Source organism: Hakea prostrata, chromosome 9, assembly GCF_041222555.1.
Source record: "Hakea prostrata isolate BN-2017 chromosome 9, UWA_Hpros_2, whole genome shotgun sequence".
Classification (NCBI taxonomy): Eukaryota; Viridiplantae; Streptophyta; class Magnoliopsida; order Proteales; family Proteaceae; genus Hakea; species Hakea prostrata.
In genome coordinates this window covers 38254627-38326715 of record NC_142608.1, presented here as the reverse complement: position 1 = coordinate 38326715, position 72089 = coordinate 38254627, and the positions used below count along the sequence as shown (strand labels likewise).

The window sequence follows — 72089 nt, the reverse complement described above, 5'->3', positions numbered from 1 at the left end:
ACTGTCGTTATCATATTTGGCAGTGGTTGTTCCTTAGTTCACCCCGCCACCACCTTGGTCCTGGGTGGTCTTCTCTTTTTATTTGATGCCTAGGACATTTTCATCATAGGTCTCTATTAAGCTTTGGTGCATAATTCTCCATGACATACTTATGTTTCAACCTTTTTGGAATACAAGGTATCTAACTTGACTCGCCCTTAACAGAACTTGGTGGCTCTCAGTAAGTTAGTACATGAAAGTTAAAGAATGACAATTTTATGATTAAATTCATGAGGCAAAGGGAAATGACTATTTGGTGAGTTTGCTTTACTAAGTTAAAACATCAAGTCACAACTGATTTTGGAGTCTTGGATTGAGTCTCGTTACTTTTAAAGATTGGGCAAGTCTTCAAAATACTATTGATTGTAGTTGTCACAACATCTAGGTGACCATAGACATTGGATGTACCTATGAGGTTTCTGGGTCTAACCCGAGTGAAGAAGATGCAACAAAATAGTTTCATCGCCTTCTGAACGGTGAATATCAGAGCCACTTTTGTTGGTTCTAGATGTCTTGGATGAATCAGTTATTGAGAAGTTCTCTTTAGAACAAAAGGATATAAAATGCTGGTTACATCTAGAATAGAATTCAAAACATGTAACAAAAGGATATAAGATGCTGGTTACATCGAGCACATAATTCAAAAGGTATAATTATATACATCACTGTTCCTTTGTACCTTTTCTGTTGTTTCTAACCTTGTGTCATTCCTTACACTGGATTTGTAGTAAATGAAAAATGGAAAGGGAAGACAAGAGACGGTATACATTCATTGAGCCTGAATTGTGTTGGGGTTGGTAGCAAGTCTGTTGGAGATGGAAGTGAGTTATAGGACCATAGAGAGTAGTGATGATGTTGAAGTCTATTTTCTCTCAATGGTTTGTTTCACCTTGCTTATTTGATTCTTTTGCTTTTAATCTAAAAGCTAACAGTAGGATCTGTTTTCCTTGGTATGATTTCCTAATCAATGTACGGTTTAAACTCAAACTAACATGTGGTTGTTGCTGAGTTCAACTGAGTTTACTGTTTAAGATATCTCTCGGTCTTAGACAGACTGGTGTACTTAATGGAACAAATGGGCACTGCAAAACTGGGAATGTTAGTAAAAGCCTTTGGCCTACATGTGGAAATGTTAGGAAATGTTAGGCTAGTACTTTTCCAAGCAGGTTATTCTGTAAAGGAATTTGCCCTAATGTCATTATTAAGTTTTGAAGATGTGCGCAGTTTATGTAAGAATCGAATTCTAGAAAGTGAGAAGCTTCTCATGAACATAATTTCAATAGAAGATCAATTGGCATGGTGCTTATTGGATTATGATCAAAGTTTGTTTTCTTCTATGCAACTAGCAGCCTCTTGGATTTTCCCATCTAGGGGCTTTGCTTGATTGCCTCGTTGATTGTGCTAGACATGGTTACAAGTGGAACTTCATCTATTAAAGGTTTTGAGATTGGTCAAGTTCTCATGATTTCCGGGGCTCTCTAATCAAAGGGGTAGGCCAAATCATATGATTTCAGAATTTGAAGGCTCTCTATTCAAAGAGGTAGGTCGGATCATATATTTACAGAACTTGAATAACGTCTATGTGATCCTCCAAAAAAAGAAAAAAAAAAAAAAGAAAAGAAAAAGAAGGCTTGGATTTTGATATCCATGACTTTGGGAATCTTTGAACAAACGAAGGTGAAACGGAAATTATTGAAGTCAAAGTTGGCTATGCCTAAGTGGCTGTTAGTGACATAGTATGGTTATGATCAAATTCAATTAGTATTACTATGTGTGGGTTCATGACCTATGGAGGACACATGGTAGTATACGGCCATTGAATTTTATACATAGTAAACCCAAAATTGTAGGGGTCATGTAAATTTATGTGTGGAGTCTCTTCTCAAGAGACATTTCTAGTAGAATGGCTAGTTTTATTTGAAAAGAAAATGGCATATGCTTCAAATGCATTTGGCTACCATCTTGATTTAAAGGTGATATGTAAACTTGTGGTGGGAAATAATTTTTAATTAAAATTATAAGTTCCACCAAATATCACCAGCTAGATTATGCCTTTGTAAGAAGGTTGAAAACTCGAAGAGATAACATGTAAAAATATGTGTTGGTAGGTGACTGTTATATACAAGTACCTACATGTGTGGTTTTGTAAATTTGTCGAATCCTAAGCCACAAGGTTAAGGTGACAATGAAAGATACATGATGGTGATCATTGGAATAAGCATTTACATTAACTGTAAATGACATGATCAATAGATAAAGTAAGACATTGTGTCTTAGAAGCATGTATCTATAAATAGAAGAGACGTTATGTTTTATATATACGTCTCTTGAGGGTGACAAATAGTGCTATGGTCAATAAAATGGTTTGACTAAAAGTTGAGTAAAGCCTCAAAATCACTAATGTGATGTTATTTGGAGGAATGAGCTATGAAAGCCTATTCAAGGTCATGTGATGGACACCCAACCTATTTGAAGAGGTTTCATTCCTGAATTAGGTTCAAAGGGTAAACAACTAAATCACTTGATGATTTGAGAAGTACTACTAAGTTCATTTTAATATTAAGGTAAAGTAGTACCATCACAAGGAAAGAGGTTGAGCAAAATGTTCTTAATTAGCCAAAGCTTACGAAATGTGGGGGTGTGTTAATTGTGGTGCACATTGGCTAACCTAAGTGCATGTAGGAAGTAAGGTCGATTTTCGATGAGAATTATATAGGCGAATTCTCTAGAATCCATGAAACTGAGATTTGGGACATGGCCTATTCTCTTTTAGAGGAAAAATGTCCAAAAGAATAAATTTTATAAAAGGGCTTATCACGTAAAGTCGACTGATAGGATATGGCTGATGAGCTTGTCAGCTACGCACTGAGGAAAGGTTCAAGAAGTCTGACTTCACCCGTACTCTGTAGCGAGGTTCATTAGACCTAGTATAGGTTCAAGTCCGAAAGACACCTATAATGACATGTCCTATTGTGTCTAATATGTTCACTAGTTTAGTATTTTGTTTTCCCAAGATTTTGGAATTTTGTGGGGGATTGTTGTAATTTTCGTAATTTATTTGAAATTCAAACAATTTTTTTTCTTCTAAAGGTTGAGTTTTTTTCCTAAAAGACACCTAAATGGCCAATAGGTGTCTTTGCTCAAACATGCCTTAAGGGAAGAGATATAACCTTTGGAGATGATGCGTCCAAAATCTGCTAAGCCCTTAGATCCCCTGATAGTGACCTGCAAAAACAAGCGTCAAAAGTGGCCCGACCGTTGGGATCGGGAGTCCATTTCCGAAGGCTAAGTCAATTGATGAACTTAATCACAAACGGCTCTGTTGAAGCACAAAGCTAAGGAATGAATAGCGAGAATACGATTCAAATTGCATTCGTGTGTCTACGTCCTCCCCCATCTTGTGGGTAGGTGATGTCTTATATAGAGTGTACCTTTGAATCTCCTTCGTTGGATGTATTTGAGCCTTCTTCGGATAGTCGTTGGATCTCAACAGATAGATCCGTTGAGTGATAGATCTCTACTAGGTTGGACTAGTAAATGACTCCTTTGATAATACGATCGTTATATGGTAATTATCCATACAATAGCGATGAGTGACAGCCGCCAAATGTTGCTAGCCGTCTCTAGGTTGATTAGCCTATTCTGATCACATCGGATTAGGGTGTGCTTGTGACTGAGTTAGTTTTCTTCCTCAGCAAGCTATCTCCTGGACCCAGCTCGCTCGGAAGCAAGTCGATTCCTTTCGTCCCGACCGAAGTCGAGGGTCGAACCAAGATTGAACCAGGTTTGGTCATATTTTCTCCATATCACGAGCCCCCCAGACCAAGCGTTTGGTTGATCCCGAGGGCTTGGTTTTTAACCGGGTTCTCCGTCGAACAATAGTTTTGCATAATCCTCAACCCATTAAATGTCATATCACATTTAATGCGGCTGTGTCGCTTTTTCCTCGAGCATTATGAGTATTCTCACTTTTTGTGGGGGTGACGCCACGCGTCCTTTGCAGCCGAAACTATCGTTGCTCACGCAATCAAAACGACGGTTTCGAACGCCTGGTTTTGGATTCGTGAGTTCAAACTTTCGAACCGTCTCCAAATCTTGATCGTTGATGCTGAATTTATCTCGATCGTACACGTCCTTGAACACTCGTGCGGGTGCTTAAAAGCGGTTCGTTGTCTTTGTAGGTTTCATTCTCTTTGTTTGGAATTTTGAAACCTCGTCGCCTTCTTCGCACCCTCACGATCCTCTCGCTCTCGAGCTTTCTGCCTTAGTAATTAAGTAAGTTTACTTACTCCTTTGCAAAGTTTACTTTCATCTCTAGGTTTCTTTTTTCTCTAGAAACCACAATCAGACTTTTTAGTAATGGAGGGCGGTAGGGTTTCTTCTGAAATTTCCCTTGTACTTAGCGCTGGTAAGGGCGATAGTGGTGATGAGGCCTTTGCCTCTGTCCCCTCTGAGCAGTCGGATAGCGATAAGAAAACCCTAACTGCTCTTTGGCGTGACTTCGCAGAAGTTAGCCAATAGAGAAAAACAAAAGAAAAAGTTGAGACTTCTTCTGCCCTTCCTGAGTTTGGACCATCCATGACTCCGAAGGTGACTATCGAATCTTCTGGGCAGTCCAAACAACCCACTAGGTCTGCTGATGGACTTGGTTATGTTGCTTCCTCCTATACTGAGGAAAATCTCCCTTCAACCGTCAGATGTTTTGACTTTCTTCCTCGTACCAACTTAGGGCTCCCACTTCTGATGAGAGGGTTGATTCGATCCTTCCGGGTGAGTTTTCCCTGTATATAGATACACTGGAAAGCGGAGTTCACTTTCCCTTCTTTAATACTTTGTTTTCTTCCATTCTGAATCATTGGGACATCTGTCCCAGAATGCTTCTTCCCAATAGCTGGCGTCTCATCGTCGGCTTCTTAGGTTTATGTTTTGAGCTTGGCATCATACCTTCTCTTCCTCTTTTTGTACATTTTCATGTTCTTTCTATTTCCCATCCTCCTGGCTAGGTTGTGCTTTCTAAGCGCAACAAAATTGAGCTTGACTAGTCGGGCAGCATTCTTGCTAAAGGAACTTGCCCTTCCAATCATAAAGGGTGGCGCAAACGGTATTTTTTTCTTTCGAGTGCCTCAATCAGATCTTAACTTCCCGACCGCCTGGAAGCTGTACACTTCATATTCTGAGGGTAACCGGGTCCCTCCGTTATCCAAAGAAGACAGAGCTGCTATCGGGAAGATCAAGTCAATTCCATGGTATCAAGAGATACATGGATATGAGATGGAATACAACTCCATTCTTCAGTACTGGGGGCTGGCTCAACGTGAGCTTTCTAACTACCACGTTTCACTTTCTTGAATGTACTGCAAACTTTTTTCAACTATTTGACTCTCGTTTTTTCTTGTAGTGCCTCCAAGAATGAATCCAAATAGCCTTCGAGTGAAGGCTGCCAAGGCTGTTGTGATTGCAGAGCAACGGTCTCCTCGAGCCTTTACTACAGAACAGGTGGCCTTTGTGCCACCTCCAGGACCCTTCTTACAAGGGCATTAGGAACCTGAAGCAAATGGTTGAGGCTTCGGGGAGAGGGAAAAAGCCAATGGTGGAAGAGGTCGACATCCCTTCTCCCGTTTGAACCAAAAGGAAGCATGACTCGGTCGATGCTTCTACCCCAAAGAAATCCAAAAAGAATAGAGATTCTGAGGAGATCTTTGTACCCCAATGGTCGCTGACGTAGACAGACCGAGTCACGTAGGATTCCAAGAAGGCCGCTGAGTGGAGCTCTGTCGGCCTTATGCCTGCCGACCGTCAGGCCTTTGAGACTCTGCAAGACGACGTTCTTGTTCATCTTTCCACAAGGTATTATTTTTCTTGAGCTTTTTTACTACTTGCTTTGTAATCTCTCCTGGGATTTTATGATAATCTCCCTATCTTTCTAGGAATGCTGTGTTGAGCTTCTATCAACACGTGGAGGCATTGAGCCGAGTTGGTCGTAGCGGCTCCTTGCTGCAGACTTATGAAGAGAATCTAGCGAAGGCCAATTATGAGGTGGACCGGCTGAGGAAAGCAGCCGAAGAGTTGAAGGAGAAGCATGATGAGGAGATGAGTTCTTTAAGGGAAGATCTTGATTCGTCGACCAGTCGTGCTGTTGCTGCCGAACGTGAGACCAAGAAGCAGAAGAATGCTGTTATCGCGTTCGGTGAAAGCCTCGAGTTTCAGGCCAAGGATAACCAGGCCAAGGATAACGAACGGCTGAAGAAGATGACAGTTCCTAGCAAGCCCGAACATCTTTCACAAGATCTTCGGAGGGATTGCATTTGAAAATATCTGAACAACGTTCCCTTCAATGACTTGTTGGGTTCCTTCAACCTTCAAGCTTATCGAGAAGGATAGAATGATGTCTGGAGAAAGATTCTTGAATCTTATCCTTCTTTTGACACAACTCCCTTTCGAGAGGTGTGTCACAAGAAAATCTTTGAGAAGCTTGAGCTGCCTTTCCCCGATTAGGTTTTGGAAGAGGAGGATCCCATTCCAACGGACCTAGACATTGAGAAGTATCTTGCTGATTCGCCGCCTCTTCCCGAAGAACCTCAGAAGCTTGTTTCGGATAAAGATTCTGACAAAGACTCTTCGGCCGACAATGAGAAAGAACAATAGGAAACCATCTCTCTCTCTTCTTCTTCTTCTTCTTCTTCTTCTTTCTTTCTTTCTTTCTTTCTTTCTTTTCTTTTCTTTTTTTTTTTTTTTTTTTTTTTGGTAAGGGTTGGCCCTCTACAGTCTTCTATAATGAAATAGAAATCTGTCTTCTTTTTCTTGAACTCTTCCAATGATTGCTTTAATACTTTCTCATATCGTACCCAAAGAATTGTGTATTCCTTCTCACAAGAGGAGATAAGTTATCATGTAGATTAACTTGTATTTTAACTGGAGACAACGTTCGGGACATTAGAGAGATGCGTTCGGTCAATTTGATTATTCCGAACCTTTTGTGACACTTGAACTTTATCTCCCAACTGCTCCTTCTTTATGACGAAGCCCAAACGTTTCCTTGTATTCGTATACAAGTTGCTCTTCCCAAGGAATTAGAAATACTATATTATTTAATACTGGTGCAACGGTTGGTATTTGGCAGTATCCTCGTATTAGGTGCACATTGTTCCACGTGGAAACCTAGTTCAACCTTCAAGTTTCGAATTTGAAGCGCCGTTATCCCCTGACCGTTGATCCTGCATTTTTAGGAATTCGAAGCGTCTCTTCCATCCTATCCCTTGATTAACTTGGGCTTTCAACCGTCGCATCTCTCCTTGAGGCTATATAAGTTCCTCAAGGGTGTTTCATCCTTATCTCGCTATCTGCAAGTTAATTATGTCTGATAGATTTGCAAAGTAATATTTTGTCTTCCTTTGCTGTCTCTGTACTCTTGTCCTCCAACAATATCTTCGATCATAACCCGAACAAGTAAGTCTTCTGCTCTATCATTCAGTTTTGTCACGAACTTCTTCTTCTCCCTGAGTAATCTCCACAGTATTCATACTTGGGGTTTACTCATTACAGAAGTTCCCTGATTGGTGTTTGTTACTTCATCTGTTTAACAAAAATCTAGGGTTTTCCTTTTCTGCTTTAAGTTGTTGGATTCTCGTACTGATGTTGCTTTTTGCATTTGCAGTGCCTCCAAGAATTAACTTGGACTTTATTAGGGCGAATTCTTGCAAGAAGACTGCCGCAGTACCAACGAAGGTTGTTCCTTCTGAGGTGGTTGCCGTTGGTGAATCTTCTAAACATGGGGAGAATGCTGTTGGTGAATCTTCAGATCAGGTTCCCATAGCTTTTGCTGATGCTTCTCCCCTGCTTCCTCTGCTTAGAGAGACCGTTCGGTCTTCTAAGGAGGATGTGGCTCCCTCTCGTCGTCGCTTGCACTGTTGACGCCCCTGCTGGCACTATCTGGAGTCTTCTTCCATGATGAAGACCCTTTGGGCATCTGAGGAAGATGTGGTCCCCCGCAGTGCCGCTCGTATTTCCAACTCTAGTGCTTGTTTGGCATCCTCCTTCACTCCTTCCCTGGAGCCGGAGGATTTTGCCACTAGGAAGCGCCCTCGGTTGGCCAATGACGTGTTCCATCCTTTTTGGTCGCTGAAGAGGTTTGACTTGGTGACAGGCGATTTTGACAAGGCACTAGAATGGTGCACTGCTGTTCAAATGCCTGCCGAGAGCAGATTCCAAAGCCAAAGATGCTGAGATTGCTCATCTTGGAAACCAAGCTTGGAAGATTGCCCAAGAGAAGAATTCCGAGAACGAGTGTCTTCGTTCGGATTTGGATGATGCCAGGGAGAAGATCTGGCAGCTGGAGCGGGAAGTAGGAAAGCTTTCAGCAGGGGCGAAAGGGTCTGGAGCTGTGTCAACGTCCCAAAGGCAAGTTGTTACCCTTTTGCCCGAGTCCCTTTCAACTGATGTTCGCAGGGCTTGCATCTTCAAATATTTGCCAGAGTAAGCCTTTTGTTGACATGTTGAATGCTTATAACTTGCAGACATACCGGGATGGTGAGAACGAGGTATGGGAATCGATACTAAGGAGAAATCCTTATTTCAACACGACTCCCCACCGTGCCAATTGTCATCCTAAAGTGTTTGCAAAGCTGGGACATCCTCTTCCTGGTTGGACCAAGGATGCAACGGACCTTCCACCTCCAGATCCGGATATAATGCATTATCTTGACGATTCTCCTCTCTATTCTCCTCTTAAAGGATTCAGCTATGAAGAGCTTGCCTTGAATGCATGTTTGATCAAAGATCAGACTTCTTTCGGAAAAGCTAGATAAAGAGTATGGAATTGCGGAGGATTTTGTACTTCCAGAATGCTTCGCAATTCCCGAGGGAGATAAACAAATGATAACATATGTTTTCCCGACTATGTTCTTCTTCTTCTTCTTGAATTTGTGTTGCTTCTTGACTCTGTGTTGCTTCTGACAAAGCTACTTCGATCTTGTTTAAATTCTTGACGATCACCGACAATGACTTTCCTTTTTGACCGAACGAAGATTGTATCTCAACACTTGTTATCTCATATGTATATTTGATGTAAAGGTTGGCCCCTTCTGGTCGTTTAAAGGAATAAAGAATTAACTTCATCTTTGAACTTTGTCAGACACTTGAGTCATTGTTGTAGTAGGTCTTAGTTGTTTCAAAACAATGCCTATACTTAGAGATTTCCATAGAAATTCAATAAGTTTTGAGAAGGAACTCACTCGGGTTTTAAACCGATGCCTTGTAGAAGGTCCCGCACGGGTTTTAAACCGATGCCTTTACTTAAGAATTTCCGAAGAAATTCAATAAGTTTGAGAAGGAACTCACTCGGGTTTTAAACCGATGCCTTGTAGAAGGTCCCACACGGGTTTTAAACCGATGCCTTTACTTAAGAATTTCCGGAGAAATTCAATAAGTTTGAGAAGGAGCTCACTCGGGTTTTAAACCGATGCCTTTTGATTTTGTTGTTGGATCTGATCTTGAGTGTTGTGTGATGCCCCCAATCAAAAGATAGTATGTTGAAAACTGAGAATTGTATTGATTGAGTTGAATTTTGTTACATCATGAATGAAAATGAGAATCTCTTCAAGGATAATATTTCTTCAAATGCCTGGCATTCCACGAACGATCCAGCTCCTTTTGGGTTGTCATGTTCTTTAGCTTATAAGCTCCCGAACCGACCGGTTTAATAACCATATATGGACCTTCCCATGAAGGTTCCAATTTCCTTTGATGGCGTGGATCTGAAGCTAAGGTATTTCTCAATACCAAGTCTCCTGCTATGTATCGACGATTCCTTACTCTGGAATTATAATGTGATGCTATCCTTCGTTGATAATGTTGAGTTCGCACTATTGCTTTTGCACGAACTTCATCCAACAAGTCAAGTCTATCTAGCAGTCCTTATTAGTTTGCTTTTTCTTCGAACTCTCTTTCCCGTAGTGTTCCAGCCATTACTTCGACAGGTGCCAACGCTTTAGATCCGTAAGCCAATTTAAAAGGAGTTTCTCCTGTGGGTGTCCGAACCGTAGTTCGGTAGGCCCACAGTACATTGTGCAATTCTTCGACCCACAAGGCTTTATCAGCTTCGAGTCTTCTTTTTATCCCCTCAAGTAACGTTCGGTTTGTAACCTCTACTTGGCCATTGCTTTGGGGGTACGCCACCGATGACATACGATGCTCAATCAAGTAAGTTCCACAAAATTGTTCAAATTGTGGGTTATCGAATTGAGTGCCATGATCGGTCACGATTATTTTTGGCATCCCGAACCGATATATGATTGACTCGAGCACGGACTTCTCCACCTTTCTTTCAGTAATGGTTGCTAGGGCGCTTGCCTCGACCCATTTGGTGAAGTAGTCAATTGCTACTATAAGATATTCTCTTCCACCGAACGCCTTGGTGAATTTTCCCATGATGTCGATTCCCCACATGGCAAAAGGGATGGGGTCTAGAATCGAAGTCAAGGTTTCAGCTGGGCGTTTAGATATCGTAGCATGGATTTGACAATTGCTACACCGATGAACATATTCCATAGCAGCCTGCTGAAGCTTAGGCCAGTATAACCCGAGCCTCAAAATTTTGTGTGCCAGGGCTCGACCGCCCATGTGAGCACCACAAATTCCTTCATGTACCTCGCCTAGAGCTGATTCCGATCCTTCGGGACCCAAGCATCTTAAGAGGGGTCCGGAATAAGATCTTCTGTATAGCCTTCCATTATGCATTATGAATCGTGCGGAGCGCACCTTGATTAATCTTGCTTCTTTTGGATCTTCTAGTAGTTTATCATCTCTTAGATATTCCACGATCGATCCATCCCAGCAACACTCTGCTTCAATATAGGACATTTCCACCTCCCGATAACTCGGGAATGTTACTTCTTCTATGTAGACCGAAGGGTCTAAACTCTTTTCTTTGGCATTGGCTAATCTGGATAGCTCATTTGCCATTGTATTTTCTTTTCTTGGGATCTCACATACTTTCAAATTCCTGAATTTTTGCTGCAATGTCTGCACAATCTCTTGATACTTCTGTAATCGGGGTTCTTTAACGCCATACTCCCCTTGTACTTGATTGACAATAAGCTGTGAGTCACTAAAAATAGTTACGTCTACTATCGCCAATGCTTTTGACAATCGAAGTCCAGCTATTAGGGCTTCGTACTCTGCCTCATTGTTACTTGCTTTGAATGCAAATCTTAATGCATATCGAATAATAAATCCTCCTTGGACTCTTCAGAGGATTCCAGCCCCTGCTCCTTACTTATTACTCAAACCATCCACGTATACCTCCCAAACGGTTGGAATAGTGGGTTTGGCAATTTCTTCCACCGGTGCAGTGGTTTCTACTACAAAATCGGCTAATGCTTGAGCTTTAATTGCCGTTCGAGGCTTAAAGCTAACTTGGAACTTGCTGAGTTTGACCGACCAAGCTACCATTCTTCCAAACAAATCAGGTTTACGAAGAACTTTACAAAGGGGAAAAGTAGTAAATACCTCGATTGGATGAGCCCGAAAGTATGGCCGCAATTTTCTAGCTGCTATCATAAGAGCCAGAGCCTACTTTTCGATCTGAGAGTACCGTGTCTCCGCGTCGAGTAATACATGGCTGAAAAAATAGATTGGCCGCTGCTTTTTGTCTTTTTCCCGAACAAGTACTGCGCTTACCGCCGAAGGAGATGCTGCTAAATACAGCTGTAAAATTTCTCCCTTCTCGGGTCGAGACAATAGCTGTGGTCTTCCCAGTGTTTCCTTCAGATCTTCGAAATCTTTCTGACACTCCTCAGTCCACTTTGCCTCCTTACTGCCCCTCAAATCTTTGAGTGTTTTGAAAAAAGGTAGGCACATTTCTCCTGATTGTGAGATGAAATGATTCAACGCGGCTACTCTCCCTATCAAGCATTGCACATCCCGAACAGTTTTGGGGGCTTCCATATCAACCAAAGCTTGTATTTTGGCTGGGTTAGCCTCAATACCTCTTTGTGATACCATAAAGCCCACGAATTTGCCCGACAAAACTCCGAAGGCACACTTCTCCAAATTTAGCTTCATTTGGTATTTTCGCAGTACTGAAAATACTATGTTAAATCTTCAATATGCTTTGTCCTCGCAGTGGTTTTTACCAGCATATCGTCAACATATGCTTCCACGTTCTTCCCGATCAAGTCTTTAAAGATTTTTTTGACGGCCCTCTAATAAGTAGCCCCTGCATTCTTCAGCCCGAATGGCATGACTTTATAATAAAAGCTCTCACGACCAGTCAGTCATGAAAGCCGTAAACTTTTCGTCCTCCTAGTTCATGAGGATCTGGTTATATCCTGAGTATGCATCCATGAAACTCAATGTTTCATATCCTGCTGTTGCATCTATCAGTAGATCAATCCTGGGCAATGGGTAACAGTCTTTAGGGCAAGCCTTGTTGAGATCTGTGTAATCTATACACATCCTCCACTTCCCATTTGCCTTTTTGACCATTACCACGTTGGCCAACCAGATTGGGCATTCTATGGGTTCAATGAAACCAGAGTTCTTCAATTTTTCAACTTCACCCCGAATGGCTTCGTACTTCTCTATGGAGAAATTTCTCCTCTTCTGTATAACTGGTTTCACTTTTGGATCTATCCAAAGTTTGTGTTTTGCAACTTGCCGATCAATTCCGGGCAAGTCACCCGCAGACCACGTGAACACATCACTATTTTGTTGAAGAAAAGACTTCAACTCCTTTTTAAATTCTCCCAGCTTCTCAGACCCGATATAAGTAACTCTTTTTTCATCATGGAGATACAATTGGATTTGCTCCAATTTTTCTACCGACTCGAGCCTTTGCATTTCTGCTTCGTCTCGATCATCTCGTACTTCAATTGGTAACGCCGTTACCTTTCTTGGGCCCTCCTTATCTTTTAAATATGCAACATAACATTGCCGAGAAATTCTCTGGTCAGATGAAACTTGACCGATCCCCATCTCTGTTGGGAATTTTATTTTCAGGTGCTTCGTTGAAACGATAGCACCTAACTTTGATAAGGATGGTCTCCCGAGGATAACATTGTAAGCCGGGAGCTCCCGAACCACTAAGAAATTTACCTGAACGGTAGCCTCCTTGGGGAAGCTTCCAATTGACAGGTCCAACTGTACTGATCCTTCCGCTATTGCAGACGATCTTGCAAAGCCATATAGATGTGTGGATGATGGCTCCATCAAGTCTTCATCCACTTTAAGCTTTTGATAAGCTACATAAGATAAAAGGTCTGCAGCAGACCCTGTGTCAACTAACACCCTATGTACTTCTCGGCGCGCAATCTCTACCTTGATGACTATGGAATCATCATGAGGTAAATAGACGCCTCTTTCATCTTCCTCGCCAAAGGTGATCGAACCCTCACCATTCGGCCTTTTACGCTTATGCGTTTCTCCGGTCCCAACGAACTTGGATTTTGCTTTTAGCTTCCGGAGTGACTCAGGTTCAGGACCTCCAAATATTGTTAGGATGGGTGACCAAGTGGCATCGATCACCTCTTTACCTTTCTTAGACTTAGGAGCCTCTGTCGGTTGGTTTGGGCTAATCGAACGGTCCCTTTTACTACCTGGGTCTCGCTGTTCTGTTCGTCTTCCTCTGACGAAATTGGACAAGTGTCCCTGATATATCAATCTCTCAATATCTTCTTTTAAATGCCTGCAATCATTGGTATAATGACCGTAATGCTTGTGGAAATGGCAATACCTTTCTCGATCTTGCTCCCCAGGCTTGGTGGGAAGCTTTGGAGGCCATTTCAAGATGTTCTGTTTCTTGATAATATTTAAAATATCAGCCCGAGGAGTATTTAGTGGAGTATACTAACTTTTACCGGGAGATCTTTGCCGCCACGCCTGATGAGGCTTTCCGACTCTATCACAAACATTCTGCTTCGGCTTCTGCTTGTTCTCAGGAGCCTTTTGTTCTTTTGTAGAGGTTTTATTGTCCCCCTGGCGTGCATCTAGGATCTCCGTGACCTCTCCCTGCTTTTGGCATCTCTGCACCAATTCAGCATAAGTGGTAGGCATATCTTGAAGTAATAACTCCAAGAGTCGTCGGTTAGTGAGTCCAGTGAAAAAAGCAGTTTTAGCTACTTGCTCATCTAGATTCTCTATCTCCATTGTAACCCTGTTGAATCTTTTTAGGTATTCCCGAATTGATTCACTCTTCCCTTGTCTAATAGTAAACAAGGTCTCCTCGGTCTTTTTGATTTGGATTCCACTCTGGAATCGTCCTATGAATTTGCGCGCTAGTTCGTCGAAATCCACGATCTTTCTCGACGAGAGATTCGAGAACCATTTTTGTGCTGCTCCAGTCAAGGACGAACCGAAGACCCTGTAAAGGAATTCATCAGAATTACCTACAACTGCCATAGTCTGCTAGTAATAACTGATGTGGGCCGTGGGATCTCCCGAACCATCGAACGTGGAAAAAGTCGGCAAACGGAAATTATGAGGAAACTAATATCCGGCTATGGGCCCGGCAAATGGAGTTTTTCGAATAACCGAATATATATCATCGGTTATCCTCCCTCTCGCCAATTGTTAGAGCTTTTGATTGATATTGGCCAATTCTTGACCAATATGTGCTGACCGATCTCCGACGACACGATCATTCTCTCGAGCAACACGATCATTCTCTCAAGCGACGGGTCTGATAGTTGGTGAGTGAGTTCGTACTCCTGCTACCAACCTTGTATTTGAACCGGTCATACTTCCTTGCGGTCCATCGAACCGATCATCTCTCCTAGGGAGATCTCCAATTCTCCTAGGTTCTCTTTCGCGCAACCGATCGCCTTCTCGAAAATTTTGACCGACATTCTGGTCATCGATCAGTCTTTGATCCCGCTATGATGCACGCCTTCCTGCATCACGATGATCAAGTGCTTGTGGTATCACCACTTGTCTGGTCAACACACGGAGTGCTTGGTTTACCTCCAACATCTGGAGTTTTAGTTGATCCAGTTGATACTGGAGTGGATCTGGAGGATTATTACCTCCTTGACCACCATCTACTTCAAGGGGTCGACTTCCCTCTGGAATATCCGGATTGTTCACTCCGGGGATTTGGACGCCAGCCTCTCGCTGTGCAGCAACTGTGCTGCTGCCGCTAATCTAGTCACCATAGCTTTCTGAAACGTTTCCCACAAACAGCACCAAATGATGCGTCCAAAATCTACTCAGCCCTTAGATCTCCTGATAATGACCTGCAAAAACAAGCATCAGATGTGGCCCGACCGTTGGGATCAGGAGTCCACCTCCGAAGGCTAAGTCAGTTGATGAACTTAATCACAAATGGCTCTGTTGAAGCACAGAGCTAAGGAATGAATAACGAGAATACGATTCAGATTGTATTCGTGTGTCTATGTGCTCCCCCATCTTGTGGCTAGGTGATGTCTTATATAGAGTGTACCTTTGAATCTCCTTCGTTGGATGTATTTGAGCCTTCTTCGGATGGTCGTTGGATCTCAACAGATAGATCCGTTGAGTGATAGATCTCTACTAGGTTGGACTAGTAAATGACTCCTTTGATAATATGATCGTTATATGGTAGTTATCCATACAATAGTGATGAGTGACAGCCGCCAAATGTTGCTAGCCGTCTCTAGGTTGATTAGCCTATTCCGATCACATCGGATTAGGGCGTGTTTGTGACTGAGTTAGTTTTCTTCCTCAGCAAGCTATCTCTTGGACCCGGCTCACTCGGAAGCGAGTCAATTCTTTCGTCCCGACTGGAGTCGAGGGTCGAACCAAGATTGAACCAGGTTCGGTCATATTTTCTCCATATCAGGAGACAACCTTCATTGGTGTCTCTTGCTCTCCTATATAAAGGTGGGAGGGATTTGTTATTCTGGCATGAACATTTTTGAAAATCATTGGTTTTCTTTAGATTGTGTCATAGAAAACAAATTGGTGAATGTAGCTTTATGAATCCCTTAGTCTATCAATTACGGGGTGTACCGTCTGCGATGGAGGGGTTGTCTGATCTTGGGGGTGAAAACTCATTCTTGACCCGTGTGCACTATTCGGGGCGTTTAAATACCTTAAAGAAAGTGCCGACCACTATCGGCAAGTTTCAACTCCACAACTTTTCGTGCATCGTTATATGTATGTATGTAACGATGCTTTCAACAAGGAGATCATTCATGCTATTCGAAATAAGATAGGTTTTCATTTTTATGATTATGTTTCATTTGTCTTATACGATTGCCCATATGGTAATTGTATTTCCAACAAACAATCAAAGCTATGAACACAAAGGATTACGGTAAAGCAAACAACAATTTGCAAAAGAAAAGAAGGGAATTGAAGTTATTAGAAAATAATAGTAATAGAGTGAAGAATTGGGATCAATCCTAGTTTACTCATGGGAAGAAACAAGGAAAAGAGAGAAGAAAAAAGATGAAAGAACGTCTGTGTGAAATTCAGATTAAGAAAGTGATCTAGAAGAAAATTGATTAAAAGAAATCATGTTTAGCTTTTATCCTACTTTGATTTGAGAGAATGTAGAGATTCTTCCCACTAGAATAATGATGCAATGAAGAAGAATGATCAATCTCATTTCTGTGTATACAAGTATACGACGCCCAAAATTAGGGGACAATTCTGATTCTTATAGTTAAAAAGAAGATAGATCATTGATTTTTTTCTTCTTCTTTTTATTATAGATTTTGTTTGGGAAGAAAAAAGAGAAAAAGTATACTGTTCTTTCTAAGTTATGATATATAGAACAGGGTAAAATCATAATTTTTATTTTTATTACAGAAATACTAGTAAGAAGATCATAGATCATTGATTTTTTTTTCGTAATAAACAAATCGTAGATTTTGATTGGGAAGAAAAAAGATTAAAAGTATACTGGTCTTTCTAAGTTATGATATATAGAAGAGGGTAAAATCATAATTTTTATTTTTATTACAGAAATACTAGTAAGGACATACTTTTTTTTTTTTTTTTTTTTTTTTTTTTTTTTTCAATTTTACCATTCTAACGGACGGAAAAAGGGGGCAGTTGCCATTTTAAGAGGCATTTTAGGGTGTTTTTGTCAACTTGATATATTTGAGATATTTGTGATTTTTGCTATTTATTTTAGGGTATCCTTAAAATTTTCCGTAAAAACTACTTAATTTGACTATACAAGATTCTTACATAAATTTGATCTCCTTTTCGTTAAGAAACTAAACTAGATAAAAGTAATTAGTTAATAACTAATGGTTAGAAAATTTACATTTTGTTAAAATGCAAACAACATGGAAATGTGGTGGTTTCATGCTCGACAAAGGAGGTCTCAAAAGTTCATTTTGCTTGCTATTCACAAGGGCCAAGAAGAATCACTTGTATGAGTGGGCCAATTCAATATTTAGTGATTTATTTATTAATGAGGGATAGAATAGAAGAGGAAAAAAAAATAAAGAAAAGAAAAAAAAACCTAAGAAGAATCAAACTTGAAGAAGTGGAAGAAGGAGAAAAACACTCACAAAAAGATAAAAAAGAGAGGGGAAGGGGAGAAGGGAGAGGGGAGAGGGGGGATAACACATATGCATACACAGCTAAAACTTCAATTATTCTTTTCTGTTTTCTCTTTTTTCCTCTTTTCAAAAGGCTGATTACAAACATTCAAATAATAAAAGAGATACACTTAATAAGAAACAACTATACTAGGACTTTTAATAATTTAAAGCTAACTAAAACTAATACTTGAAGTATCCTAACCGAATTAAAAAAAAAAAAAAAATCCCACTATTTTACAGAATTATTCCATAAAAATAAGGATGGAAAATCCCTTAAAACATTGTTCACGTCCCTGTAGCAAAATATCAAGATAATTCGAGAAATATTTTCTCTTCAAGTTAACCAGTTATCCTCTTGGCAATTAATTGTATGTTGGTAATACTCCAAAAATAGTTCAATTTAATTAATTGATGGGAAAAGATTCCTTACCTGGATTCGCTTTCCCTTTTGTGAAGTATTCGCAGCGGAAGTAATTATGGATCCACGTTCTCGTTCCACCACCAAAGCTCTACCGGGTGATTCCACAATCACTAGGAAAGGGAATAATTTCCACAACCCAAATGCCGTATGGAAAGAAGATGGAAGAATGACCTAAGGCAAAGGAAGGAAACCTTCACTAGGTTTCTCCTTCCTTCGTTTTTTGGAGAGAGGGAGAGAGGGAGAGAGAGATGAGAGCCGCCTCCTTTTCTTGGAAAACTTACGTAATGTAAACACCCTCCCTTATGCGGTGGTTACCAAAATATATAACCATATTTTGTAACCGCCCTAATAGTGAGTTTCCAAATTTTCCCTTGGGCATTTAATTTATTAATAATATTGATAAATTCCAACAACTCCCACTTGCACAAGGGCAAGTGTTAATCTTTCAATGTGTCCCAGACACACATGTATATCCCATATATACACATTCAATCTCTCTGCTACGTATCCTAGATACACAGACCTCTTGTGTCCCAGACACACATGTATATCCCAGATATACATATTCAATCTCTCTGCTATGTATCCCAGATACACAGACCTCTTGTGTCCCAGACACACATGTATATCCCAGATATACATATATATAGATATACACATTCAATCTCTCTGCTATGTATCCCAGATACATAGACCTCTTGTGTCCCAGACACACATGTATATCCCAGATATACATATATATAGATATACACATTCAATCTCTCTCGCTATGTATCCCGATACATAGACCTCTTGTGTCCCGGACACACATGTATATCCCGGATATACATATATATTGATCTCTTCACTATGTATCCCAGATACATAGACCACCTGTGTCCCAGACACTAATATCCACAAGTCATACTGGCAAAATGGGTTGTGCGACCGGTGATATACCTGCACGCGTGAGCCCCAAACTAGAAACCTTCCCAGAAGGCCAGAATGGCACATCACTCAAAGAAACATATCAAATAAGCATTAGTATAACATAGTGTCCTAGGTTTATTCAAACTCACCAGACTGAAGGTATCTCGATCCCTCTGAGAGATCACCTTCTTGTCCTTAAAATGTTCACTACTGTAACACATACAGTTGGCGCCAACAAACACTTTTAGGGTGCAGTTGAATCAAACCTTTCCTTTCGCCTCAGACCATCACTACACTTAGGATTGACTCCTTTCCCGGTAGTGCCCCTTTAGGTCGAATCAATCATGACCATAGGTAACACCCCAAAGTAGCCACATCAATCCTTCGTTTCATGATGTCGTCAAAAGTCACTAAGAACACTAATGGACCATAAGGTTCAGGACTCACACAATGAGAGGAGCAGGGATCCATCCTCTCATTTCCAATGATCGCTAAGCACACATAGTATGATATACGTGCTATGGTGGAGTATTTTATATACAATAGAACGTATGTCCATCTCAACACCATACAGGTCTTAGTCTAGTCGCAACCTCTTGCGCCTAACCCGAGTTTCTTTATTGTCGCCACCCTAGCGCCACATAAAATACTCGCACCTGGCTCCTATAGGCAACATGAATAGTGGGAACATTCATGTCGATTCTCTTCACAATAGAGAAACTCATCTTGATTCCAAATCAAGGCGACATCATGATTATGAACTGACCTACACAAAGTCATTCACAATCCGTCTCATCTCTGCTCGCCTCCAAGGCGCCAGAGGCGAATGCTCGTGTGAGTGAGCCATTCTCTTGCCTATTGACATATCTTGTTTTATGCTAGAAAAACACAATCACATAGAAAGTGAATAAAAAGAAATGCTGGAATGAACTCATATTACTCATTAATAAGAAAGTCTCAGTACAAAAATAAGTCACAATCTACGCAAGCCCAAGGATTTTACATGAGAAATAAAAACATCCTTGGCTATAGGTTTGGTAAGAGGGTCAGCTACCATCTGACTAGTAGATATGTGCTTAAGTACAACTTTCTTCCTTGATGTAATGTCTCTAACAAAGTGATATCTCAACTGTATATGTTTGGTCTTCCCATGATACTTGGGGTCCTTGACATAGCTAAGAGCTGCCGTACTATCACAGTAGACAAGGGCAGCCTCTTTGGATGTCATCACAATCCCAGTATGTCGAAGGAATCTCCTCAACCAAACAGCCTCTTGAACCGCAGCTAAGCATGCCACATACTCTCCTTCCATGGTCGAGAGGGATATACAAGCCTGCTTCTTACTACACCACGAAATGGCCCCGCCATTCAACAAGAAAGCATATCCAGAGGTTGATTTGCACTCATCGATGTCTCCAGCCCAGTCGGCATCACTATAGCCAACTAACCACAAATCTGATCCTTGGTAACACAGCATGTAGTTACTCGTTCCTCTGAGATATCTCAATATCCTCTTGACTACTTTCCAGTGCTCTATGCCTGGGTTTGATTGGTACCAACTAACTAAACCCACTGCATAACAAATATCCGGCCTAGTACACATCATAGCGTACATAAGGCTACCCACTGCACTGGAATATGGAACTCTTTCCATCTTGGTTTTCTCCTCTGGAGTCTTAGGACCCATATCAAGGCTCAAATGCAAACCCTTCTCCATTGGAGTATCAATTGGTTTGCAGTTATGCATTTGGTATCTCGTCAAGACATTGTCAATATAGGTCTCTTGAGATAAACCTAGTAATCTCTTTTGCCTATTTCTGACAATCTTGACACCAAGCACATAGCTTGCTTCACCCATGTCCTTCATATCAAATACGGAGGACAACCATTTCTTAATGGTTTCCAATAGCTCCTTGCTATTGCTAGCCATAAGTATGTCATCTACGTACAGTGTCAGAATGACATAATTACTATAAGATCTCTTGGTGTAAACACAGTGGTCTTCCTCAAGCATGGAAAAACCATTTTCCATCATGGCTTGGTGGAAGCGCACATTCCACTATCTAGATGCTTGCTTTAAGCCATATATGGACTTCTTAAGCTTGCACACTTTGTGCTCAAGTCCATTTGCTTCAAAGCCTTGAGGTTGATCCATATAGATCTCTTCCTCAAGTTCTCCATTGAGAAAAGCAGTTTTTACATCCATTTGATAAAGCTCCAAGTCCAACTGAGCAACAATAGCTAGTATGAGGCGAATTGAGGCAAACCTAACCATAGGGGAAAAAGTTTCCTCATAATCAACGCCCTCTCGTTGGGTGTAGCCTTTAGCCACTAAACGAGCCTTGAATCTCTCAATAGATCCATCCGCCTTTCTTTTGATCTTGAAAACCCACTTGTTCCCAATTGCCTTTCGGCCTGGCGGCAAGTCAACCAAGTCCTAGACATGATTAACTTCCATCGACTCCAACTCTTCCTTTATTGCTTTCAACCATTCCTTTGAGCTTGACCCTGCAAGAGCTTCCTACACACTCTTTGGTTCATGCTCATCGACTGAAGTCATCTCACAGTCGATCTCTTCAGGAGTTACCATGTAGGCTTCATCCTCTATGTCGAAACGTCGACGAGGAACTAGCACGCGCCCACTACGGCGCAAGTGCATGTCAGATTGCTCACCATCTGAGGTAGCTATCACATCTGCACTCCCACTCCCACTAGGATCTTCTGGATGAACCCCAGGTTCATTATCCAGAATCTGAATCCCTGGAGTGACAAGACCACTATCTTGTATTTCAAAGAATTTCAATGATTCTTTGTTAACTCCTGAAAGAGATGGAAAATCATTCTCCAAGAATGTTGCATCCCTAGACTCAAGTTCCGTTCTCCTCTCACTCTCATCTAGTCCAATGAAGACATGGCCCTTTGAGGGTTCAGAATATCTCACAAAGATACACTTTCTTCCTCCGGGGTCCAAGCTTTCCATATTGGTGAGAAGTAGAGTGAACATATGCTGCACATCCCCATGCGCGCAAGTAACTCAAATTTGGCTTCCTTCCGGTCCACAACTCATATGGTGTGGAAGGAACCGATTTAGTTGGAACTCTGTTGAGGATATAGGCCGCAGTCAGCAAAGCATCTCCCCAATAAGAGATGGGTAGATTTGCTCTGCGCCATCATGGATCTCACCATGTCTAGCAAGGTTCTATTCCTCCCTCCCAGCAACCCCATTTTGTTGTGGAGTCCCCTGGAATAGTAAGTTGTCTAGATATCCCCTTTTCATCACATAACCCTTTGAACATATCGGAGAGATACTCTCTACCTCTATCCGTTCTAAGAGTTTTAATCCTTTTATCTAATTGATTCTCAACTAAGCTCATGCATTTCTTAAAACATTCCAGAGCTTCTGACTTATGAGAAATTAGATAGATGTGACCATACCGTGTATAGTCATCTATGAATGTGATGAAATAAGACTGTCCTTTTCTAGTATGCACATTCATGGGTCCACACACATCTGAATGGATAAGTTCTAAAGGAAGAGAGGCTCTCAAAGCCTTTTTAAATGGTTTTCTAGTTGCTTTTCCTGCTAGACATGACTCACAGGTTGGCAAATCAGATAGTGAACCTTGGCCTAAGAGACCTTCTCTTGCCAACCTGTTCATCCTATCTAAGCCAATATGCCCTAGTCTAGCATGCCACAAATTAGAATCAATACACACAGTATTTTGGCAAACAAAAGCACTACTAGAATTAAATGAATAATCAATTGTATCCAATACAATGAAACCATTATTAAGAAAACCATAACCATAAACTGTATCACTCAAATACAAAACCAAAGAATTGTTTTCAAATAAAACTCTAAAACCATGTCTTAAAAGATAAATAATAGAAACAAGATTTCGCCGAATGTCTGGAGCATACAGCACATCATGGAGTAATAAGCGTCGGCCACCTCGCAAAACTAATTTGCATGTGCCTATGCCATGAACCTCCACGCTTGAGCTGTTCCCCATCATTATTCTTCTGCTTCCTCTTGGAATACGACGGTATTCCACGAAGCTCGAGCGTTCCCTTGTTATGTGTTCTGTCGCACCTGAATCAACAATCCACACAAGGATTTAGTTCAGCAAGCATAGTAGAACTTGTTACATAACAAGATGAGGTATAACACACAGTACATACCTCTTGCTCAATGTAATCATGAGCAAAATGACCAGGCTTTCGGCACTTAAAGCAAATCAAAGCTGATTTCTTCTTGCTAGCACTAGTCCCCCTTGAACGCTTGGGGCCACTCTTGTTTTTGTTCCCACCCTGGTTACTTTGCTTGGACCGCTGAGGTTGAGCTTTCTCTCTCTTGCGCTTGAAGCCTGCACCCTTACTAGTGCTAGCTTCAGCAGCAAATACATCAGTTTGAGGGGCATCGGCCAACATCCGATCCTCATCAAGCTCAAGGTGGTTGGCAGCTTGATCAAAAGTCTTGACCTCATCAGCATGAGTCCAGAAGATCTTCATGTGCTCCCAAGTCTTTGGCAATGACCTGATGACTACGGAGACTTGCTCCTCATCAGTCTTTTGGCGCCCACATGCGCTCAGCTCACTAATCATGTTAGACATGATGGTTATATGCTGCCTCATGGTGTGACCCTAGCGCATCTTATAACCGTCAAAGGTGAGTCCGAGCTGGCGGCCTCTTGTGGTGGAAGTCCCTCCGTACTGGAATTTCACAGCCTCCCACAAAGACTTTGCAGTCCTATGCTTCTCATAACGAAGCATTAGGTCATCCCTCATGGAGCTCAGGATTGTAATCCTGGCTACCCGGTCTTTCCTCTTCCAAGCATTGTATGTATCAAGGTCCCTGCGATGTTGTGCAATGGTACCTTCCTCAGGTGGGTTCATGGTCTGGTTTATGGTCTCCAGCATATCCTGCTCTTCCAGGAGATATTGCACCTTTCGGTGCCAGAGGTCATAATTCCTCTCATTCAGCTTATCTCCTTTAGTGAGGTTAGCAACTATGCTCTTTGTAGCAGCCATTTTTTCTAGAGATATTACATACAAGAATGAGTTCAATTAATCTAGCATAAAACACAACTCAAGCAACAACAAATCACACTAGCATAGTCAACCTATGGGATAAGCACTTAAACCAAAAGAGATGCTAACAAACATTCAATCAAATTCTCATGCAAACCCACATAGACTTATACACTAGTTTCATTCTGTGCAAGAAACATGATTGATAGACCCATAAATAAAAAAACAGTTTTATTAAAATAAAACATGCAATCATGCTAATGCTATAAGGTGGTTCACACAGAACACTTCTACCTCATTAGCTCCCACTAGGCCCCATTAAGCCCTTAATGCCCAAACATCACACAGATTATCGGGCCATTGGTGTCCAGTAAGTTAGAAACACATTCTGAACTGGACAGACCAATATCCAAAAAAAATCCATCTCCCAGACGGACTGCCGTCTGTCCAGACGGAATTCCGTCTGCCTTTTATGCCCAGACGGATGACCGTTTGCCTAGACGGAAATTCTGTCTAGCATTCTGTGACCAGACGGATGACCGTCTGCCCAGATGGAAATTCGGTTTGGCATTCTGTGACCAGAAAACGACGTTTTCTGGATTTTTTTATGAACGATTTTTTTTTAAAAAAACGGAAAAACACATTTTTTCACTCAAAAAAAAAAAACATCCAAAAATACATGAAAAAAATCCATCAATAAATTTTAAACAAAATTAATTATCATGGGTAATCAATTCATGCAAAAATTTACAAGGGAAATTCTCAAGAATCTCCCACTCGGATCCCGAACAAAAATAAGGGTTTCCATAAAACCCTATCACTTCTCCCATGGGTTTCGTATTAAACCTTGGATTCTCCGTAAACCCTTGATCCTCCCATTGGACCCATACAATTAAATTAAACAATGGGGAGGGACAAAGAACCGTGGGAACCAATGGCTCTGATGCCAATGTTGGTAATACTCCAAAAATAGTTCAATTCAATTAATTGATGGGAAAAGATTCCTTACCTGGATTTGCTTTCCCTTTTGTGAAGTATTCGCAGCGGAAGTAATTCTGGATCCACGTTCTCGTTCCACCACCAAAGCTCTACCGGGTGATTCCACAATCACTAGGAAAGGGAATAATTTCCACAACCCAAATGCCGTGTGGAAAGAAGATGGAAGAATGATCTAAGGCAAAGGAAGGAAACCTTCACTAGGTTTCTCCTTCCTTCGTTTCTTGGAGAGGGGGAGAGAGAGATGAGAGCCACCTCCTTTTCTTGGAAAACTTACATAATGTAAACACCCTCCCTTATGCGGTGGTTACCAAAATATATAACCCTATTTTGTAACCGCCCTAATAGTGAGTTTCCAAATTTGCCCTTGGGCATTTAATTTATTAATAATATTAATAAATTCCAACAGTTCATAAAACCAAAAGATTCTTGCAATTGGAACTTGATCTCAAATAGTGCTGCATTATTTACAATAAATAAATGTTTACAATGATATCACTCTGAAGAAGTGAAACAAATAAATGTCCATACATAAAAAGTGTTGCAGTGAAGAGGATACATATCTAGTCTTCCAGTCTCAATGGACAAAACATGGAAAACATCTCTAGCAATGGACTTTATCAATGGATTAGCAAAGACAGTTCTTGTGGAGATGTATTTCAGGAACACTTTATCTTTGCACAACAATATCCTAAATGTAATAATATCAATGTTTTCCAATAGAATTTGGGGTCTCTCGCAAATGCTAGTGTATACAATCATTTGTTAAAAGTGTATACATTAAAAAACAATTAACCTCAAATATTTTAAATTTAAGTAGTTTAGCATTTCTAGTTTTTGTATCATTAATCTCACAAGCCATGCATCTCTTATGCTAATGAAATGCTAGAACCACATTGGAATGGCTCAAGATTTCCCAATTCCCTTTTGCAGAAGCACCAGGCCAAAGAGCCTTTTGTGACTGTTCAGAATTTGTTGAGTGGTTTGGCTTTACATGTATTAGAAAAGGCATACAATTATCCTATTCTTCTCTATGTTCTTATTCTAGGAGGAAGGTCCCTCAAAGCATAGTGCCTTCAACAAAACTGTTAAGGACTCTTAGTCTCTCCTTCTTATCATAAGGGTACTTTAGGTATACTACAAGGTATTTCACCTTATAAAAGCATATGTATTACTTCATTACCTTAATAAGAAAAGTGTGTACTTAGAATCATATCATGGTATCGAGATGTTCATACGGGCCTCTGCCCTAATTTTTTGTTTAGTGTTTTCTAGTTCTGGTCATGGCGTTGTCTCTTTTGGCGTCTTCTTCCGCTGTTATTGTTTTAAAATTTGGATCTAGTCTTCCAATCAAGCTGGATTTTATGAATTTACTCTTACTTGGGTTTGTTGATGGTTCGAATCCTCCTCCTCTGAATGATTCTTCATCTGATCTTGTGTTTGAGTCGATTTTGGAATCGCAGAGGCTTTGGGATCGCCAAGATCAACTTATTCTTGGATCCTTGGTGTCGTCTCTCTCTCCAAGTGTGTTGCCTCATGTAATTTTTGCAAATACGTCTGCTAAAGCGTGGAATGTGTTAAACAAGATTTTTGCCTCTAGTTCCAAATCAAGGGTTCTTGATTTGAAAGATCATCTATTCCATGTTCAAAAAGGATCTTCGACTGTCGCTAATTATTTACTTGAGGTTAGATCCTTCTTTGATGCCTTGGCTGCTATTAATTCCCTTGTTCCAGACAGTGATCTTGTGTTAGCAACACTTTATGGTCTTGGAGAGGAATTTAACAATTTTTCCACATCTGTGAGGCTTCAAACTGAGTTGGTTTCGTTTGATGAACTCTTTGGATTACTTTTGTCTCAAGAACTACAAATAGGCGTTCAGCTTCTTCCTCTGTGTCGTCCATTTTGACAACAAATCTTGCAATTCAGGGATCCTCTCATCGCTGAAATAATCCTGATTCTTCTCGGTTTGTTTTGAATTCCCAATATGTACCAAGATCTGGTGGTTCTTCTAATTGGAATCGTCGGCCATGGAATTGACATGGTGGTCGCTCTAGTGGCCAATTTGGGTCTAGAGCTCATGGTTTTGGTGGCCGTAACAGTGAATCGGGTTCTGTAATTTTTTATTCTCGTAGTACTGAAGTTGCTCCTTCTTTCTTGAATGAATCACTTCTCATTTGTCAATTGTGTGATGCTCCAGGCCATAAATCTAAGCAGTGTCCACAACGCTTCAATCAAGCGTTTGTAGGTAAGTTCTTGTGTTCGTCAACTATTTTTGCTTCTAAGAAAATCTATGATAATTCAATATGGGTCTTGGACATTGGGTCTAATTCTCATCTAACTGCAGACCTAGCAAGTCTGGCTGTCAGGAGCCATATACAGGAACTGAGAATATTTTCATAGGTAATGGTCAGGCTCTTCCCATTTCTCATATTGGTGCTTCTCATGTTACAGCATCTGGTAGAGATTTTATACCGACAAATCTACTATGTGTGCCATCTATTACATGTAACCTGTTGTCTGTTTTCTGGGTTTTCGTTGACAACAATGCTTATTTTGAATTTTTCTCTAGGAATTTCTAGGTTAAGGATTGTCTGACACACAGAGTTTTGCTGGAGGGGAAGAGCTCTAATGGTCTGTATGTTGCTGTTTTTGGTTTTTCATATGTTGTTTACAAGAAATCTCTCAATTCTAGTAGTACTGGATGTATAAGAAATTCTACTTTGAATTGTAATACTGCTACTGTTGAAGACTGGCATCGCCGTCTTGGTCATCCAGCTCCTCAAAGAACACGGTTAGTTCTTCGTCAGTTGGGTTTAAAAATGTCTTCATTACCTATGTGTTAAGTTTGTCAGTGTTCTCATAGTCACAGGATGCCTCTTCACTCTTCTACAACACTCAGCCGTGGTCCTCTTGACATTGGTCATTCAAATATTTGGGGACCTGCTCCTGTGATTTCATTTGATGGATTTAGATATTATGTTGTTTTTGTTGACCAACATACTAAATATACATGGCTTTATGTGATGTTGCATAAGTTTGACCTTCAATCTGTTTTTGTTCGATTTAAGAAATTAGTTGAAAATCATTTTTCTACTTCTCTTTGTACTTTACAAATTGATGGAGGTTCTGAGTGGAAGTCTTTGTTTCAATTTCTTGGTATGCATGGTGTCTCTCATCGTGTTTCATGTCCGTTTACTCCATCATAGAATGGAACTGCAAAAAGAAAGCATCGCCATATCTTGGAGTCAGGTTTGACTTTGCTTTTTCAAGCTGGAATGCCATCCAAATTTTGGTCTACTGCTGTACGTACATTGGTTTATTTGCTTAATAGGATTCCACTTCCAATCTTGCAGTCTTGATCACCTCTTGAGGCACTCTTTTGTGTAAAACTAAATTATAAGAATTTACGAATTTTTGGTTGTCAGTGTTTTCCTTGGCTTGGGCCATATTCAGCGACTAAGCTTTGATAAGAGGTCTCGGTCTTGTGTTTTCATTGGATATCTTGATGGGTATAAGGGCTATGCTTGCTATGACATTACTTCAGGGAAAACTTTTGTTTCCAGATACGTTAGGTTCAATGAAGTAGTGTTTCCTTATAAAGAGGATGAAACTAGAAAACTTGATACTTCTCAGTGGTTTGATATGTTTCCATCACTGTCTGTTACACAAGCTATTTCAAGTGATTCTACTGTAATTTGTACTTCTCCTGATATTAATGAAATCTCCCCACCCCTGCTAAATGGGCCAAATATTATTGGTAGGCCCATGGGTTCTGATGCTCGGCTTGGTCACTCCACAACTCCACCCAAGTTCTCAGCCATTAAATGGATTACAAAAGTTAAATGGGCCTGGTCATTTAGCTTCTGAGTTAACTTCACACTTACCCACTTTAGATGGATCATGTCAGTTCAATTCTGAATTGCATATGGCTGAAGTTTCTCCTCAGCCCATTCGAACCCAGTTAAATGAAATTTCCATTTCATCTCAGCAATTTGGTATTGCTGCACCGGTTCATGTAGTTGGAAATCCACCTAATCAGAATTCTTCCTGTGTACACATGGGTGCTACAACTGGTCAATCTCAACGTCATGAAATGATTACTCGATCTAAATCTGGTTTATTAAAACCTATAGTCACAAAATGAATCTTATTGCCTCCCGTTGAAGATGAGTCTATTCCTACCTGTTTTTCAAAAGGTTGTTGTTTTCCCTCATTGGCGAAAAAGCGATGAATGAAGAGTTTAATGCTTTGCTTTACAATGGAATGTGGGTACTTGTTCCTTCAAAGCCCAATTATAACATCATGGGATGTAATAATAGGTCACTACAGTAGCATAAGACCTTCTTCATAGTCTCAACCATGGGTAGAATCAATAAGAGAACATAGAACTAGAAGAATGAGGGTTATTGCTAACCTTGAAGAAGAAGATTCGTCAAGCAAAAAACTTCATGGATACTTCGAAATCTTCCTTGACCTTGGAGGGAGTGCTCTAGGGTGTCTCTAATGTACTTTGACGGCCTTATGACATAATGACATGAATTAGAATGAAAAATATACAAATAGGGCTTCAAAAACCTAATTTCTCAAAAGTGACAAAACTACCCCTGTACTGTTTGAAGGCAATTGACCAACCTGTATTCCTTTTGGTCATGATACGGAAAGTTTACATCTAACCGGGTATAACCCGTACTAATCAACAGGTCTGGTCGGGACATCACATTGGCACATTTTCCTTATGTCCTCGGGTTATGCCCGAGTGGGGCTTCACACCCAAACAAGACACAACCGATTGAGTCAATTGTGACGCACATTACGTTCAACAAATAAGGCAGTATTTCCCAATGGAGAAAGTCAACTCCGTCAACGATTGTGCTGGAGCCAATAACAGGAAGGCGTGATTTCAGGAGAGATACCAGCTCTTGTCGGGTCAACTTACCAAATACATATAAGGTAAAGCTCACACTATAAATACACAGATCTACCCTTCCGGTAAGCAACCAATACACTCTGAGTATAATCTTGTGTAGCTTTTGCACGAGACCTCATTCGGTTCATCATCTGACTTTGCCATCGGAGGCGGCTGCCCGGCACACAAGCCGGCCCGCGTCTAACCTTTCTTGCAGGACTCATCGTCCCGGATACGAGAGGAGGCTTAGTCGGATCCAGAAGTATAATTGATCCGCATCAGTTTGGCGCCGTCTGTGGGAACGACAAAACTTTGAAGTCATGGTGCGACGAGTTAACGGACGTTCCCGACAAGAAAATACCGAGCATAATCGAACAATTCTCGAGGATGCGGTTGACCCATCAACCCACGTAGAGCAAGAGCAACTTCAGGATAATCTGGTTCTAGAGGACCCGAATGGCGAAGGAACTTCCTAGGGTCCTCAAGGCCATGCCATCATGGCAGATATGGACGAGTTAAGAAAGGGTATGCTCGAGATGGAAGGGGTGCTACGTAACTTGGTCCACCAAATCGGAGTCGAATAAGGGCCAAGACGTAATACCCAGTCGGGAAGGCTGATGAAAGCTTTCAAGACAATACGACGCTCCCGGCAACCAAGGCGTATCCTGAGGGTGAAAGTTACTCAGGAACAAAGGGAAACTCATCCCGATCGAAGCAAACGCCAAACCATTCCCAACAGAACGATAATCAGTGCCTTGGAACGTATCTCGTTACCGCCTAAGACAGGATCCTTGCCACAAAGGAGTCGTCGGGAGGAGAACGAAGATAAGGAAGAACAGGGGGAGAGCCAACCCCGGCCTTCAAGGTCAAGAATTTCAACATCCCGGGCACCATCTCGAAGAAAGGAGGCAGCTCTTCCCCATCCAAGGGGGGAGCGTGTTGAATCTGATGAAGATGGAGCACGGAAGAATCGGTTATGAAGGCGAGTAGCAGAGGTCGAGCGCAAGCTGGAGGATCGAGATCATGATGAGGATCTAGACGTGGTTGACCGAGAACCATTCTCGGATGAGATCATGAACATGCCTTTTCCCAGAAACTTTATCATGCCTACTTTCACCCCCTTTGAGGAGAAGACGAGTCCTAAGGAGCATATAAGTTACTTTAAGTCAGTAATGACTGTATTGGGTCGGGAGGATGAATTGCTCTGCAGAACGTTCCCGGCTTCACTCAAGGGACCGGCCATTAAGTGGTTCAGCAGCCTGCAACCGGGATCAATTAGTAATTTTCGGGAGTTAGCTCAGAAATTCATAGCCCGATTCCGAAGTGCAATCGGGAGCAAAAAGACGTCTGACAGCCTTTTTGGCATACAACAAGGAAGAAATGAGTCTATTCGGGATTATCTGAAAAGATTCGACGAAGTTGCCATCGAGATCAAGGAACTTGATGATCAAGTTGCATACAGTGCACTTTGGAGCGGCATCACACACCAAAGACTTCTGGAAGTCTTGCTAACAGACAAACCCAAAACGTACGGGACATTGTTACGCAAATTCCTGAAGCAAGCCAGCATTTATGAAGTAATAAATGCTCGGGTAAAAGCCGATCGGGAAAGAAGATCTGATCGGGATGTAGATAAGAGTTCCCCGAGTGAAAGAAATCAGGGATCAAAAAGCAAGTGGAGGCGTGACCAAGGGAGAGTGAGTTATACTCTCCTTAATTCAAAGCCGTCGAAAATCCGGATGAACATTCGGGACAATAGTTCTCTAAAATGGCCCGGGAAGCTACGCTCACCACCGGAAGATCGGGATATGACAAAGTACTGTCGATTCCACAAAGACTATGGCCATCACACAGATGGTTGTCGAATCCTGAAATCTGAGATCGAGAAGCTAATCCAGCAAGGTAAACTTGGTAAGTATGTGAGGGAATCGGGAAAGTCCCATAATTATTCCTCAGAACCAAAAAAAAGAGCCCGATCACCTAGCCCAAAAGAAACCGTCAAAAAAGCAGACAAGGGAAAGGAGAAAATGGATCGGGAAGAAACACCTATGTATGTGATTATGGGAGGCCCAACTGTGGGATCAATCAAGAAGGCGAAGCAAAAGGCCCGGTTCGTGGGGGCTGTTCACTTGCCTAAAAAGAAGCAAAATTCAGCCTGCCCGGAACCCATAACTTTTACAGATGCAGATTTGGATGGGGTTATAGCACCTTATGATGATGCGATAATCATCAAGGTTAAAATAGCCAACCGGGAAGTTCACCGAGTATTGGTTGACACGGGCTCTGTGAAACCCAGCCCTAACCTTGACCCGGAAACCTTGTTATTTGTAGGTCTGATGACCCGAAGTAAAGTAAGAAGTCAGCTTTGGGCCATCCCAGTAGAGGACTTGGTGTCTGGCTTTGAATCCATGAAGGTTGATGATGAGGTTCTATTTATGGAAACAGAATCCTGATGAAGATCTAATTAGTTGATGGACTTGGAGTGCTCTCTATCTTGGTTTGAAGGCATTTCTACCTACTAGGTAAGTCACTTGACTTGTGTGCAAAACCCCTTTAGGTTTGGATTTGATCTGGGCCTTCAATTCCCTGTTTTGGCCTTCTTTGTCAAGCATTGGTCGACTGATTGGTCGATCGGGGCCAGTCGACCAATCCACTCGACCAATGGGTGCTGTCTTTGGCAATTAGGTTGATTCTTGCTCTATTTAAGTCTAACCTCGAGTCCACTTCGTATTTGCTGCCTCCAAACCCTCTGGAACGCAACCAAAGACCTCTCGCAAGTCATCTCTCTTGCATCCTTGGAGTTTTCTTGGCGGATCTTCGTCGGAACTCTTCTTTTTGCATCAAAAGGTATGTCTACTCTCTCTTCTTCTCCTACATCTTTGTTTTTCTTTCCTTTTTGAGTTGAGACAGTAGAAGAGATGCTGCATCCTCTGTTGCAAACATCTCTCGAACATGTTCTCATGATCATCCTAAGGATTTAAGGCTAGAACAATGATCTTAACCATGATCATTGCAAGCTTTTGAAGGATTCATGATCAAACCATGATTTAATCTCTGATAATTTCCTAATCTGAATTCTGATCTCTTTGGATCTTCTTTCATTGATCATGTTAGTGGTTAATGGTTGTGTTTTCTTTCTATGATCCATAATCCATAGAATTCTAGTTGTTCTCTTCTACCTTACTATGTGTTCTTCATGATGCATGATAGTTACATATATGGTAAGTTTTATTTCCTTATTTAGATTTATGCTTCTAAGCCCTATTCCATGAAGACCTATGCATGTTTTCATGTTTTCATTACCGAAAGCAATGATCCATCCTCCTATTGTTCTTGTCTTTGTTTTCTATTTCAAATTCATCAAGATCCATGTTTGATTTATTTATGGTAACTTTTTGTTTCCTAATTTGGATCTTGATACCTTGATTTGATTAGTGTTTTGAGGTCCCCTATATGTTAGAATACTACTGATGTAGTCTACCCCTTGATTAGTACCCTTTTGAACCACCAAATTCGGGTTTCATACCTTAAAACTCTGATTTTTTTAAGCTACTGTCTGCATTGGTCGACTGATTGGTCGACTGGACCACTCGACCAATCCACTCGACCAATGAGTACATCAACTCCATAATTGGTCTGTTTCGGATGTTTTGATATATATTCTGTTAGGGATCTTTCCTAATATGTTGTATATACTTGTTTAGGACCTTCTTCTCAAGTTTGCCAAGATCTTACTTGATTTCTTAGGATTCTTTGCGAGTTATAAAAGGTAAGGATGGTTATTTCCTTAATTACATAGATAGCATGAATCTAGTTTCTATATTTGAATATCATTAATATGTTTCCTAAATTAGATTCTTACAATGATATACTACTGTTGCATAACTTTGATTACAGTAGCATTACTTATTCATATTGAATTGATTCATGTATGATTTACTTACCAATGTTATACAAGTGATTGTTATATATCGATTTCTTTCCATATATGGAGTTACCATATATGTGATGATATGAATTGATGCATGTGTATGCTTACGTATGGTTTGGAAAGGAGAGGTGTCCTTTTGACACTTCTGTCCTTGGACTACTACGGGAATATTATGGGATATTTCCGGAGATGCCCTCGGACACCTTCCTAAACTGTTGGATGACATATATAGGATTGTCTAGTAGTGTTTGGCTAGGATGTCCTGTTATGTCGACCCTAATCGGAGGGGTATTGAGACCGAACGACCCGTGGTAGCAATGGGGATTCATGGGCGCTCAAGACCGGTAACCAACCCGTGAGAGGACGGGAATCACATTGTGGGGGCCATTTGTTGGTAGGGTTGCATATGGTTAGACTTGGGCTCACGGGCGCTTAAGACCGGTAACCAACCCGTGAGAGGACGTGAGAGCTTCCCGTTTACCATATGTGGATAACCAATAGGGTTGATGAGTCCGTAGTCCGAGTTGGTCGGTGCCATAGGATACGCCGACTCTAGTGTGAAGGATACCGGAAAGGATCGTCGGGGACGAGGAATGGAAGTATCTCGGATCGACTTGATGTAACCAAGTAGAAGACTTGCATTTGGCTAGGTTTTACCACGACATGCGCCAGATACTTATACCAAATGGTTGTGAGAGAGTGTGTTGACTTAACCCCCCGCCAAGGTTTGTCCTGAGGGATGAAGGACCCATTACCAATCGGCTGCTCAAGACCGGTGAAATGATCCGTGAGAGAATCCAAGATATCTTAAATGGTTGAGGATGTGAGTGGACTTTCCTAAAGAAGTACGGTGCTACGACTTAAAGCATGTCTGCCAATAGAGACCAAAGCATACTTAGAGTTAGATTCATTCATTCATTGTATGTCTCATATCATATTGCATTTATGATTGTTCGGAATCTCGCCATTTATGTTATTATGGATTTTAATCGCTTTACCGAGTTTCTTTGAAACTCATTCCTTTATTGTACATTGTTGTTAGTCTATCCTGCAGTAATTGAGTACTATGACGGTCCCTATGAGGAAGCGCAAGGCGAAGAGACATATCTCCGGGAAGGTGATTGCGGTTACCACAATTACTCGAAGATCCCACGGGTGGTTATGCTCCGTACGATGCTTAGTCCGACCATTGAGTGGAAGCGTCCTTGTGCTATTTATGAGATCTACACCTACAAGGATGTCGTCTACAAAGTGGAGAATAATTTAGTTACCCAATGTACTTGCTACTCGGGATTAGCTTTTATCTAGTTTATTCTTTAGAGCTACTTTTCCGCTGGATGTAAAGTGGGATTTTTGCTTCACTTTACTTATCCGTTTGACACTACGATTATATCTATTATTCCGATTCGTTTATGATTCATTCTTTCATTATTGGATCTATGATTTATCTTCCGCACTCTTGTTATGGTTGTTCATGATTATGTTATTGTTTATGTGGGAGGTTGATCACTCGATACCTGATCTTCGGGCTGTGGATCACACTCTCGGGTATGCCGGATAGGGTACCGGGCCGGGAGGGCGTGACAGATTGGTATCGAGCCCAAGGTTCGAGGAGATCCTAACCACAAAAGACAACAACTGAACATTCCTGAGTCATTGATCCGAAATGACTCTTCTACTCTTAGAAGTGAATAATAGAACACCGAATTAGAAACTTGAACTTTGAGGCATAACGGAACATTTCGAATAACATACCATAATTATACTTGAACAAATGTCACTAATGCAAGGAAAATAAAAGTGCATAACATACAATAATTAAAGAGAAACAAAATGAACTTCATTAATTTCAAAAGTTTTTACAATGATTACATCTGAAATGCATAAATGGAAAATCCTAAAGTACAGTCTATCTAGGTGATCTACTCGATCTCTATATGCTCCGAACTCCTCGCTAGCTGAGTCACCCGATGCTCTATCCGTCCCGTCGAGACTCCATCCTCTCGTACATCTGCTCCCCGTCCGACCTCCATCCTCTCTAGCATGGAAGTCATCGATCTCATCTGTGCACCAAGATCCGAAGTCTCCGGAACCGCATGTGAAGGGCCGCCCGCCTCGAAGTGTGATGAAGGAAACTCGTGATGCACTGGGCTCAGCCTCGCGCATATCTGTATCATCTCCGGCCTGATCATCACTATCGGGACCGATATCCTCTCCTCCATCCTCCGATCCCTCATCCTCATCCTCCGATTCATCATCATCCTCACCCTCCGGACCAGGAGATCTCTCTAACCGATGTAGTCTCATCCGTCGAATGGTCCGAGTCCCAATGGGGTATCCCCGTGATCTAGTGTCCATCGGAGTATCCTCGAAACTCACCCCGAAATGCCCGAAGATCAAAGTCGAAGCCTCCCATAGCAAAGGTTCCGCATGCTAGGCCGCAGAACTAAGTCCAGCATGACCCGCTGAATGATGTAGGAAAGATCGATCTCGAAGCCCATGTAGATGCGGTAAATGACCAAGGCCTCCATCACCGTGACCCGATGGTGATGTCCGGCTTTCGGCATGATGTTTCGGCCGACTATGCGACCGATAATACGTGTAGAACCCGTCATCCGTCCGCTAGTCCACGGTGTGAAGCATCGGCGGCTATCCCATAGCGTAGAGCATATCTCGCGAAGCTCGTACGGCATCGGATGGCTGTCCAGATCTGCTCCTGCAGGTATCCACACACACCGCTGTGGATAGTAAGGGACCTGCAAGATCTCGGCCGTTGTCCGGGTAGAGAAGCGAATCCGAGTCCGAAGGACCCCGCTCCCGAGAACAAGTCCGAGTGGATGTCCCCGGCCCCGAGCCTCCTCTCGTGTAAGTAAGGTTGCTGAAGAACAACCTCACTAGCTCCGGTATACCGGCAAATCCTCGGTGAAGAGGTGAGTCCACCGTAAAGTGTCGAACCTCCGCCGGATCCTGAAGGCTCCGAGCTGGCGTAAGTGAAGTAGACGCCCCATCTCGATGTTACAATAGCTGAAGTAGGCCTCGTATAGAAACTCGGCCTGAGGTGTGTCAAATAGGTCCGGTCTCCTAACCTCCTCTCTAGGCTCGAAAGGAACCTGACCTCTGCCCCTAAGAGCACCTACGATGCGACCTCGACCTCTACCTCCTCCTCGTCCTCCCCTCTCGCATGATGTATCCGTGGGAAGAGACAAGAGACAATTCCAATTAGTGCTATTTCAAGATTTGAGCCAAAAGGGGTATTTTCGTAATTTTTCGGAAAATTTCAAATTTGGGGGAAATTTGATTTGAACATACTAGCATGTGCACAATACTTGGAATTTCATGTCTATGAAGTTGTTTTGATGAAAATCGATCGAAAACTTGGATTAAAGCGAAAAATTCAGCAAGAAGAAATTTGGGGATTTTGCAATTTAGGTCAAAATTGGATTTTTGAAAAGTTGAAATTGGTTAAATCAAATTGTATGGACCTATCTACAATGTCATCTTGAGCATGTAGCATTTGATCTCGTGCGAAAATTTCAAGCGGTTTGAGAGAAAACCGAAATTTTTCTAAAGATATCGATTTCGATATAAAACTTTGCGAGATGAGCACCAAATGTGTTAAAACTTGTTGTCTATGCATGTCATTGTGTTTAAAACCTAGGGAATATGTTTCTAAGCATTCCTAAGCATGATTTCTAGCATTGGATACAAGTAAAGCATGGTTTTATTGAAATGCAAGCATGAGAAGATGAAAATGGAAGAAAGAATGAGAGATTTACCTTGTTTGTGAAGATGGTGTGTTGTGGTGTTGTTGTTGAAGCACTAAATCACCTCAAGAACACTTGTGGGAACTCTTGGATATTTTCCCTAGAGCTCTCTCACCTTTGGAAGAAGTTAGAATGAGGTTGGAATGTGGAAATGAGGCTTATAATGCGAATTTTCGCATTACGCTCTTCATTGGTCGATCGATTGGTCGATCGGGTCACTCGACCAACCACTCGACCAATGGTCACAAGTGACCTCATTTGCTGTTGAATTTTTGGAAAATGTGATTTTTGCCTTATGGAATATTGTTTGATGACTATATGGATATATTTGAGCATGATTTAAGTTTTCAAATCATTTGGACTTGTGGTTTATGTTGAATCTTCGAAATTCGGTATTTTGATGATCTCGGTTTTGCAGAATGGTTACTCTGAGAAGTGGGCGTGGTGAATCCAGTGGTCATGGAGGTGGTGAAATACCTCGGGGAGGTGGTGAAGTACCTCATGGAGGTGGTGAGATACCAAATGCTGATCGGGGTACTCATGAGATCCCCCTGGTGCCCCGAATGTTGGAAGTTTCAGAGATATTGCCAATATCATGGGCAATATGATGCAAGCAACAAGCAGCTCAGTTCAACCAAATGTTGGTGGGATTCATGACTCGCATAATGAGACCCGGGCTGGTGCTAATGTGAATCCTCATGCCGCAGTCCCGAATGCGGGAGGTTTAGTTGGAACTCCTCATACTCGCTTGATGGAGAGTTTTCTCGAAGATGCAAGTACCCACTTTTACCGGAGTTACCAAGGACCCCTTGTTTCCTAACAAGTGGCTTCGTGAGTTGGAGAAGGCTTTCCGGCATCTGCAATGCTCGGAAGCTCGGAAGATTTTGTTTGCCGAGCGAAGTTGCAACAAGAAGCTGATGCATGGTGGATTTCCACTCGTCCTGTTTTGGAAGGTTTGCATGCAGGAGTTGTAACTTGGGAGTTATTCAAAGAGGCTTTTTGTATGAACTACTTTCCCGAGGCGGTGAAGGATGCGAAGGAAGCTGAGTTTATGATTCGACTCAAGGAACTTTGTCCGTGTTGGAGTACCAACAGAAGTTCGAGGAGCTTCATTTCTTTGCTCCGGATTCTTTGAAGGAAGACCTCGCCAAAGCAAAGAAGTTCTTCAAAGGACTGCGCCCGCCATTAAAGCTTATCTCACAGTCCAGCCTATAGTGAGCTATGCTCAAGTGGTGCAGAACTCGAAGAAGTTGGAAGAAACAGAGAAGGAAAGTGCTCGTGTGCAAAAGCCTTGGCGATCAAGGAATTCTGGTTTGGTGGATCGCAATGACCGTCGTTATGTGAGACCTACACCCTACCCCACTCCTACCTTTCGTGCTAAGAGTGTAGGTCAAAACACGGGTTTTCAGCAGCCCGGCAGTTTAAACAAGATGGCGGAAACCGACCACCAGCAAATGCAAGTGCAAGTGCAAGTGCAAGTGCAAGTGCAAGGCCTTTTGTTCGAAGCCCTCTGTTGCAGCCACCCCTGTTGGATCCAGCAATCCCGTTTGCTTCTACCGCAAGCAAGCTGGTCATTTTGCTCGTGCTCGTCCGGCGGCCCGCCCAAGCAGCCCGCCCCTGGTGGTGAAGAGTGCTCCCGCCTCCTCCCCTCGGTAGAGTTTTCAGTATTTCCGAAGATGGAGCAGGATCCAAGCCATGATGTGATTACAGGTACATTGTTAGTCGCTTCTATTTCTACATTTGTCTTATTTGATACGGGTGCATCTCATTCGTTCATGTCATCTCGCATTCATCAAGAAGACTAACCTAATCCCGAGAAGTTGTCTAGTTGTTTATTGATTAGTACACCTACTGGTCCTGTTGTGAAACTAGATAAGGGGTTATCTAAATGTCCCGTGTTGATTGGTGAGAAGAACTTGGAAGCCAATTTTGTGATTCTTGACATGAAGGACTTCGATGTTATTTTGGGAATTGATTGGTTGACAGCCCACAAAGCTGTGTTCCTTTGTTCCTCAAAGAAGATTCAGTTCCATATTTGTGGAAGTCCGGTCTTTGAATTTCAAGGAGAAAAGAGAAGGGTGTAAGAGGTGTGTCTGACCGATGCAAGTCTATGCCCTAGTGGATGATGCTTCATCCGAAGGCAAGGGTATAGTGGAGAAAAGAGTCGATGAAGTCGAGTTGTCCTGCGACTTTGTTGATGTCTTCCCCGATGATCTATCGGGAGTGCCTCCGGACGAGAGATGTCGAATTCTCTATTGATCTCGTCCCGGTGCCGCCTCCCGTATCTAAAGCTCCGTATAGGATGGCTCCTACCGAGTTGAAAGAGTTGCAAAATCAGTTGAATGAGCTCATTGATAGAGGTTTCAGTACAGCCTAGTGTGTCACCTTGGGGAGCTCCGGTCTTGTTCGTCAAGAAGAAAGACGGTAGTATGCGCTTGTGCATCGACTACCGTGAGTTGAATAAGTTGACTATCAAGAATAGATATCCGCTGCCCGTAATCGATGATCTCTTCGATCAGTTGAAGGGTGCAGTTGTGTTCTCGAAGATTGACTTAAGGTCCGGATATCACCAATTGAAAGTGAAGTCTAGTGATATCTTCAAGACAGCTTTCCGAACGCGGTATGGTCACTACGAGTTTAGAGTCATGCCCTTCGGATTGACCAATGCTCCTGCGGTGTTCATGGACCTCATGAACCGAGTATTTCATGATGTGCTTGATAAGTTTGTGATTGTGTTCATTGATGACATCTTGATCTATTCGAAGAGCGAAGAAGAGCATGCGAGTCATCTAAGTTTCACTTTGCAAAGGTTGCGGAAAAGAAGTTGTTTGCTAAGTTTAGCAAGTGTGATTTCTGGCTTAAGAGAGTGGTTTTCCTTGGTCATGTAGTTTCAGCCGAAGGTATTCGTGTCGATCCTGAAAAGGTCCAAGCTGTGGCTGATTGGGAGAGACCGAAGTCAGTAACGGAAATAAGAAGTTTCCTTGGATTGGCGGGTTACTACCGAAGGTTTATTGAGAACTTTTCTCGGTTGGCTGCTCCTATGACTAAGTTGACCAGGAAAGAAGAGAAGTTTGTTTGGTCTGACGCCTGTGAGAAGAATTTCCAAGAGTTGAAAGATAGATTGACCAGTGCCCCGGTTTTGACTATACCTGATAGTTCCGGTGGTATGACAGTTTATACCGATGCGTCAAAGATTGGTTTGGGTTGTGTACTGATGCAACATGGCAAGGTCGTAGCCTATGCTTCTCGGCAACTGAAGGATTATGAGCGGAATTACCCCACTCACGATCTAGAACTTGCCGCCGTTGTCTTTGCTTTGAAGATTTGGAGACATTATCTTTACGGTGAGAAGATTGCCATTTTCACGGATCATAAGAGTTTGAAATACTTCTTTACCCAAAAGGAGTTGAACATGAGACAAAGGAGATGGTTGGAACTAGTCTCCGATTATGATTGTGATATTCAAGTATCATCCGGGAAAGCAAATGTTGTTGCTGATGCTCTTAGTAGGAAGAACCAGAAGAAGACTTTGGATTTGAATGCTTTGAGTTTACCATTGTGGTCTTCTATTGAGAGTTTTGATTTGGAAATCGTCCCTGAGAATTCTGATTTTATTCTTTCGCCATGACGGCAAGATCTGGTCTTAGAGATAAGATTGTTGCTCACAGAGTTCGATCAAGAGTTTTCGACCAAAGTTGAGAAGATTTCTTCGAATCCTGAGTCGGACCCCGACTTTGGTATATCCATGGATGGTGCTTTGTTGTTTAGAGGAAGACTGTGTGTGCCGGCAAACGAAGAAGTTAAGAAAGAAATATTGAAGGAAGCACACCAATCGGTCTTTATCAGACACCCGGGAAGCACCAAGATGTACAAGGACTTGAAGGAACATTTTTGGTGGATTGGTCTAAAGGCGGATGTTGACGATTTTGTTGCCAAGTGTGAGACTTGCCAACGTGTTAAAGCCGTTCGACAACCTCCATCTGGATTACTTCAACCTCTTCCTATTCCTAGTTGGAAGTGGGAAGATATCTCCATGGACTTTGTGACTAGCTTGCCTCGGACAAGTAAAGGCAATGACACTCGTGTGGGTGATTGATGATAGGTTGACCAAATCAGCCCATTTCATTCCTATGAAGATCACTCATACTCGGATAAGCTAGCCAGGCTTTATGTGGATAATGTGGTTCGTCCGCATGGTGTGCCATTGAGTATTGTCTCGGATCGTGATCCTAGGTTCACCTCAAGGTTTTGGAACAGTTTGCGAAGGCCTTGGGAACCCAATTGAACTTGAGTACAGCTCATCATCCACAGTCGATGGACAATCCGAGCGGACAATTCGGACATTGGAAGACATGCTCAGATCTTGTGTGGTGGATATGGGTGGAAATTGGGATGAACACCTAGCTTTGGTTGAGTTTGCCTATAACAACAGGTTATCAAGCAACAATAGGCATGGCTCCATTCAAGGCTTTGTATGGTAGTACTTGTAGGACACCTTTGTACTGGACTCGAGACAGTGAAAGAAAAGTCTTAGGTCCCGAGATGATTGAAGCTACAAGTGCTATGGTAGATATGATAAGAGAAAGGATTAAGTCCGCCCAATCGAGACAGGAAATCTTATGCCGATAAGAGAAGGACCGATTTGGAATTTCAAGTTGGAGAGAAAGTCTTTCTCAAGGTCTCACCAATGAAGGGTGTGATGAGATTCAATGTTAAGGGTAAGCTTAGCCCTCGTTACATTGGACCTTTCGAGATTTCGGAAAAGGTTGGACCTGTTGCGTATCGATTAGCATTACCTCCGTCTCTTGCTGGTGTGCACAATGTGTTTCATATTTCGATGCTCCGAAAATACATAGAGAATCCGGAACACATTTTGCAGCAAGCACCCGAAGGACTTAGTGCTGATTTGACCTATGATGAAGAACCGGCCGAAATCCCTGGATAGGAAGGACAAGCAGCTGCGGAATCGCGCCATTCCTTTGGTGAAGATTCGGTGGAAGAACCATACCCCCGAAGAAGCTTCTTGGGAGAAGGAAGAAGACATGAAGGAGAAGTTTCCTTACCTCTTTGGAAGCACAGGTACGCTTTCAATTTCGGGGACGAAATTTCTTTAAGGGGGGGAGAATGTGAAACCCAGCCCTAACCTTGACCCGGAAACCTTGTTATTTGTAGGTCCGATGACCCGAAGTAAAGTAAGAAGTCAGCTTTGGGCCATCCCAAGAGAGGACTTGGTGTCCGGCTTTGAATCCATGAAGGTTGATGATGAGGTTCTATTTATGGAAACAGAATCCTGATGAAGATCTAATTAGTTGATGGACTTGGAGTGCTCTCTATCTTGGTTTGAAGGCATTTCTACCTACTAGGTAAGTCACTTGACTTGTGTGCAAAACCCCTTTAGGTTTGGATTTGATCTGGGCCTTCAATTCCTCGTTTTGGCCTTCTTTGTCAAGCATTGGTCGACCGATTGGTCGATCGGGCCAGTCGACCAATCCACTCGACCAATGGGTGCTGTCTTTGGCAATTAGGTTGATTCTTGCTCTATTTAAGTCTAACCTCGAGTCCACTTCGTATTTGCTGCCTCCAAACCCTCCGGAACGAACCAAAGACCTCTGCAAGTCATCTCTCTTGCATCCTTGGAGTTTTCTTGGCGGATCTTCGTCGGAACTCTTCTTTTTGCATCAAAAGGTATGTCTACTCTCTCTTCTTCTCCTACATCTTTGTTTTTCTTTCCTTTTTGAGTTGAGACAGAGAAGAGATGCTGCATCCTCTCGTTGCAAACATCTCTCGAACATGTTCTCATGATCATCCTAAGGATTTAAGGCTAGAACAATGATCTTAACCATGATCATTGCAAGCTTTTGAAGGATTCATGATCAAACCATGATTTAATCTCTCCGATAATTTCCTAATCTGAATTCTGATCTCTTTGGATCTTCTTTCATTGATCATGTTAGTGGTTAATGGTTGTGTTTTCTTTCTATGATCCATAATCCATAGAATTCTAGTTGTTCTCTTCTACCTTACTATGTGTTCTTCATGATGCATGATAGTTACATATATGGTAAGTTTTATTTCCTTATTTAGATTTATGCTTCTAAGCCCTATTCCATGAAGACCTATGCATGTTTTCATGTTTTCATTACCGAAAGCAATGATCCATCCTCCTATTGTTCTTGTCTTTGTTTTCTATTTCAAATTCATCAAGATCCATGTTTGATTTATTTATGGTAACTTTTTGTTTCCTAATTTGGATCTTGATACCTTGATTTGATTAGTGTTTTGAGGTCCCCTATATGTTAGAATACTACTGATGTAGTCTACCCCTTGATTAGTACCCTTTTGAACCACCAAATTCGGGTTTCATACCTTAAAACTCTGATTTTTTTAAGTTATCGTCTCGCATTGGTCGATCGATTGGTCGACTGGACCACTCGACCAATCCACTCGACCAATGAGTACATCAACTCCGGAATTGGTGCAGTTTCGGATGTTTTGATATATATTCTGTTAGGGATCTTTCCTAATATGTTGTATATACTTGTTTAGGACCTTCTTCTCAAGTTTGCCAAGATCTTACTTGATTTCTTAGGATTCTTTGCGAGTTATAAAAGGTAAGGATGGTTATTTCCTTAATTACATAGATAGCATGAATCTAGTTTCTATATTTGAATATCATTAATATGTTTCCTAAATTAGATTCTTACAATGATATACTACTGTTGCATAACTTTGATTACAGTAGCATTACTTATTCATATTGAATTGATTCATGTATGATTTACTTACCAATGTTATACAAGTGATTGTTATACTGATTTCTTTCCATATATGGAGTTACCATATATGTGATGATATGAATTGATGCATGTGTATGCTTACGTATGGTTTGGAAAGGAGAGGTGTCCTTTTGACACTTCTGTCCTTGGACTACTACGGGAATATTATGGGATATTTCCGGAGATGCCCTCTGGACACCTTCCTAAACTGTTGGATGACATATATAGGATTGTCTAGTAGTGTTTGGCTAGGATGTCCTGTTATGTCAGACCCTAATCGGAGGGGTATTGAGACCGAACGACCCGTGGTAGCAATGGGGATTCATGGGCGCTCAAGACCGGTAACCAACCCGTGAGAGGACAGGAATCACATTGTGGGGGCCATTTATTGGTAGGGTTGCATATGGTTAGACTTGGGCTCACGGGCGCGTAAGACCGGTAACCAACCCGTGAGAGGACGTGAGAGCTTCCCGTTTACCATATGTGGATAACCAATAGGGTTGATGAGTCCGTAGTCCGAGTTGGTCGGTGCCATAGGATACGCTGACTCTAGTGTGAAGGATACCGGAAAGGATCGTCAGGGACGAGGAATGGAAGTATCTGGATCTGACTTGATGTAACCAAGTAGAAGACTTGCATTTGGCTAGGTTTTACCCCGACATGCGCCAAGATTTATACCAAATGGTTGTGAGAGAGTGTGTTGACTTAACCCCCTGCCAAGGTTTGTCCTGAGGGATGAAGGACCCATTACCAATCGGCTGCTCAAGACCGGTGAAATGATCCGTGAGAGAATCCAAGATATCTTAAATGGTTGAGGATGTGAGTGGACTTTCCTAAAGAAGTACGGTGCTACGACTTAAAGCATGTCTGCCAATAGAGACCAGCATACTTAGAGTTAGATTCATTCATTCATTGTATGTCTCATATCATATTGCATTTATGATTGTTCTGGAATCCCGCCATTTATGTTATTATGGATTTTAATCGCCTTTACCGAGTTTCTTTGAAACTCATTCCTTTATTGTACATTGTTGTTAGTCTATCCCCGCAGTACCGAGTACTATGACGGTCTTCCGCCCCCCCCCCCGGGTCACCCTACTATCGGCATACCCGAGAGTGTGATCCACAGCCCGAAGATCAGGTATCGAGTGATCAACCTCCCACATAAGCAATAACATAATCATGAACAACCATAACAAGAGTGCGGAAGATAAATCATAGATCCAATAATGAAAGAATGAATCATAAACGAAACGGAATACTAAATATATAATCAGAGTGTCAACAGATAAGTAAAGTGAAGCAAAAATCCCACTTTACATCCAAGTGGAAAAGTAGCTCGAAAGAATAAACTAGATAAAAGCTAATCCCCAAGAGCAAGTACTTTGGGTAACTAAATTATTCTCCACTTTGTAGACGACATCCTTGTAGGTGTAGATCTCATAAATAGCACAAGGACGCTTCCACTCAATGGTCGGACTAAGCATCGTACGGAGCATAACCACCCGTGGAATCTTCGAGTAATTGTGGTAACCGCAATCACCTTCCCCGGAGATATGCCTCTTCGCCTTGCGCTTCCTCATAGGGACCGTCATAGTATTCAAGACTGCAGGATAGTCTAACAACATTGTACAATAAAGGAATGAGTTTCAAAGAAACTCGCAAGAAGGCGCTTAAAATCCATAATAACATACATGGCAGAATTCCGGAACAAACATAATGCAATATGATATGAGACAACCAATGAATGAATGATTCTAACTCTATGTATGCTGGTCTCTATTGGCGGACATGCTTTAAGTCATAACACCGTACTTCTTTAGGAAAGTCCACTCACATCCTCAACCATTTAAGATATCTTGGATTCTCTCACGGATCATTTCACCGGTCTTGAGCAGCCGATTGGTAATGGGTCCTTCATCCCTCGAGACAAACCTTGGCAGGGGGTTAAGTCAACACACTCTCTCACAACCATTTGGTATAAGTACCGGCGCATGTCGTGGTAATACCTAGCCAAAATGCAAGTCTTCTACTTGGTTACATCAAGTCGATCCAGATACTTCCATTCCTCGTCCCCGACGATCCTTTCCGGTATCCTTCACACTAGAGTCCTCATAGTCCCCGACTCACGGACTCACCAACCCTATTGATCATCCACATATGGTAAACGGGAAGCTCTCACGTCCTCTCACGGGTTGGTTACCGGTCTTAAGTGCCCGTGAGCCCAAGTCTAACCATATGCAACCCTACCAATAAATGGCCCCCACAATGTGATTCCTGTCCTCTCACGGGTTGGTTACCGGTCTTGAGCGCCCATGAATCCCCATTGCTACCACGGGTCGTTCGGTCTCAATACCCCTCCGATTAGGGTCCGACATAACAGGACATCCTAGCCAAACACTACTAGACAATCCTAGATATGTCATCCAACAGCTTTAGGAAGGTGTCCAGAGGGCATCTCCGGAAACATCCCATAATATTCCCGTAGTAGTCCAAGGACAGAAATGTCAAAAGGACACCTCTCCTTCCCAAACCATACGTAAGCATACACATGCATCAATTCATATCATCACATATATGGTAACTCCATATATGGAAAGAAATCAATATTTACAAACATTTGTATAACATTGGTAAGTAAATCATACATGAATCAATTCAATATGAATAAGTAATGCTACTGTAATCAAAGTTATGCAACAGTAGTATATCATTGTAAGAATCTAATTTAGGAAACATATTAATGATATTCAAATATAGAAACTAGATTCATGCTATCTATGTAATTAAGGAAATAACCATCCTTACCTTTTATAACTCGCAAAGAATCCTAAGAAATCAAGTAAGATCTTGGCAAACTTGAGAAGAAGGTCCTAAACAAGTATATACAACATATTAGGAAAGATTCCTAACAGAAAATATAGCAAAACATCCGAAATGCACCAATTCGGGAGTTGCTGTACTCATTGGTCGAGTGGATTGGTCGAGTGGTCCAGACGACCAATCAGTCGACCAATGCAGACAGTAGCTTAGAAAATCAGAGTTTTGAGATATGAAATCCGAATTTGGTGGTTCAAAAGGGTACTAATCAAGGGGTAGACTACATCAGTAGTATTCTAGCATATAGGGGACCTCAAAACACTAATCAAATCAAGGTATCAAGATCCCAATTAGGAAACAAAAAGTTACCATAAATAAATCAAACATGGATCTTGATGAATTTTGAAATAGAAAACAAGGACAAGAACAATAGGAGGATGGATCATTGCTTTTGGTAATGAAAACATGAAAACATGCATAGGTCTTCATGGTATAAGGCTTAGAAGCATGAATCTAAATAAGGAAATAAAACCTACCATATATGTACTATCATGCATCATGAAGAACACATAGTAAGGTAGAAGAGAACAACTAGAATTCTATGGATTATGGATCATAGAAAGAAAACACAACCATTAACCACTAACATGATCAATGAAAGAAGATCCAAAGAGATCGGAATTCAGATTAGGAAATTAACAGAGATTAAATCATGGTTTGATCATGAATCCTTCAAAAGCTTGCAATGATCATGGTTAAGATCATTGTTCTAGCCTTTAATCCTTAGGATGATCATGAGAACATGTTCGGAGATGTTTGCAACAGAGGATGCAGCATCTCTTCTACTGTCTCAACTCAAAAAGGAAAGAAAAACAAAGATGTAGGAGAAGAAGAGAGAGTAGACATACCTTTTGATGCAAAAAGAAGAGTTCCGACGAAGATCCGCCAAGAAAACTCCAAGGATGCAAGAGAGATGACTTGCAGAGGTCTTTGGTCTGCTCCGAGGGTTTGGAGGCAACAAATACGAAGTGGACTCGAGGTTAGGCTTAAATAGAGCAAGAATCAACCTAATTGCCAAAGACAAAGCACCCATTGGTCGAGTGGATTGGTCGATCGGCCCAGCCGACCAATCACCGACCAATGCAGACAAAGCAAGGCCAAAAACAGGGAATTGAAGGCCCGATCAAATCCAAACCTAAAGGGGTTTTGCACACAAGTCAAGTGACTTACCTAGTAGGTAGAAATGCCTTCAAACCAAGATAGAGATCACTCCAAGTCCATCAACTAATTAGATCTTCATCAGATTCTGTTTCCATAAATAGCACCTCATCATCAACCTTCATGGATTCAAAGCCGGACACCAAGTCCTCCACCGGGATGGCCCAAAGCTGACTTCTTACTTTACTTCGGGTCATCGGACCTACAAATAACAAGGTTTCCGGGTCAAGGTTAGGGCTGGGTTTCACATTCTCCCCCCTTAAAGAAATTTCGTCCCCGAAATTGAAAGCGTACTCCGTGCTTCCAAAGAGGTAAGGAAACTTCTCCTTCATGTCTTCTTCCTTCTCCCAAGAAGCTTCTTCAGGGGTATGGTTCTTCCACCGAATCTTCACCAAAGGAATGGCGCGATTCCGGCCGCTTGTCCTTCCTATCCAGGATTTCGGCCGGTTCTTCATCATAGGTCAAATCAGCACTAAGTCCTTCAGTGCTTGCTGCAAAATGTGTTCCGGATTCTCTATGTATTTTCGGAGCATCGAAATATGGAACACATTGTGCACACCAGCAAGAGGCGGAGGTAATGCTAATCGATACGCAACAGGTCCAACCTTTTCCAAAATCTCGAAAGGTCCAATGTAACGAGGGCTAAGCTTTCCCTTAACATTGAATCTCATCACACCCTTCATTGGTGAGACCTTCGGAAAGACTTTCTCTCCAACTTGAAATTCCAAATCGGTCCTTCTCTTATCAAGCATAAGATTTCTGTCTCGATCAGGCGGACTTAATCCTTTCTCTTATCATATCTACCATAGCACTTGTAGCTTCAATCATCTCGAGACCTAAGACTTTTCTTTCACTTGCCTCTCACCAAGACAAAGGTGTCCTACAAGTACTACCATACAAAGCCTTGAATGGAGCCATGCCTATTGTTGCTTGATAACCGTTGTTATAGGCAAACTCAACCAAAGCTAGGTGTTCATCCCAATTACCACCCATATCCACCACACAAGATCCGTGCATGTCTTCCAATGTCCGAATTGTCCGCTCGCATTGTCCATCGACCGTGGATGATGAGCTGTACTCAAGTTCAATTGGGTTCCCAAGGCCTTCTGCAAACTATTCCAAAACCTTGAGGTGAACCTAGGATCACGATCCGAGACAATACTCAATGGCACACCATGCACGTAACCACATTATCCACATAAAGCCCGGCTAGCTTATCCGAGTATGAGTGATCTTCATAGGAATGAAATGGGCTGATTTGGTCAACCTATCAACAATCACCCACACAAAGTGTCATTGCCTTTACTTGTCCGAGGCAAGCTAGTCACAAAGTCCATGGAAATATCTTCCCACTTCCAACTAGGAATAGGAAGGGGTTGAAGTAATCCAGATGGAGGTTGTCGAACGGCTTTCACACGTTGGCAAGTCTCACACTTGGCAACAAAATCGTCAACATCCGCCTTTAGACCAATCCACCAAAAATGTTCCTTCAAGTCCTTGTACATCTTGGTGCTTCCCGGTGTGTACAAAGAAAGACCGACCGGTGTGCTTCCTTCAATATTTCTTTCTTAACTTCATCGTTTGTGTGCACACACAGTCTTCCTCTAAACAACAAAGCACCATCCATGGATATACCAAAGTCGGGGTCCGACTCAGATTCGAAGAAATCTTCTCAACTTTGGTCAAAAACTCTTGATCGAACTCTCGCAGAGCAGCAATCTTATCTCTAAGACCAGATCTTGCCGTCATGGCGTAAAGAATAAAATCGGAATTCTCGAGAACGATTTCCAAATCAAAACTCTCAATAGAAGACCACAATGGTAAACTCAAAGCATTTAAATCCAAAGTCTTCTTCCTGGTTCTTCCTACTAAGAGCATCAAGCAACAACATTTGCTTTCCCAGATGATACCGAATATCACAATCATAATCGGAGACGAGTTCCAACCATCTCCTTTGTCTCATGTTCAACCCCTTTTGGGTAAAAAAAAATTCAAACTCTTTATCCCCTTAAAAAATAAACATTTTTTCTTTTAAAAAAAAATTTTCAAAATATTAAAAAAAAAAAAAAACGGCGGCAAGTTCTAGATCGTGAGTGGGGTAATTCCGCTCATAATCCTTCAATTGCCGAGAAGCATAGGCTACGACCTTGCCATGTTGCATCAGTACACCACCCAAACCAATCTTTATAAACAAGGTAAATCTCTCATTCTTTCTTCCATTTTCATCTTCTCATGCTTGCATTTCAATAAAACTCTGCTTTTCTTGTATCCAATGCTAGAAATCATGCTTAGGAATGCTTAGAAACATATTCCCTAGGTTTTAAACACAATGACATGCATAGACAACAAGTTTTTACACATTTGGTGCTCATCTCGCAAAGTTTTATACCGAAATCGATACCTTTAGAAAAATTTCGTTTTCTCTCAAACCGCTTGAAATTTTCGCACGAGATCAAATGCTACATGCTCAAGATGACATTGTAGATGGGTCCATACAATTTGATTTAACCAATTTCAACTTTTCAAAAATCCAATTTTGACCTAAATTGCAAAATCCCCAAATTTCTTCTTGCTGAATTTTTCGCTTTAATCCAAGTTTTCGATCGATTTTCATCAAAACAACTTCATAGACATGAAATTCCAAGTATTGTGCACATGCTAGTATGTTCAAATCAAATTTCCCCCAAATTTGAAATTTTCCGAAAAATTACGAAAATACCCTTTTGGCTAAAATCTTGTATAGCACTAATTGGAATTGTCTCTTGTCTCTTTCACAGATACATCATGCAGAGGGGAGGACGAGGAGGAGGTAGAGGTAGAGGTCGCATCGTAGGTGCTCTCAGGGGCAGAGGTCGGGTTCCTTTCGAGCCCGAGAGAGGAGGTTAGGAGACCGGACCTATTTGACACACCTCGGGCCGAGTTTCGTACGAGGCCTACTTCAGCTATTGTAACATCGAGATGGGGCGTCTACTTCACTTACGCCAGCTCGAGCCTTCGAGATCCGGCAGAGGTTCGACACTTTACGGTGGACTCACCTCTTCACCGAGGATTTGCCGGTATACCCGGAGCTAGTGAGGTTGTTCTTCAAAGCAACCTTACTTACACGAGAGGAGGCTCGGGGCCGGGGACATCCACTCGGACTTGTCCTCGGGAGCGGGGTCCACCGGACTCGATTCGCTTCTCCACCCGGACACCGGCTGAGATCCCGCAGGTCCCTTACTACCCACATCGGTGTGTGTGGATACCGCCGGAGCAGGACTCCGGACAGCCATCCGATGCCGTACGAGCTTCGCGAGATATGCTCCACGCTATGGGATAGCCGCCGATGCTTCACACCGTGGACTAGCGGACGGATGACGGGTTCTGCACGTATTATCGGTCGCATAGTCGGCCGAAACATCATGCCGAAAGCCGGACATCACCATCGGGTCACGGTGATGGAGGCCTTGGTCATTTACCGCATCTACATGGGCTTCGAGATCGATCTTTCCTACATCATTCAGCAGGTCATGCTGGACTTAGTTCTCGCGGCCTAGCATGCGGAACCTTTGCTATGGGAGGCTTCGACTTTGATCTTCGGGCATTTCGGGGTGAGTTTCGAGGATACTCCGATGGACACTAGATCACAGGGATACCCCATTGGGACTCGGACCATTCGACAGATGAGACTACATCAGTTAGAGAGATCTCCTGGTCCAGAGGGTGAGGATGATGATGAGTCAGAGGATGAGGATGAGGGATCAGAGGATGGAGGAGAGGATATCGGTCCCGATAGTGATGATCAGGCCGGAGATGATACTGAGATATGCGCGAGGCCGAGCTCGTGCATCACGAGTTTCCTTCATCACATTTCGAGGCGGTGGCCCTTCACATGCGGTTCCGGAGACTTCAGATCTTGGTGCACAGATGAGATCGATGACTTCCATGCTAGAGAGGATGGAGGTCGGACAGAGCAGATGTACGAGAGGATGGAGTCTCGACAGACAGATAGAGCATCAGTTGACTCAGCTAGCGAGAGGAGTTCGAGCATATAGAGATCGGAGTAGATCACCTAGATAGATCGTACCTTAGGATTTTCCATTTATGCTTTTCAGATGTAATCATTGTAAAACCTTTGAAATTAATGAAGTTCATTTTGTTTCTCTTTATTTATTGTATGTTATGCACTTTTCTTTTCCTTGCATTAGTGTCATTTGTTCAAGTATAATTATGGTATGTTATTCAGAAATGTTCTGTTATGCCTCAAAGTTCAAGTTTCTAATTCAGTGTTCTATTATTCACTTCTAAGAGTAGAAGAGTCACTTCAGATCAATGACTCGAGAATGTTCAGTTGTTGCCTTTTGTGGTTAGGATCTCCTCAAACCTTGGGCTCGATACCAATCATCACGCCCTCCCAGCCGGTACCCTATCTGGCATACCCGAGAGTGTGATCCACAGCCCGAAGATCAGGTATCGAGTGATCAACCTCCCACATAAGCAATAACATAATCATGAACAACCATAACAAGAGTGCGGAAGATAAATCATAGATCCAATAATGAAAGAATGAATCATAAACGAAACGGAATACTAAATATATAATCAGAGTGTCAACAGATAAGTAAAGTGAAGCAAAAATCCCACTTTACATCCAGCGGAAAAGTAGCTCGAAAGAATAAACTAGATAAAAGCTAATCCCAGTAGCAAGTACTTTGGGTAACTAAATTATTCTCCACTTTGTAGACGACATCCTTGTAGGTGTAGATCTCATAAATAGCACAAGGACGCTTCCACTCAATGGTCGGACTAAGCATCGTACGGAGCATAACCACCCGTGGAATCTTCAGAGTAATTGTGGTAACCGCAATCACCTTCCTGGAGATATGCCTCTTCGCCTTGCGCTTCCTCATAGGGACCGTCATAGTATTCAAGACTGCAGGATAGTCTAACAACATTGTACAATAAAGGAATGAGTTTCAAAGAAACTCAGTAAGGCAGTTAAAATCCATAATAACATACATGGCAGAATTCCAGAACAAACATAATGCAATATGATATGAGACAACCAATGAATGAATGATTCTAACTCTATGTATGCTGGTCTCTATTGGCAGACATGCTTTAAGTCATAACACCGTACTTCTTTAGGAAAGTCCACTCACATCCTCAACCATTTAAGATATCTTGGATTCTCTCACGGATCATTTCACCGGTCTTGAGCAGCCGATTGGTAATGGGTCCTTCATCCCTCGAGACAAACCTTGGCAGGGGGTTAAGTCAACACACTCTCTCACAACCATTTGGTATAAGTACCGGCGCATGTCAGGGTAATACCTAGCCAAAATGCAAGTCTTCTACTTGGTTACATCAAGTCAGATCCAGATACTTCCATTCCTCGTCCCTGACGATCCTTTCCGGTATCCTTCACACTAGAGTCCTCATAGTCCCCGACTACGGACTCACCAACCCTATTGATCATCCACATATGGTAAACGGGAAGCTCTCACGTCCTCTCACGGGTTGGTTACCGGTCTTAAGCGCCCGTGAGCCCAAGTCTAACCATATGCAACCCTACCAATAAATGGCCCCCACAATGTGATTCCTGTCCTCTCACGGGTTGGTTACCGGTCTTGAGCGCCCATGAATCCCCATTGCTACCACGGGTCGTTCGGTCTCAATACCCCTCCGATTAGGGTCCGACATAACAGGACATCCTAGCCAAACACTACTAGACAATCCTAGATATGTCATCCAACAGTTTAGGAAGGTGTCCAGAGGGCATCTCCGGAAACATCCCATAATATTCCCGTAGTAGTCCAAGGACAGAAATGTCAAAAGGACACCTCTCCTTCCCAAACCATACGTAAGCATACACATGCATCAATTCATATCATCACATATATGGTAACTCCATATATGGAAAGAAATCAATATTTACAAACATTTGTATAACATTGGTAAGTAAATCATACATGAATCAATTCAATATGAATAAGTAATGCTACTGTAATCAAAGTTATGAAACAGTAGTATATCATTGTAAGAATCTAATTTAGGAAACATATTAATGATATTCAAATATAGAAACTAGATTCATGCTATCTATGTAATTAAGGAAATAACCATCCTTACCTTTTATAACTCGCAAAGAATCCTAAGAAATCAAGTAAGATCTTGGCAAACTTGAGAAGAAGGTCCTAAACAAGTATATACAACATATTAGGAAAGATTCCTAACAGAAAATATAGCAAAACATCCGAAAGCAGACCAATTCTCGGAGTTGCTGTACTCATTGGTCGAGTGGATTGGTCGAGTGGTCCAGTCGACCAATCAGTCGACCAATGCAGACGATAGCTTAGAAAATCGGAGTTTTGAGATATGAAATCCGAATTTGGTGGTTCAAAAGGGTACTAATCAAGGGGTAGACTACATCAGTAGTATTCTAGCATATAGGGGACCTCAAAACACTAATCAAATCAAGGTATCAAGATCCCAATTAGGAAACAAAAAGTTACCATAAATAAATCAAACATGGATCTTGATGAATTTTGAAATAGAAAACAAGGACAAGAACAATAGGAGGATGGATCATTGCTTTTGGTAATGAAAACATGAAAACATGCATAGGTCTTCATGGTATAAGGCTTAGAAGCATGAATCTAAATAAGGAAATAAAACCTACCATATATGTACTATCATGCATCATGAAGAACACATAGTAAGGTAGAAGAGAACAACTAGAATTCTATGGATTATGGATCATAGAAAGAAAACACAACCATTAACCACTAACATGATCAATGAAAGAAGATCCAAAGAGATCAGAATTCAGATTAGGAAATTAACGAGAGATTAAATCATGGTTTGATCATGAATCCTTCAAAAGCTTGCAATGATCATGGTTAAGATCATTGTTCTAGCCTTTAATCCTTAGGATGATCATGAGAACATGTTCAGAGATGTTTGCAACAGAGGATGCAGCATCTCTTCTACTGTCTCAACTCAAAAAGGAAAGAAAAACAAAGATGTAGGAGAAGAAGAGAGAGTAGACATACCTTTTGATGCAAAAAGAAGAGTTCCGACGAAGATCCGCCAAGAAAACTCCAAGGATGCAAGAGAGATGACTTGCAGAGGTCTTTGGTTCGTTCCAGAGGGTTTGGAGGCAACAAATACGAAGTGGACTCGAGGTTAGGCTTAAATAGAGCAAGAATCAACCTAATTGCCAAAGACAGCACCCATTGGTCGAGTGGATTGGTCGACTGGCCCGATCGACCAATCGGTCGACCAATGCAGACAGCAAGGCCAAAACAGGGAATTGAAGGCCCAGATCAAATCCAAACCTAAAGGGGTTTTGCACACAAGTCAAGTGACTTACCTAGTAGGTAGAAATGCCTTCAAACCAAGATAGAGATCACTCCAAGTCCATCAACTAATTAGATCTTCATCAGGATTCTGTTTCCATAAATAGCACCTCATCATCAACCTTCATGGATTCAAAGCCAGACACCAAGTCCTCTACTGGGATGGCCCAAAGCTGACTTCTTACTTTACTTCGGGTCATCGGACCTACAAATAACAAGGTTTCCGGGTCAAGGTTAGGGCTGGGTTTCACACGGTCCCTATGAGGAAGCGCAAGGCGAAGAGACATATCTCCAGGAAGGTGATTGCGGTTACCACAATTACTCTGAAGATCCCACGGGTGGTTATGCTCCGTACGATGCTTAGTCCGACCATTGAGTGGAAGCGTCCTTGTGCTATTTATGAGATCTACACCTACAAGGATGTCGTCTACAAAGTGGAGAATAATTTAGTTACCCAATGTACTTGCTACTGGGATTAGCTTTTATCTAGTTTATTCTTTAGAGCTACTTTTCCGCTGGATGTAAAGTGGGATTTTTGCTTCACTTTACTTATCTGTTTGACACTCTGATTATATCTATTATTCCGATTCGTTTATGATTCATTCTTTCATTATTGGATCTATGATTTATCTTCCGCACTCTTGTTATGGTTGTTCATGATTATGTTATTGTTTATGTGGGAGGTTGATCACTCGATACCTGATCTTCGGGCTGTGGATCACACTCTCGGGTATGCCAGATAGGGTACCGGCTGGGAGGGCGTGACAGGCTCATCCGTTGACCTAATCTCGTATGAAGCTTTCAAAAGATTGAAATTGGCTGATGATTTGCTAACCCCTTCATCAACTCCATTATATGGCTTCGCAGGATCCTTTATAGTGGTTGAAGGGACGATCCATTTGGATCTCAAGATCGGGAGGTCACCCCGAGACATGCTGGTTTGGGTCAATTTCATGGTCGTGAAGGAATTATCGGCATACAATGTGATCCTAGGACGTCCGGCACTCAATGCGCTTGAGGCAGTCGTATCCCCTAGGCACATGAAACTAAAGTTCCCGATTGAGGCTGGAGTAGGGGAATGTTGTTCAGATCAATCAGCTTCCCGACAATGCTACACCAATTACTTGAAGGAAAAGCGTAGGCCAAAAAGTTCGGGAACTACTCTGAATGATGAAATCCGAGATGATCGGGACGAAGAAAACATGCAGCGAGCGGATCCCGTAGAAAAACTGGAAAGGATACAACTCAGTCAATCCCTTCCCGACAGAGGGATGTTCATCGGCTCGGAGCAACCGGAAAACTTCAAGAAAGAGCTTACTCAGTTCTTATGTGATAATGCAGATATCTTTGCATGGTCGGCAAGTGACATGCCCGGGATAGACAGGCAGGTAGCAGAGCATAAACTCTGGATACATAAGGGTGCTACCCCAGTCATCCAAAGGTGAAGGAACTTTGCGATAGAAAAGCATGAACCAATCAGGGTCGAGGTGGAGAAATTGGAGAAATCAGGTTTCATAGAACCAATTGAATGCCCAACCTGGCTAGCCAATGTAGTGATGGTCAAAAAGGCAAATGGGAAATGGAGAATGTGTACCGACTACACAGACTTGAACAAAGCCTGCCCAAAAGACTGTTATCCCCTCCCGAGGATTGATCTTCTGATCGATGCTACTGCTGGGCAAGAAGTCCTTAGCTTCATGGACGCTTATTCAAGGTATAACCAGATCTTGATGAGTCGAGAGGATGAGAAACACACCTCATTCATGATTGATCGGGAAAGTTACTACTATCGAGTGATGCCCTTTGGTTTGAAAAATGTAGGGGCCACTTATCAGAGAGCTGTCAACAAAATTTTCCAACGGCAAATCGGGAAGAACATGGAAGTTTACGTCGATGACATGCTCGTAAAGAGCTTGGTTCGGGCAAGGCATTTAGCAGACCTGGAAGAAACATTTGATGTACTTAGAACGTACCAAATGCGTCTGAACCCTAAAAAATTTGCCTTTGGAGTTTCTTCGGGAAAGTTCCTCGGGTTCATGGTTTCTCAGAGAGGAATAGAGGCCAACCCGGAAAAGATCCAAGCACTGATCGAGATGGCACCACCCATCACAATAAGGGAAATCCAATGTTTGACCGGGAGGGTAGCCACTTTAAACCGGTTTATTTCCCGGGCCGGAGAAAAGTGCAATTCTTTTTTCAAGGCATTGAAAACCACATCAAGTTCGGGAGCAATCACTTGGATGGGGGAATGCCAGCAGGCATTTGATCAACTCAAAACGTCGATCGGGACGACACCAGTCTTGGCACAACCCATAACCGGGGAAACTCTTGCAGTTTACCTCACGATTTCACTAACGGCGGTTAGTGCAGTGTTGGTGAGAGGGGAAACAATTCAGAACCCGATCTATTATGTGAGTCAAGTACTCATAGATGCGGAGACACGGTACCCGGACGTGGATAAGCTGGCATTAGCGCTTCTCGTGGCGTCACGAAAGCTAAGGCCCTATTTTCAAGCACACCCGATAATGATCCCAACCAATTTTCCGTTAAAGAAAATACTTCAAAGGCCTGATGTGGAAGGAAGGATGGTCGGGTGGTCGGTGGAGCTTAGCGAATATCAGATCGAGTTCAAACTGAGGATGGCCATAAAAGCTCAGGTGCTGGCCAATTTCATTGTAGAAAGCACCCTACCACAAAGGGAAAATCAAACAGCCTCAACGAAACATCCGACTTGTGGATTCTACACGTTGATGGCTCGAGTAGTGTTTTGGGATCGGGAGCAGGCTTGACCCTCAGTAGCCCCGAGGACTTTACGATCACCTATGCTATAAGATTCAGTTTCTAGGCTTCAAATAATGAAGCAGAATACGAAGCTGTCATAGCAGGCCTACGTGTGGCCCGAGCTCTCAGAGTTTGGGAATTAGAAGTAAGAAGTGATTCCCAACTAGTTGTCAACCAAATCAAGGGAGAATACGATGCAAAGGATGAGAGAATGGCTAAGTACTTGGTTAAGGTTGGACAGTTCTAGGCCTACTTCGATCGGGTAACTTATCGACAGATACCCAAGAAGGAGAATGAAAAGGCAGATGAACTCTCCCGGTTATCCTTGGCAAATTACAAAAACTTGGACTTGGCAGTTTATATTGAAGAATTAAACAGCCCGATTATCCGGGAGGTAGAAACCTTTGAAATCAATAGTGAGCCCGACTGGACAACACCTCTGGTAGAATACATTTGGGATGATGCTCTCCCTACTGACCCGAAAGAAGCCAAAAGAATTAGAAACCAGGCGACTCGGTTCACCATTATTGGGGACCAGCTATAGAGAAGGTCATTCACAGAGCCTCTCTTGAGATGTGTCGGGCCATCCCGAGCACGCTATGCCCTAGCTGAAATTCACGAGGGCATCTGTGGCCCACATATGGGTTGAAAGGCGTTGGCACAAAAGATATTGCGCTCGGGCATATTCTGGCCTACCGTGCAAAAAGACGCTATTAAATATGTTTAAAAATGTGAACAATGCCAAAAACATGCTAATGTCCCAAAGTTACCAGCAGTTCCCATGATGCCCCTCTCAAACCCGACACCATTTGCAATGTGGGGCATGGACTTAGTCGGGAAATTACCAAAGGCTCCTAGAAATTGGGAATACATGGTGGTTGCAATAGACTACTTTACAAAATGGGCCGAGGCTGAACCATTATCCTGCATTACAGAAAAACAAATGGAAATTTTTTTTGAAGAAAAAGTTATATACAGGTTTGGGATACCTCTAATCCTTGTAACGGACAATGGAAAACAGTTTGAAGGAGCAGGATTCAAATCCTTCTGTATGCGGTACCACATAGAACATCGGTTTGCCTCAGTTGCCTACCCTCAAAGCAATGGGCAAGTAGAAGTCACCAACAAGACACTTCTAGATAGGATCAAGAAGAGATTGGAGGATAATTGGGCAATGTGGGTCGAGGAGCTCCCGAGTGTTTTATGGTCGTACAGAACCACGGTACGAACTCCGACTGGAGAAACTCCTTTCTGCCTGGCTTATGGAACTGAAGCCTTAGCTCCCGTAGAGGTGTTGGCCGGATCGTTACGATACGACATCTTTGATGAAAATCAGAATGACCAAGGCCTCAGGGAGAACTTAGACCTTTTGCAAGAGGTCCGAACAAGGGCACAACAAAGGAATCAGTTGTATCAAAAAAGAGCAGCACAACACTATAACTCTCGGGTCAAAGGTCGAAGATACCGATTGGGAGATCTAGTGTTGAGACGAATTGGGGCTTCCGATCCAAGGAACCAAGGAAAGTTAACTCCAACATGGGAAGGACCTTACTTGGTAGATAAAGAAACAAGGCCGAGAGCATACCGACTGAAAGACATAGAGACTGGGAAACCGATCGATCATTCGTGGAATTTTACCAATTTAAGAAAGTTCTACCAGTAGCTCTTATTCTTGTCGGGTCTATCCCAATTATATTTGCGCCTTTTATAAGGACTTACATCTTTTTCTTAAAAGATAGAACTCATTTGGGAACCTCCCGATTGACAATTTGCGCCTTTTATAAGGACTTACATCTTTTTCTTAAAAGATAGAACTCGTTCGGGAATATTCCCGTTTGACTAATTTGTGCCTTTTATAAGGACTTACATCTTTTTCTTAAAATATAGAACTCATTCGGGAACCTCTCGATTGACAATTTGCGCCTTTTATAAGGACTTACATCTTTTTCTTAAAAGATAGAACTCGTTCGGGAATATTCCCGTTTGACCAATTTGCGCCTTTTATAAGGACTTGCATCTTTTTCTTAAAAGATCAAACTCATTCGGGAATCGTCCCGTTTGACTAATTTGCGCCTTTTATAAGGACCTACATCTTTTTCTTAAAAGATCAAAGTCATTCGGGAATCTTCCCGTTTGACTAATTTGCGCCTTTTATAAGGACTTGCATCTTTTTCTTAAAAGATCAAACTCATTTGGGATCTTCCCGTTTGACTATTCACACCGATTCAATTAACCGTACTTTTAAGAATGCAACAAATAACCAAGTCTATAATAGAAAAATCTTTGATTCATTCATAAAAAGGTTACATTGTTCGAGAATAAAAAGTTAGATAAAAAACTGGAAGGACTTCAGTCAACCTTTACGGAGGGGCTTCCAGGAAGGATCTCTTCGGTAGCAGGCTCGACCATCTCCTCAAGGGACTCTTGTATATCAGCAGCAGTATCTGTCGGGGAGCCTCCACCTTCCTCTTCAACAAGAGTTTTCTCCGGATCGTCAACCTCGAACTCTCCAGCCTCTTCCTCTTCTTCTTTGTCCCCTTCCACTTCTTCCTCGGGAGGAGGTTGGGGACGAGGATCAATATAATCAGTGGCAACAGGAAAAGGGAAGAACTCGAGTTCGGGAAGATCATCCGGTCGGGGCAGCTTGAGCTCATCATATATCTGGGGATCCAAAAGGAGTTCCAGATCCTTGGGACGAGGGAGCTCAGTCTACTCCAACACTTTCTTGAAGGCTACACGTAGTCCCCTCTTGAAGGCGGGAGTAGCGATGGCCAGAGAAAGCTTTTGAACTCCTCAGTCTCAAAGTATTCCTCAAGCACATCCCTGCCTGAATATTCGAGCTCCCGAGGACTTCAGTTCTTCTAACTCATCCCTCAGCTGGGCATTCTCATCCTTCTCAACCGCCAAGAGAACCTCAGACGCCCTCAAGTCTTCGGTAACCTTCCCGAGCTTCTTCTCGAGATCACTGACTTTTCCTTTGTATTTACCTTTGCTTTTGGAAAAGTCGTCCCTCTCCTTCTTAAACTTGGCCGCTTTTTCTTCGGCCTCCTTCAACTTCTTCTCCGCCTCTTCTTTCTGAGTGACGGCAGGACTGGCCCGAACGTTTGACTCCCCATGGAGCTGATCGACCAGTGCTAACTATTTAGCTTGGTCCCGAGCTCTTCGAAGAGACTCGAAAAAGATATGGACAGCCCCAACCACATATCTGAAGAAGAAATGTTAGATGAAGAACAAGAGAGAGAGAGAGAGAGAGAGTTGGGAGGAAAGAGGAACTTAAGGAAAGAGTTACCTGAATCCTTCATTAAAAAACTCCCTATTCGGGAGATTCTGCAAGTACACTTGATCAGCATCATCTATGACCCGATTCAACCATTGCTCGGCATACCCCGAGTCACTAAAAACTGTACTAAAGCCGGGATCGCCAGCTAAAGAAGAAGGTGCAACTTCCCGGATTGGTTCGTCAATACGAACCCTCTTAGGAAGACGAGGAATCCCGTCTGCCTTTTGTTTCTCAACTCATGAAGAAGGAGCTTTCTTTCTGGGACTCTTCTCAGTCCCAACTGTCGCGGCTGCAACAGAAATCTGTCCTTTAGGGGCAGCAACCTTTGAGGGTACATAAACTTGGGCGGGAGCTTTTGTTTTCAACACTCCAGAAGATGCAAGTTTGTTGGTGGACACATGCTTTCTTCTTTTGGCCTCGTCCATCTTCCCGAGGGCCATTGCCAACAGATCATCCTCATAAATTTTATGACTCACTGCAAAACAAAGAAGATATAATCAAGTCAGCACAACATGTACAAAGGAAAAGCAATAAAAACAAAGGCTTACCCGGGGAAAAACCCCATATCTGAAGGACGGGCTCGTACTCCATGGAATACCCATGAACTGCAAACTCGTCATCGTCCACCTAGTTAATGATCCCGACATATCCCTCTTCATCGGGATCCAGGTCGACTGGAGAGTTCAATAACTCAATGTCTTCCTTAGACACTTCTTGGAACTGGGTTATGAAGGGCTCGGGAGCAGGAGGTTTAAAGAAAAGATAGAATTCCCTCCACTTCTTGGTAGTGGATGGGAGAGAATCCTTCAAGATGAAGCTCCCTTGGAAAGAAGAAGAAATCCTTTTTGAAAGAAAAAAACAGCCACGTTGGGTATGTGGATGCAAAGAATAGAAATGATGGAACAAGGCAAAGGTTGGGAAAACTCCCAGGGTATGACAGAAGCCGATGAACCCGATCATGATTCTCCAGCTGTTCGGGCTCAAGTTAGCCGGGTTAAGCCCGTAGTGATCCAAAAAATCAATAAAGATGTAGTGCAATGGAAGACGCAGCCCCCCAATGAAGGCATCATAATATAGGGGATAAAACCCCTCCGGGGGACTGCACACCCTTTGACTATCTGTCGGGAGAATAATTTGGTACCCTTCGGGTATGCCAAAGCTATACTTAAACCTATCTAAGTCTTTAGGAAAAAGGGAGCAGAGGTAAAATTATGGTCCTGAGGAGTTCTGTACAAAATCAACGTGCCAAGGACTTAAAGGCTGCGACTGGGCCAACGCTAGAGCAGCCGGATCCAATTTTTTGTGATCAGGCTTATGGGGAATTGCCCCCGAAAACCACCTGGGACGCTGAAAAGGCGGACGAGGTGGGGCCTTTGATCTAGAGACTCAAGAGGTAGACGGAACATCTGTTTGAAGAAAAGTTTGAGAAGACGAGGCTGGAGGATCCCGAGAAGTGGCAGTGGACTCAGGTCTCAAGGCACTCTGAATAGAGGGGGTGGCAGATTCAGAGGCAGGATTGGAATTTGGAGTACGTTTGGGACTTTCCCGAGACTCAACGTTGGGAATGTCCTCTGCTTGGTTCGGGGCAGACTGAGCCTCTTGAGCTAGAGCAGCTTGTTCCCCCTTATCTTTGCGAAACATCTCGTGAAGCTCCCGAAGAAGCCGAGGATCATCATCCTGGGTAGAGCTACTACTAGAACCGGATCTTTCCTCCGATGACGATTGCTTGTGAAGGTCTTTTAGACGATCCCCGGTCAAGTTGTACCTTTTGGTTTGATCATTGTCACCTTCACTAGCATACCCCTTGGCCCGATGACGTTTTTCCCGATATACGGGAACGGGAACCTTAGGCTGAAACCTAAAGCCCCTTAAGCTTACTTTTGGTCTCTTCACCTTATACCTTCTCGGGGCCATTAGAAAAAAGGAAACTTACTGTTTGAAGACTCAGAAGGTTTTGTGATAACTCTATGAAATAGAGTTAAGATTGGTAACTTTATACTTGAGATGGCTTGATTTAGGAGTATTTTGTCTTTGTTTTAGTAATAGTATTCATTAGATGTTGTCTTATTTAGTCTTAACATGTTGCATCTTGTTTAGTTCATTATTGTCACCCTTACATGAATTTCCTTCAGATTTGTGGATGAATTTGACTGTTTCTCTTTCTTTTGAAAATGTAGGTGAAGATCCATAATAGAAGAACCTGTCCTCTAACTTTGTTGTAGAGTTGCTGCAGCATTGATACAACAATGGAGCAGAATATTCTCAGATCCAATTCAAATGGAAATGACCAGAAAGGGCTAACTTAAGTGGACAATATTCTTGTAAATACATGATGGTTCTCAGCCCTTGATCTCAGGAGGAAAGTTCTAATCCTATGGCCAGAATCTAACCTAATGATTGAAGACATTTATGGAAGAAAGAGAAGAGAGACAAGAGGGGGAGATTGACACACACACGGCTAAGGAGAGGGAGGGAGGACACGGCTGAAGCAAGGAGAAGAAGGACCAGAGCTGGACTCATGCAGAAGCATTGAAGGCTGCTGGAGAAGTTGATTAATTGGAGAAGAAGGCTGGAACTCATGTGGAAGCATTGATGCTTTAGTTTCTTTTCATTTTCATAAACTTATCTTCTCATCTTCTAGCTTAATGTTAACTATGACTATTGCTGTGTTTTTAATGTCTGTTATGGGCTAAACTTGTGTTGTGTTGGGATGATAGTAGTACCTAATCTGAATTTTGAGATGTACTTATCATGTTTTCTTTAGTCTTACTACAATACAACCTTTTGTCAATGAACTAAGCATGATTTATATTGATTAATTTATGTTCTTGGATGATCTTTCATGAATGAATGCTATGATTGGGTTAGCTGGAAAGTTAATGCATTCTAGATGTTTGTTGAATTGTGTGAGTTAGCATAATCTTTCATTAGGTTGTGTTAATTAGTAAGTTGGGTAGAAATACCCAATTACCTCACATTACCATTGATTGGATTGAGTTTAAATTGCATTCATAGTTCAATTCTTCATAGGAATATGCAGATGTTGATTTAGGATGCTAGCTTATGTGTATTGGAAAATACCATATTGCCATTCATTCCAAGTTCTTGATATATTTTGGGGTTGTAGTATTACTTTAGTATTTACATTATAAAATTCAGGGGAAGGGAAACTTGATTCCCAACACTCTCTTCACTCAATAAGTTCCCTCTATTGCTTAAATCTCCACTTTAGTTCTTTAGTTTAATTACCTATCATTTGGTTATTTAGTTAGTCAATCACAAATCAACCTTGTTAATCTTGTTTAAATTAGTTTTACTTTTGCATTGAAAGTTAATGATATAATTCTCCGTGGGATCGATACTCTACTTATCATTTATTACTTGATTGCGACACGTGCACTTGCGTAACATCTTGGTACACAAGCAACACTTTGAAAGCTTAGTCGGGAGCGTTTCTTAGTCGAGAGCAAAAGAAACAGTGATCCAAAAATGAAGAAGAGGGTTCCTATTTATACTACCAGAAGAGGCGTTACGTCCCTTGATCAAATAGTTACACCTATTGATGATCAACGGTTACTAAATGGAGACGGTTCGTCTCCCCGAAGCACTCATGATGAGCCTACTCATAGCCGTTTGACGTGTCACTCCTAGACTGGGTGAGGAACTCGAGGAAAGCCGTTATAAAAACGGCTAGTCACTTCATTACAGGCATTTAATGTACCCGGAGAGAATACTTCCAAAATCTCCCGAGTAATGCGGAACAACACCCGGGATAAGAGTTTCCTCATCAATTGGGATAAGCAACGATTTAATTGCGAACTCCTGCATTCTCCCGAATGGCATAGAGTAATGATCGGGAGAAAATGATCGTGCTTGAACATTTGGAACTCACTCAATTACACGGGACTATACCCGATTGGTACTACAATCATGAATAGCCTGTACTCTCTAAACTCAATGGTCTTTTCAAGAACTGAGAAGATCAGACACACTGAATGGTCCAACTTCCCAACTATCCCGAACATTGCAAACAATGACCGGGATAGGGGGCTTATGATATGGAAAGTTTATATCCAACCGAGTATAACCCGTACTAATCAACAGGTCTGGTCGGGACATCACATTGGCACATTTTCCTTATGTCCTCGGGTTATGCCCGAGTGGGGCTTCACACCCAAACAAGACACAACCGACTGAGTCAATTGTGACGCGCATTATGTTCAACAAATAAGGCAGTCTTTCCCAATGGAGAAAGTCAACTCCGTCAACGATTGTGCTGGAGCCAATAACAGGAAGGCGTGATTTCAGGAGAGATACCAGCTCTTGTCGGGTCAACTTACCAAATACATATAAGGTAACGCTCACACTATAAATACACAGATCTACCCCTCCGGTAAGCAACCAATACACTCTGAGTATAATCTTGTGTAGCTTTTGCACGAGACCTCATTCGGTTCATCATCTGACTTTGCCATCGGAGGCGGCTGCCCGGCACACAAGCCGGCCCGCGTCTAACCTTTCTTGCAGGACTCATCGTCCCGGATACGAGAGGAGGCTTAGTCGGATCCAGAAGTATAATTGATCCGCATCAGGTCAAAAGTTTTATTTTGAACCCCGAAAGCTTTATCTTCTTCTTGGGTCATTTTCCAAGTTATAGAAGGGTCTTACCTGGTTTTTCGGGACCTTCCAATTGTGTCACCACTATACTCTTTGTCACATCCCCCCAGCTGGTACCCTAACTGGCATACCCGGGAGAGTGATTCACAGCCCCGAAGATCAAGTATCGAGGAAATCATCCTCCCACATATACAATAACATAATCATAAACAGGAATAATCAAGGTTTAAATATTATAAACAAAAGATTTAAGTCAAGAAATGAATAAACAATATAATCAGAGTGCGGAAAATGATACCAGATATCCGAAGATATCAAAAGAAGTAGAGTGAGGCGGAAACTCACTCCACAGATATAGTGGAATGTAGCATAAATCAAAAAGAAAATACAACCGAAACAAAAGAAATAAGAAGATAAACTAAACTAAGAGTCTTCTATCCTATAGATAACGTCATCAAAATAGTAGACTTTATCAATCCAACAGATCTGTTCTAACTCCACGTTGCCTTTAATAGTAGTACGCAGCTTGATCCGTTGTGGGATCATCAGCGTAATTCTAATCGTCGCCAGCACCTTGCGTGTAGTACACTTCATCGGCTTGCACTTCACTGTACTGTAGAATAATCTAACAAGAGAATATACAAAAAGGAATGAGTTTCGAAGAAACTCAGTAAGGCAAGTTAACTCATAACAACACAAATACATATATCAAAACATAACAAGATGCAATGCAGTATGAAACAAATAGTGAATGTATGCATCTAAACTCTATGTATGTTGATCTCTATTGGCAGATATGCTTTAAGTCATAGCACCGTACTTCTTTGGGTAGGTCAGTCACTCGGCTCCGATAGGTAGTGGGTCCTTCATCCCTTGGGACAATCCATGGCTGGGGGTTAATTCACCGCTCTCTCACATCACCATTGGTCAAGTACTGGCGCATGTCAGGGTAAAGCCTAGCCCAATGCAAGTCATCTACTCAGTTACATCAACTCAGTTCCAGATACCTCCATTCTTAGCCCCGGGCGATCCTTTCCAGTATCCTTTCCACTAGAGTCCTAATAGTCCCGAACTACGGACTCATCATCCCTATTGGTTATCCACATATGGTAAACGGGAAGCTCTCACATCCCCTCATGGATCATTTCACCGGTCTTGAGCGCCCGTGAGCCCAAGTCTAGCCATATGCAACCCTCCAATAAATGGTCCCCACAATATGATTCCCGTCCTCTCACGGGTTGGTTACCGGTCTTGAGCGCTCGTGAATCATACTACTACCACGGGTCGTTCGGTCTCAATACCCTTCCGATTTGGGTCTGATATAATAGGGACATCCTAGACAAACACTGCTAGACAACCCTAGGTATGACAACCACTGATTCAGGAAAGCGTCGATGGGCATCTTCGGAGAACATCCCATACTATTCCCTCCGATGTCCAAGGACAGAAGCGTCAAAAGGACACTTCCCAATCCCAAACCAAACTTAATCAAACACATTCTCATATCAATCATGACATACACAGTCAACACTTCATCACTTGACCAAGCACTTGACCCAAGGAGTTGCTCTCTTTGATCTTTGGATTATCTTCGGCGATAATCAAGGTAAGGACAGTTATTTCATAATGATATAGATCGTATACTCTCTGGTTTCTACCTTATGAAACTATGAGTTTGTTATTGTTCTTTTACTTTATACCTATAATGTACTACTGTAAGTACAGTAGCACTTGTTTATGTATTCTTCTCGACCAATCAGTCGACCAAGCAAGTCAGTACGAAATTGTACAGACTGCTTTGGCCATAACTTCCTCGTTTGAAGTCGGATTGATCCAAAATTCGAAGGGGAACTTCCTTGGATGTATTAGAATCATATAGGAAGATAAAAACATCAAATCATGGTCAAAATATGGGTTCTTGATTTGACCCAAGAAACTTGGGTTTCAACCTTATGGTTCCCATAAAAAGGTTATGATCACGGAAAGAGAGGGAATGATTTCTATCAAGAAAATAACAAGCAATCATAGGAAATCTAGTTTAGGTTAATAGAAACATTACCCATGAGGTTTCCCTCGCATGGGAGGTTACGAAGAGTTTCCAGAAGGATCATACAAGGGTTAGGGTTTCAAGGATTTAATTGGCTAGGGTTAAGATCATGATGATGATCATAAATCTCAAAGAAACGAAGGAGATCATGAAGGGATGGTTGCAAGGATGCAGCATCTACTTCCTGATCTCAATCAAGAACAAGATCGAAGAAAAGAAATTCGCAATGTTGAAGCGATTACTAACCTTGAATTGTCAGATCAGAGGAGAGAGGCTTCAGATCTGCAGAGGAGTCTTCGAAATCACCAGAGAGAGTTTCGGAGAGGTGTTCTCACGTTCAAAAAGTGTTTAGGAGGCACCCGTAATAAAGAAACACGAAGTAGGGTTTAAATAAAAGTGAAAAACCCTAAAATTACAAATTCTCGGATTTCACACTCCTTGGGTCGAGTGCTGGGTCGAGTGTCCCACTCGACCAAGGAGTCGACCAAGGCAGACAGTAAGGAATAATCAGGGATTTGGAGGATCAAATGGGCTCTAAACCTTATGGGCTTTTGCACACACATCAAGTGACATGTCAAATGTAAGGAAATACCTTCAAACCAAGTCAGATTATACTCCAAGTCCTTCAACTAATCTCATCTTCAGACAGCTGCGGCTTCCTTTCCAAATCTACACGGACATCCAAGTATGGAACTCCATCATCAACATTCATGGGTTCAGAGTCAAACACCATATCTTCTACTGAGATGGCCCATAGTTGGCTTCTTCCTTTACTCCGGGTCTTCGGACCTAAAAACAATCGGGTTACCGGGTCAAGGTCAGGGTCAGGTTAGGGCTGGGTTTCACACTCTTGGTCCATCTACCAAGTCCATCATCAATCAAGCTGAATCTTCTTCTGAAATTAGACAATGTTTCAATCATAGTATCATCACCATCTACTTCCATTGGTTCGAAGTAAGACCCAGTGGGTTCAATTTGGATGGCCCATAGCTGTCTCCTTCCTACACTTCGGGTCTTCGGACCTACAATATGGATTTTTGGGTTAGGGTTAGGTGTGATTTCACAATAGAGGTTTGTCGACCGCCATCTGACGATTGCCCAGGTGCCTAAGTCAGCACTTGGGTCCAGATCTCTTGCATTTGATCTCTGATTTTCCAGAGTTTTGGATCAATCTTGGACAAGAATTTAATCTCCATTGCATGCTCAACTACCCCCAATCAAACACAAAACAAACCTCAAACTAGATCTAACATTCTAGCGATCTAAGGTTTTCTGAGATCTGTTATGAGAAAAATTCAGCAATTGGAGAGATGTGAATCTCATCCCATATGCTAGGTCCAACTGGGATTAATGGAAAACACGTGTTTCCGAATCGAATATGATTCCTAGCATAAGCCTCAGACATCCTTCTATCATGAAATGAAGAAAAACAAAAGTGTGGATAAAGAGGATGATTGGTTACCTTCACGATCGCAAAATGTTAACCTTATTGTGCTTCATGTTGCAAGATCCACTTCCTTCTTCACCGTTACGAGAGCTCTAATTTGTTCTAGGGTTCTTGGCTCTCTAACAATAAAATAAACCCCTTCATGAGGTTATGAATCATTAAATAAGGGTTTTAGTGGCTCACAACCCGCCCCAATCATTTTTCAATGACAAAGTTGTTTTTAAGTGTGGTTCATCTGGGACATCTTCCCAAACACAGAAGCTTGTCGAGGGCTCTTACTTGAACTTGCGCACTACCCAACTCTATCATCCGTGAGATGTATATCCACCTTCTAGATCCATCAGGGTTTGAGTCAATTATTCTCTTAAAATCCAACAAAGCAACATAATCACCATCCTCACCATCCATGTCCATGGATTCTGATCCCAATCCAATGGTCTCAATTTGGATGGCCCTCAACTATCTTCTACTAGGTCCTCAAGTTTAGGATTGTAGGGGATTTCACATATTTACTCTTACAAAACTTGGAGGCATCGAAAAAGAAGGAATGTATCATAACAGATGGAGGTTGATGGACACATGGTGGAGCTCCTGATTTGGCATGCCATAAATGTTTGATGAGGAATTTTATTTGGCATGCTTGAGTAAAAGAGGAATTTTCCTGGCAAGAAGGCAAAACAAGGAATGTTGGAACTTTCTATATAAGTATAGTCGCATAGTTGTCTCTGAATTTGTTTCAAGCTTTTAGGCAGCCCCTTTAGCTATAATACCTCACAAATACTAAGCAATTGCTCTAAATTCGGCTTCAGCATTGGACCAACTATTTCATGCATTTTGCATCATCAAGTCACCAAGTTGCTTCCTATCATTAGGACATCCTACCCGGTCTAGGTTAGTACATGCCTCTAAATTAAGTGTCCATTATTGGCAATTATTCCTTTTTCTGCAATAGCCTTCAAGTATCTTAAGATTCAATACACTACATGCAGATGTGAGGACTAGGGATCATGTAATAGGACTGATAGTAAATTTAATATCTGGTGTAGTAGTATGAGATAGATTGATCAATTTTCCTACCAATTTTTGATTACTCGTCTTATCAAGCAGTTTCGTTCTTTTGCCTTCAAATGTTGATTGGGCTCAATAAGAGTCTCAGCTGGCTTACACCCCAAAGCATTTCAGTTTCTTTCAGTAGATCCAAATTATACTTTCTTTGAGAGAGGAAAACACCACTAGCCGAATATGCTAACTCCAACTCAAGGAAGTATCTGAGCTTCCCCATGTGTTTGATTCAAATTTGCCCTTAGGAAGGTCTTCAAGGCTGAAATCTCCTGTGCTAGGTCCAACTGGGATTAATGGAAAACACGTGTTTCCCAATCGAATATGATTCCTAGTATAAGCCTCAAACATCATTCTATCATGAAATGAAGAAAAACAAAAGAGTGGATAAAGAGGATGATTGGTTACCTTCACGATCGCAAAATGTTAACCTTATTGTGCTTCATGTTGCAAGATCCACTTCCTTCTTCACCGTTACGAGAGCTCCATTTTGTTCTAGGGTTCTCGGCTCTCTAACAATAAAATAAACCCCTTCATGAGGTTATGAATCATTAAATAAGGGTTTTAGTGGCTCAAAACCCAAAAATGCGCATCCCAATTTGACCAACCACCACTAGTGGAGGCAGGTTCGGCTGACAAGCCGTCCCGATCATTTTTCAACGACAAAGTTGTTTTTAAGTGTGGTTCATCTGGGACATCTTCCCAAACACAGAAGCTTGTCGAGGGCTCTTACTTGAACTTGCGCACTACCCAACTCTATCATCCGTGAGATGTATATCCACATTCTAGATCCATCTGGGTTTGAGTCAATTATTCTCTTAAAATCCAACAGAGCGGCATAATCACCATCCTCACCATCCATGTCCATGGATTCTGATCCTAATCCAATGGTCTCAATTTGGATGGCCCTCAACTATCTTCTACTAGGTCCTCAAGTTTAGGATCGTAGGGGATTTCACATATTTCTTCTTACAAAACTTGGAGGCATCGAAAAAGAAGGAATGTGTCATAACAGAAGGAGGTTGATGGACACATGGTGGAGCTCCTGATTTGGCATGCCATAAATGTTTGATGAGGAATTTTATTTGGCATGCTTGAGTAAAAGAGGAATTTTCCTGGCAAGAAGGCAAAACAAGGAATGTTGGAACTTTCTATATAAGTATAGCCGCATAGTT

General features: G+C 42.1%; 1 protein-coding gene across 1 annotated transcript; it reads left to right on the top strand.

The window, feature by feature from the left end:
• The first annotated feature begins 31006 nt into the window (after positions 1-31006).
• LOC149005203 (uncharacterized) lies at positions 31007-56562 on the top strand. Its single transcript, XM_089135811.1, has 2 exons — positions 31007-32068; positions 56551-56562. The coding sequence occupies exons 1-2, from the start codon at positions 31007-31009 to the stop codon at positions 56560-56562; spliced, it is 1074 nt and encodes a 357-aa protein (XP_088991937.1).
• Positions 56563-72089: the final 15527 nt, after the last annotated feature.

Coding starts and splice junctions, on each gene's coding strand:
- LOC149005203 (XM_089135811.1), top strand. CDS start 31,007: ATGACTGTATTGGGTCGGGAGGATGAATTGCTCTGCAGAACGTTCCCG.